Below are 72,089 nucleotides of genomic sequence, written 5' to 3'. Positions count from 1 at the left end.
AATATAAATATAAACCCAAAGACTGTGTGGTGATGGTCTTGCATTATTCCACCTTGCACCACTTTGCTAGCCTTCTTTGATGATTTTATTGCATTGGTTAACTTAGCAACTGTAGCTGATTTTCACTTGTCATTACTTCATTGGGAGTATCTGACTGCCACTTGCCACTATTGGTTTAGGTTTGATGTTTTGGACTGGACTGGTGCTATCCTAACAATAGTTGAGATGTTCACAAAGAACTGCTTTCAAATATGTTTATAACCCCCATTTCTTCTTAATGTTTCTCTTCCCCTACCTCTGATAGTTGGGCTAGAAGGGAGATTGAAAGCATCCAAGAACTCTTATGAAAGAAAGAAGAGCAATCTATGAAATCTTATGACAAATCTAAGGATTTAGAGCACTAGACTTTTTATTCTGAAAGGACAGGGCAGGAGTAATTGTGAATCCATCAGGAAATAAGAGGAAAACATATAAAAGTAAGGGTCATTTGGGTGGTAGTGTGAAAACCTAAGCTCAGTAGAAGCTTCTGGAAATACATACATATAGGAAGGTGATCTAAATGAAATCAACAAATGATGGGCAGGAAAACAAAGACAGGCTAATGGAGCTGAGTGATTTAAAGGTTTGAAGAGAATAATGACACAGGAAGTGTTAACATGAGATGGGGTTAAGAGGGAAAACGTTATAACTGATATAAGTACCTTTTGAAAAAGATTTGTACACAAAACATAATATTGTAGAAGCTTTCTAAAATGTACAGAAACACATATACATGTATATTTGTATATTTGTGTGTATGTGATATATATGTGAGATATATATATATATATATATATATGCTAATAAGGAGCCACCTTATAAAGAAACAATGTCACCATTTAACAGCATAAGAAAGGGTCTGCTTTAGAGTTTTTGGCCATTGAGATTTCATAGAGAACCAATTGTTGCCAATATTATTGTACATAATAACTTGACAGTAAGACTCTATTTCTGTGGACCCTAACAGAGTTCTAGAACATGAAGAAATCAAGATAGTACTTACCTGGAAACTAAATCCCTATAGGGTGCTCAACTGTGCTATGCCTACTCCCAGAAGAGAAAAATAATCATCAGTCTCACCAAGCTGTGATATCTGAAAGCTAAAATACCCACTGGCCTATTTGGGGTATATATTTGGACTCACTTCTGAGGATGACAAAACAACATATCATTACAGTAGAGGGACTAAAAATGCAGCTGCCCTATGTATGTTCTTATTTAGGTGGCTGACACAAAGACCCACAGTTATACACAGATCACTGTTTTTAATTAATCATTTTAATTTACATTTCAAATGATAGCCTCCTTCCCTGTTACTCTTCCAAAAAACCCCATGCCATGCCTCTCCTCCACTTTGCCTCTATGAGGGTGCTCCTTATGTGAAGTACTGTTGAGATTCCCTGGAACACACAGCAACTAATTTTTCTCCAAAAACATCAAGACACAGTACACTTTCTTTAAATATAACAGATACACAAGCAATCACACACACACATACAAAATGCACACACATGCACACACTGAGAGAACATAAGTCTTTCATTTCAATCTAGCATATAGCTACATATATCACTTCCTTGTTTCCTAAAGCTTATTAGTGAATTATTGCTGCATAAAACAGATCAAATGAGGTAAATTTTCATTCTTAATTGACTTCTTAATACTTTCAGCTAGGACAAGGCTATGGGCACTTAATGTGTACATATATAGGAAAAGGGCAGGGTTGCGTGCACTGCTGCTGTTACTAGAATATCACACAGAAATATCAGTATCTAAAAGAAATTACATATTTCTCACATGTGATCCACACAGAGAAAGAATCTCAAGCTTATGGAATATCAGAACTACACATCAACTCCAATTCTTCCTCAGAACTTCTTGACTTTCCCTTCCATGTCACCATTGTGTATGCTCAACCTAGGAAATCTTCCTTCTTGTTCACATAATACAATTATGTCATTTAATGTGGCAGTTTTTATGAGGGTAAAAATTAGACTCAAGGCCACCTGCCTTCCCTTTTAAAGGCATACATTATATTCTGTTTCACAGAGAAGAATTATACCCAGGCAGGAGACATGACTTATCTCTGGAAACAATGTTATCAAAAACAACACTAAAATCACACCTAAAGTTCTCTTTAATTACCTTCTTTCAGCACATAGGCAAAGTATATCTAAAAAGCAGGAATGTGAATGGGCCATCCAGCACAGAATAGCAATGAGTTGAAGTAGAACAAACAGGGCAAGTGGTAACAGAGGAAAATATTCTCTTCAATCAAGAAAGAGAACTTAGATACCTATAGGCATAAATTTTCTACAACCTACTATTAATAAGGGTTTAACCTCCCCTCTAGTTCACTACTCAGCAGAGGTAGTAGAAAAGTTATTAGGATATGGGGGAAGTGGACCTGCTCAGCAATAGTTCTTTGGCAGTGAGCTCAATCTTTTTTTTTGCAGTAGTTCAGTCCTGTTGCAAACACCAATTACAACGTAGCAGACCAGTCCTCTAGGAAGGCACACTCCAGGCATAAACTTATAGCAGCTGCTGTCCAGCTCTTTCAGCAAACAGATGCTAGGCAGCGGCAGTTCAATCCTGAAGAAACTGCCAGGCTGCAAAACTGGCCTAATGTGAGGCCTACCAAGTGACAAGCTTCTGCAGGAACCTCATAAGCATTTTTGGGAGAATTTGTCTCAGTAGCATTGTTACCACAAGTTGAGCTCAACATTGCTATGTAAGTTGAATTGATACATGCATATGCTTAGCTAAGAATAGAGAGGTGGAGCAAAGCAAGCCAATGCTCATGTCCTCAGTACTCCTCTCCCACTCTCTGTGGGGTCATATTAATGCTCCTTCACCAAGGGCCCTTTCACGTGTTTGCTATATCAAAACATCCTTTCACATGTTTCTGCTTCAGGAAAACAGACTTTCACCTGTCTGCTTTAGTAAGACATCATTTCATCCATTTGAACCAGCAAAACCTCATTTGACATAATTAACTTTCAAAAGAAACTAGAAGTGTCCACTTTAGATAACCAATGAGATTTTACTGTATTAAAGACAAGAGGGATGGCTGAGTCACAGTACTCAGTAATGGTGATGTGCAGGTAAAAGATATTATCTTCTTTGTAGAGTCCTAGAGAAGCCAGTCATGCATGGATTTTCATTCTTGGACCTGCCTACTTTCAGTCAGTTTTGTTCCCATTGGGCATTCTTGGCTGTGTGACTACAGACCCTGAGATTCTTGGCTGTGTGACTACAGACCCTGAGATTCTTGGCTGTGTGACTACAGACCCTGATACTCAAGTTCTCAACTACTTAGGAGAACCTTTCACATGTTATTTCTTGAGTTGGTCTGTCTTTCTTGTCTTCTTATGTGGTGTAGTTAATTTTGAGGACATAAGTACCCTGAGTCAGGTTTAATGATGAGATAAATGGAACTTACCTAGCAGTCAGAAATTTAGCCTTACATACAGTTGTCCACCGTGATAAATGACTTTTTCTTTTATTTGGTAGGTAGTTGAACAGTTGAACTGTGTGTTTGTGTCTCTCTCTGTGTGTGTGTGTGTGTGTGTGTGTTTCTCTTTTATGCACATATTTTTGTGTTCTTTGAAAATTCATATACCTTGGCAGGTATTAGAACTTAGGATGTTCCTGAGCTGTTTGTTTTCATCCAATGATCCACATGTTAAATGTCCTTGCAGTTTGAAGGTCATTTTGATCTTATGAGACTACTAAGAGATTGCTTGAAGGACACATTATTTCATTCTACATAACTACAATATCTCATTTTAGAACATGCTTACCTAGGATAACGTAGTGTTCACTCACCAATATATCTTGGATTGTAATTTCTTGCTACAACACACATTTGTTTTTACATGCCACTTTATTTACTTTATAATACATACCCTATTATTTATACATGTATATTACAACATGTACATTAGTTACAAATGTGCATACTTGTTCACTTATTCTGATGTTATATTTAAAACAATTATTCTTACCTTGTCTTTTAGCATTCTTCATTTTTTTAATGAATTTATTTATTCATTGTGTATGACTGGAGCCCCCTGTCCCCATCTTCTCACAGTCTAACCTTCAGACTCCCTCTGTCCATTCCCACCACTTTTTTTCCTCAGAGGTTGTTCAGTTTGTATTTCTCTATGTTTTATTCTTAAACCAGAGGGAGGAGAAATGGGATGAGGAAATTTGGGATGGAGAACTCAGGAGAGTAATATCTGGAAAGGAAATAAACATAATAATTTTAAAAAGAGTAGCATTAATCTTAAGGAAACTGTCAGTCACAGAAAGTATGGAATAATGAGAACGCAGATAAGGCAGAATGAGACACTTCTCTTCCATCAGCTTTGCTGTTAAATCCAAACATTTGAAAGTGAAAGTATATCTCATATACCAGTGAGAAATGGTCATAAAATATTAATCATCAAACCTAACTCATGTACTTGGATTACAGTCATGGCATCTTCTATTGCCTTCATTGTTCCTAGGAACAGTACAGGCAAAGGACCCGATCCTGTAAATATCCCCAGTGACAAGAGAGTACAAAGAAAAGTCTTAAAGTAGGATAAAGTAGTAAAACACCAGTATTATGAAGTTACAGGAAAGTTAAACAAGGGAGGGGACGTGAAAGTAGAACATAAAAATGAGAAGAGAGTAAACAAATCCTTAGGATACTTGAAAACACATGTTAAAATCTATAATTTTTAAGTATCCCCTAAAATCATACATCTTAGTTACTTTTCTATTATTGTTCAAAGACACTACGACCAAGACAATTTATAAAACAAACTTTCATTTGGGCTCACAGTTTCAGAAACTCTGTCTATATCCAGCATGTTGGGAAGCATATTAGTAGTCAGGCAAACATGCTTTTGAAACAAAATAGCAGAGAGCTTACACCCTGGTCCCAATCATGAGGCAGAAATAGAGACAGAGAGAGCTAACTGGGAATGGCATTGAATTCTGAAACCCTGGAGCCCATCCCATTGACACAATCCTCCAAATTTGCCATGAGCAAGCCCAGCATGGAGTTTCTTGAGAAGGGCAGATAAAGGGGCATGAAGTAGGAGATTGTTGAGAGCTTTTGATGCAGCTTCTAGGAATTTGGCATTTGTCACTGTGCTAGGACAAGGAAGCAGGCTCAGATCAGAATATTAGAAACAGGGACCATGGGGCTTTGCTTACTACTTTGCTGAATTACTATTTCATGTGGTCTCTTTGCTTTCTACTTTACTTATTACCTCCTGTGAACTTTTGCTTACTACTCTGATTATTTTCTTGTGAGATCTCCTTGCTTACTACTTTGATTGATTACTTTGTCTTTGACCTATGAACTGACCATGTTTTTGCATATAACTAGAATGATATAAAAGCAGGCTGGAGAGAAAGAAAGCTGTTTAACCGTCATCTATGGCTGAAGTCATTTTATACTGTTGTCTAATTGTTTTTCTTCTGTTCCAATCCTCACTCTCTTGCTTGAGACCCTGTTGACAGACTGAGCTGGTTTGGTCAAGAGATAGGGGCCAAAAGTTGCTGATTTTAGCAAGGCAATTCTTTCTTGACAAGTTAGAGCCAAAAGCTGCTGGCTTCTGTCAATTTAAAGCTTTCTCTTTTGGAGTCAAAAGTTAGTGGCTTTGGGCAATTAACCACTGCTGATAGCTGGAGCCCAATTATAAATGATTCATCTTCCAAATATTCCCACATCTAAGTCTCAGGGGGCACTGTGGAATGGGGCAAGGATGTAGAGAATGTTAGAGTCTCAGAATCAGACAATGTCTGGTGGGGTTGTGTGCCCTAGTAATGACAGAACCTATACCCATAAAATTTCACTAACATTATTTACAATACATCAGCCTTAAACAATAAAATAACAATAGGACTGGGTAAAGCCCATGAGGGCTCAACACTACACAACTGAGGAGTGCTGAGAGCCTAGAAATAATCTTCCCAAGGGAAAAACACATTGGTTGGTTATTAGTTATTTAATTATCAACTTTTAAAATATACAGACAAGCAACATATACACACACACACACATATATATATATATGTAATAATATACATATATATGTATGTAAGACATATATGTATGTAATATATATATGCTTACATGTATGTGCATGTAATAATAAGTAATAAATGAAAGAAGAAGATGATATAATTAGATTTAAAGGGTTAATTATAAAGTAGAAAAAAATCCTGTCACTCTTTTATCACCAACGATAGAGAATTAAAAAGAACAAAGGAGAAATAATTCTGCAATTAAAGTGGATAATAAAACCTGGATAGATCTGTTTTATTTCCTATTAGTTATCATCTCTTTACAAAGCAAAGCTAGATCCAGGGCACAAACAGCTGCATAAGCACAATGCTTATATCAGGCAGGAGGTGCATAAAGAAGAGCAGAGAGAATGAGAGGGTGGACAAAAGAGGAAAGAGCAAGACAAGCATTGGCTATGAGTGAGACTTCCTTAGAGAGTCAGGCCATTGCCATCACTGAAGCAGAAGTATCCTAACAGGTTGTGATGTTAGGGGAGCCTGAGAAACCCTGACTGAATAGATAGAGATTAGTTAAGTTCTATGGGTGTAACAGAGTTGTAGTGTATAATCTGGTTTTTGGTTCTTACAGAATACGATGAACAAAAACAGGGAATGCTGACTCTCTTTGTGTGTAACTTTTGTGGTCACCACAGCCAGCGCATTAACAAAATAAGAAAGTCCAGAAAGTAGTTTTGTTCATTATGAGTGAGTAGCTGGTATTGGTTCAGACTTCAGGAGTATGACTCCAACCTAAGGAGTTCAGTGTCAGGCATAAATGAGCACAGCACAACCTAGTGAGAGCTTTTTTAGCAACAGTCCTTTCAACCCTGCAGTCACCATAAAGTATGAATAATCAATCACCTTAAGGGAAAACTAAGTGAATAAAGATCAGACGGGAAAAATTTGAAATTCTTTGTAAGTACATTGCTAAAATAAAGTATATTCATTCCATTAAGTACCTTCCATAAAACTGGGTTTTAGGGATTGAATACAGATGACACCTTGCATGAACACATACTCTATAAATTAACTGAAAAAAAAAATCTCACAAGTGTCTGCACAACAGGTTTGGGAGAGGGGAGATCTGGTTGTGGTCTCAGCCAAATAGATAGCACACAGGTCACAAGGCTGGTAGCCATGTCTGCTTCAGCCATCTGGGCAGTCAAAGGTCAGGCATGCCTTTCCTTGAAAGGACAACCCAGTGTGTTTAATATACCAGACTGCCCTAGTGCTTACTTGTGAGCAAAAGGACCTCTCTGTCTTCTTCATCTGTGTCTGATTGTAAGCTCACTTGTGAAAATGATGAGTTTGACAGTGGTGCCTTGAGTACTCCATCAGTAGAAACTCCTGTTTTTCACACTGTCTGAGACCTGGTCTTCACAAGTTTGCACAGATGTGTGTGTGTGTGTGTGTGTGTGTGTGTGTGTGTGTCTCATCAGTACATCAACAGGTTGGTTCAACCACTGACTCAGCTCCTTCAGTATATCAGCACTATATCACTTGTGCTGCCCTTTGTGGGGAAATTAACACCATATCTCCAAGAATTATGGTGGATACAGCTACAAGCTACAAGCGATAACACTCATTCAATTACTGTGTTTTGTCCAGGACTTGGGGCACACAGTACCCTTTCAAATAGAACAATTAAGTTTTATTATAGAGATATTTTATAACTCACATCAAATCTCAGTCTTATGTGGGAGTGAGCAATACAGTTCCTTGGAAGCCATCAACCATTTCTCAATTTTTTTTCCTTTTGGAACTACTACCATCAAACACTTAAGGTCAGTGCTTAAGGGACATTTCCATTTTTAGTACCATGCTCTGGCCACTCAGCACATATCTGTTATTAGAAAAATCTCTTAAGTTATAAGTGTAAAATAATTTTAGGTCACATGGGCTATGAATACTTCTTCTCAATTCCCAAAGCAGTCTGTTGATTTCTACAGTGTCATTTGGCATTCATGAGATTCTAGAAAATGTTTCTACTTGCAAATATGAAAATTACAAAGATACCTATGAACATGGCAAGCCTCTTTTCCTAAACTATGTACTATTTGACTATAATTTTTAATTTTGTGTAAAATTAGTTTCTTTGTTGTCACCAATATTTTATGTATTCACTTTTTATCTCAATTACAGTTCTACATCCTAACATCTCCTCTTAGCCCTACCTTACAATCCCCCCCCCCATTATTGCTGCCTTTTCCTCAGAGGAAAAGCTACCTTGGATACCTCTGTCCTGAGACATCTAGTCCCAGCAGGACTAAGCACAGTCTGTCCTGAATCCCAATTACCAAGTCCAGGTAAAAGAATGAAATCCACTGGCAGGCAACTGTGTCATAAATGGCCCCTGCTTTATTTGTTAGGGGACCCACATAAAGACCAAGCTACATGTCTCCTACAAATGTGTATGTGGCCTTGGTCCAGCCACTGCATGTTCTATGGTTGGTAGTTCAGTCTCTGTGAGCCCCATGGGACCAGTTTAGTTGACTGTGTAGGTACACAGATCTTGGAGAAATCCTGTCTGGAATGATGCTCTTAAACTATCATGAACAAATTCTAAAAGCACCTATGTTAGTTTAAAGTGAGGATGAAGACATTATGTCACTGTATTATTTCTCATCCTATGATAGAATGCCACAAAAGGCAGGAATAGTCTGTTTGTCTTAATTTGACACTGATTCTCATTACTGTAGAGAAGTTAGTACAGATCTGAAAATACCACAGCCACAGTCAAGACCTTAGAGAGAATAAAAACATTTTTACTTCACTTGTCCTTGTCTAACTACATTCAGTTATTTCATATTTATCACCTATTATCTGTCTAGATAATTGTGCACCTCACAATATGCACAGCATTAATTCACCAACTATTTATTATAAAAAAGTCACACCCATGAATATTGACACAAGCCAAAGTGTTCTGGATAACCCCTCACATCGTCATGTGTCACATTACACACATTGTGGGTGATTACATATTTTGTCAGCATGAGAGGCAAAACTGGGCAGCAAACTAGTGCTGATCTATGTATTAATTATAGGCATATGTATATGAGTAACAATGTTCAGACTGAAGTGTTGTATTAATGTGCAGAAGATTTGATGTATGTATATGAATGATTAATGTATGCTCTGATTTCAAAGACAAATTAAATATATCCAAAAAACAAAGAATCAGTCACAAAGCATAATTTAGCCCTCATATGTGCACTTAAATGTAGCTGAATTCAGTACATTTTCTTTTTATATTTTGCTTTCTGTTTGAAGCTATCTTTAAATATGTAATTTCCCCTCTTCTTACTCCCAAAACTTTTCATGTATTCTTTGCAGCTTTCATATTCATGGCTTTTTTACTACTTAGCTTACATGCATATATATGTATGTATACAAACATATATTTTTCAGTATGACCTACTCAGTTGGTATAATGTTAAATGTATGTACTATTTTGTCCTTTAGTATTCAGTAGTCAATTGGTGTAGTCCATCCTTAGAAGGTATTTTGTCCTATACTTCTTTAACTGCAGTTCTTTATATAGGACTGAAACATTGTGTAGTTTATCCAGTTCATTTGTCAAATCTATTGCTGTTGTCCATGTTTAGGATATATTTAAGTAAGCATATTGGTGAGATTTTATCATTGTTTCTCCTGACATTAAACAAGAGAGATTTAACAAACATTCCATTCTTCTGTGTTTTACAGTATCTATGAGTTTTTTTCTATAATATTCCTTAAACTGTAATTGACAGAATTGTTTTACTTGTCTGTTCATTGAGGCTTAAATTTATAAATATTAATTTTGGTTATGGCTTACACAAAAAGTCTGTGTTGCACAGAGAACTTTCATTGATATGGTTTGAGGCCTACACTTACACACTGGTATAGGAAAACATATTTACAATGTGGTTGGGGATTATACTGATTAATAAATGTTTTGGTTGTAAGTTCTCCAAGATCTATGATATTATTAACCATTACCTAGGTTTCCAGAAAACTCATAATATTCTACTTGTGGGGCAGTATATAAATCCTATGAGACATGAGTTTATTACAGTCAAAGTATATGTTTTACCACTGCACCATTAGAGTCAATGTGCCCTTATTATCTTTATTGTACCTCATAGGCATGAAAGGTAACAAAAAAAATTCAGTGGTCTGGTGCTTGAAAGTTTGAACCATACATTCTAATTCCATGAAAGTTTGTCCTCAAGGGGCCCTGGACCATGTGTCTAAAGTATGCCATAGGTAGATGATGGTGAATATTGAGTGATGGGATAGTGATGGGAAAGAGAAGAACGAGGAGGGGTGGAAGGTAAAAGAGAGCATTGAAAATGACAACTAAACTGTGTGTTGGGGGATGGATTCCCTGAGATGAGCTTGAGACCTAGGACAATGGAAACCCTCAGCTCTATATGAGCATGACCTTAGTGAAGCCTCCTAGGAATGAAGGATATGGACTCTGAACCTGCCATACACTGTTAACAGGAAAGACTTCCAATGGATTGATTGGTACAAAAACAAGACCACAAACTCAGATAGCACAATTTTTCCTTACTACAAGATGTGCAGGAGTAATAAACATGGAAAGAACAACCAATAACTGGCCCAGCTTGAGACCCATCACATGAGAAGAAGCCCATGACTTTCACTACTAATGATATTTTGCTATACTTGCAGATAAGAGCCTAGCATAAATGTCATCAGAGAGGCTTCACCCAGCAACCTATAGAAACTAATGTAGAAACCCACAGTTAAAAATGCAGTTGAGCTTGTGGGATCCTTTGAAAGAGTGGCCAGAAGGATTAAAGGAACAAAATGGCTCAAGGATTCCACATGAAAACCTACAGAATCAACACACCTACAGGGATTCTTAGAGATTTAATTGCCAACCAGAGAGCATACATGAAATTTACCTATAATTCAGCACATGTTTAAGGGTTGTGCACCTGGATCTTTATGTGGGACTTCCAAAGGAGAAGTAGGGGCTGTCTCAGAGTACATTGCCTTGTTGGGATCTGTTTCTCATAACTGGGATGCCCTGTTTAAACTCAAAAGTTGAAGATGCTCCTAGTCTTAATGCAGCCTTGACACAAAGGCAGGTTGATATCCTCTTTTAAGAGGAGAAGTATAACAGTGAATTGAAGCAAGGAAGATGAGAGTGAGGTATTTGGAAGACAGGAAAGAAAAGAATCTGTTGTTAGAAGGTTGAAATTAATTAGTTAATTGATCAATTAATTACACAAACAAACATGACAATAATACAAACAAGTCAATAAAAAACAAACAGATAACTTTGCCAGTAGATGGGAATATAAGGAAAGCAGTGCTAGTAAGGTTTATAGCTTATGTAAAATCAGAAAGTGCTCCAACCCACTATTTAAAAGTACATTTGAAAGCTCTAGAAAAACAATTAAACAAACAGACCCAAGAGGTGTACATGGGAGAAAATAACCAAGATTGATGCTGAAAACAATTAGAAACAATACAAAGAATCAACAAAACCAAGAAATCATTCTTTGAAAAAAAAAATCAACAAGATAGACAAACCCTTAGCCAAATTAACTAAAAAACAAAGACAGTACCCAAGTAAACAAAATCAGCAATGAAAAGAGAGACATAACAACAGACACTGAGAAAATTTAAAGAATCATTTGTTCATAATTAAAAGCTTGTATTCCACAAATTTGGAAAATCTAAACAGAGTGGATGACATTCTAGACAGAGACTACTTATCATAATTAAGTCAAGATCAACAGCGCTATAACCCCTGTCAAAATAGAAGCAGTTATTAAAATTTTCCAACCACAAAAAGCCCAGGGCCAGATAGTTTTAGCACAGAATTCAACCAGAATTTCAAAGAAGAACTAATATCATTAGTTCTGAAAATATTCCCCAAAGTAGAAACAAATGGCACACTCAAAGAGGCCAGAGTCACCCAAATATTTAAATTTCACAAAGACTAAACAAAGAAAGAATTTCAGACCAAATTCTCCAATGAACATTGATGCAAAAATACTTAATAAAATACTCACAAATTGAATCCAAGTGTATGTGGAAGATATCCACCATGATTAAATTGGCTTCATCTCAAGAATACAGGCGTGGTTCACCCTCTGTGTCCTAATAGTTATTCAATATTAACTTTACTACAGCTGCAAGAAGTTCTGAATAAAATTATTTACAATTCTACCTCCTTAGTTGCCATAGATTTGTGAATCATACTTGCAAGAGCTGTAATGAATCATGTCTTCCCCAAATGAAATATCTAAAGTAAAACTATGTATCTACTAAAGCCCTTTTGATGTTTGAAAGCATTGATCAAAAGCAGTTGCTAGAGGAAATATGATGAGTGACTCCCAATACCCTTTTGTACTATCAATGTACAGTTTAGAATGAAAATCCTTTCTGATGTTTTTGTTTGCTTTCTTGTTTTGTTCCTGTCTGTCTATATATCTTTCCTGTATCTGTCTGATCTCTCTTTCTCTGTCTCTCTCTGTCTCTCTGTGTGTCTCTGTCTCTGACTCTCTCTCCTTCTGTGTGTGTTCTCTGTCTCTGATTTTCTCTCCTTCTGTGTGTGTGCCTGTGTGCATGTGAGAGAGACAGCCTGTGTGTATTCCTAATCATAGTGTATTATCCAAGATTGGTTTTCTATCAGAAAACCTTCCTGACTGGTCCTTCTACTTGATGAAGTTTTAGATGTGAATCATTGTTGGGAGCCGACTTTTAGCAGAAAGCAGCTAGATTATCTTTGCAGCCATCTGGAACCATATACCCTGATAAGAGACTTGGTTTTCAATAGCCTACAACAGCTGAGCACACTCTGACAAACATCTTGTTTATCCCACATAGATTGTTTTGCTGTTTAGTGACCCCAGCTGCATGGTGCACATGGTAAAATGTCTTCACCTGTGTTCTCCTGCTTGTGCTTATAAATACCCAAGATTTCCTTTCAATAAAGGAGATGGGACGAGACTTAAGACCTGACCACACACCCTGTCTTGTCTCCATTCTTTGAGTCTCCTGCCCCTGCAGCCCCACTCTCTCTCTTGACCAGAGCACTCAGCCCCAAAGCGTGGGGGCAGTGTGGACAGCAACATAGTAGCCCCAAAGTGAGGGGCAGTGTGGGCATTAACATTTTTGGCACCTGACGTGGGGCTCCAGTAAGCGGGATATAGTGAAGGACACCCTGCGCTGGAGAACCAGTTGACTGACAGCCTCAATGGTTGAACTCCAGTAACGGGATACAGTGAAGGACACCAAGGGAATTGGAAGTGGAAGTCCTCGCTCCTGTGCTGGAGAACCAGTCAACTGATGGAGCTGGCTGAATTCGGAAGTGAAACAAAGGTGATTACACAGTAACGAAAATGGGGCAAGAAATAAGTAAGCAGAAACAGATGAAAAGGGTTTTAAGGATGCAAAGAGTAAATTGTAGGCTGCTCTGAGTCAAGAGAGTCAAACAGATAAATAGATAAAGGTTATAGCAACGAAAATGGGGCAAGAAATAAGTGAGTAAAAACAGATGGAAAAGGCTTTAAAGACGCGAGGAGTAAATTGAAGGCTGCTCTAGGCAGAGAGCTGAGCAGAATGATAATGTTAATTGATTTAACTTAAAATGGGTGTGATTCTGAGTTGTATAGTTATATATTTTTTGATAAAAACTCAATGTAAAGGTTTTTCTGGTTACTGGCTGAAGGAAAGGCTGATTTGGAAAAAAAGGTTTTTCTATGAGTTTTCTGAAGAGATCATTAAGGTAGTAGTTATGTCTTCCAGAATTATATGGATCAGACGTGACAGAGGTAGGCCTCCAGAAGACTAGATTTCAGAGAATCAAAATAATTATCTTGATACTAAAATTTGTTTTGAGATTTGTCTATTACAGAATACACAGCTTTGGTGAATGTTCACTGATGCCCTGGACTTCCAGCTGGATGCAGTTAAGACAGATGTCAGAGGCTTATCATTTTACCCTTCCCCTCATCCCTCTTCTAATATCTCAACGTCCATGTTCAGCTTGAAGAAGTTAATGAGGAGTCAGTGCCCCAATTCCCTGGACTTGGGGACTGAGGTGGTTAATATTAGGCTGTCTTTCTAGGGAAAAGTAATGGTTTTATTGGAACAGGAAAGAAGAGCTAAAATTGATTACACAGCCATAATCTATTGGTAGAAATCTGTATAATTGTTACTAAGCTGATACAAATTCAAGGATTTCATTGGTATAATTTCTTCTATTGAAAATTTGTAGGTACAAGGCTTAGACCTTTTACTTCTCCAACAGGGGAAGTTGTGTGTTGCCTTAAAGAGTGTTGCTTTTATATCAACTATTTAGGCATTATGTCTCTTGTCTCTCGGGTTCATGCTGTTCAACAAACTGATGGCTTTTATATGGCAACAGATAGATGCTATTCAAATGAAACCCATACATGTCTGCTATTACAGCCTGGAAGTAGGTCCCCTACTCTGAAACCTCTGTCATCAAGACTGATGAGGATTAACCCCTAACTTACACGCTAAGCTGGATAGCCAATGACAGGTAAGAGAACTTCAAGACCCTTGCCCCTAAAAAGGGAGGCCTCACCATCTTAAGTGAGGCTGGGGTCCTTTGTTTTGACCTAGGACAGTCATGGTTTCCGTAAGTTTTCCCAGCCTTCCTTTTTGAAAAAAAAAAAAAAAAAAAAAAAAAAAATATATATATATATATATATATATATATATATATATATATATATATATATATAGTCGGACCTGTTGGAAGCCACTTTTAGCAGAAAGTGGCTAGATCATCTTTGCAGCCATCTGGAACCATATACCCTGATAAGAGTCTTGGTTTTCAATTGCCTACAACAGCTGAGCACACTCTGACAAACATCTTGTTTATCCCACATAGCTTGTTTTGCTGTTTAGTGACCCCAGCTGCATGGTGCACATGGTAAAATGTCTTCACCTGTGTTTTCCTGCTTGTGCTTATAAATACCCCAGATTTCCTTTCAATAAAGGAGATGGGATGAGACTTAAGACCTGACCACACACCCTGTCTTGTCTCCATTCTTTGAGTCTCTTGCCCCTCCATCCCCACTCTCTCTCTCTTGACCAGAGCACTTAGCCCCAAAGTGAGGTTCAAGCATGGGCCTCAACATTTTTGATCCCCAATGTGGAGTAGTGTGGGCCCCAACAACTCATTATCAAGAAATTATAACTCCTCTATTCTGAATCTTTACAAATTGAGATATAAGTTACTTGCATAAATTTCAGAAACTGTACAAAGTTTATAGATCACAGAAGTACAGTAAATAATATGCTTTCAACAACTTGACTTAAAACTCTGACTAACTCCACTATTGGGGTGACTGTATGTCTATGACAGTTCTTTGTCATCAGAGAAAGAGGACTTTGGAGGACAAATGTGTAATAATTCTCAATAGAGAAGAGGCAAGAAAATGTAGATAGCTCTGCCTCAGATTCTATTGATTTCCATCTCTCATAATAGGCTCCAGGACAACAATGAGAATAAAGTCACAGAAATGTATTTTAAGTTAGGAGGCATAGCAAGAGATGTGGAGTTAATGACTGGACAAAACAAAACCGGCAAAGAACCCTTAAATGACAGTGAGACATTAGTGTCATGCCTCAGGCATCAATGTAGACATAAGTACTGTTCCATCTGATGGACTTATGATGAATAGAAAAGTCCTGAATAAGGTGACACAATTTGAAATGACAAATGAAGAATGTTAAAGCATAATGTTGAAGAGTTAAAACTGCTTCTTTGGTGTCAGATCCTGAGTAAAAAGAATGATGCAAGACTAAGGCTCTATGTCTGATTTTCAACTGTGACAGAAATGAGCTTGGCCATGGTGTCTTCAGGACTGCTACAGAATGCTTCATTCATTTGGCTTTTTGTGTCATTTCAGACCCAGGTTATCACAACATTTTCTAGGTAGTAAGTTTCTACCAGGATATGTGTGTGGCTAATTATTAAACAGTATTCACCTTATCTCGGCTTATCTCCTTTAGTATCTCGTAAATACCTTTATTGCCCTGTATAAATAAAAGTGCCCTGTCTACTAAGGGTGGGTGAAAAGTATAGCCCTAATTCATAATTCACTTAAGATAATTTTGGAAGTTCCCAGACATGTATAATCTTTTCAGGTGCAGCAATTAATTTTTATTGTGTGTTTCCTATCTAATCAAACAAATTCTTACTAAAATCTACTAAAGTGATTCAGTGGAAATTTAGCCATTTTCAGGCAATTTACTGTCTTCAATCACTCGCATGAAAGTCTTAAGGCCAGAACCTGAGCGACCTTTTAAATTTTATGGCACTTCCTGAAAATTCTTCCAAGTCTTCTTCCTTAGAAATTTCTTTCTCTAAAATATATGCACTCAAGTATGTTCACTTTCCATCTCCCAAGTACCCTCTAGTCTTCTATATGGAGGCTGATACATTTAAAAATTGAAACCATTCCCTTTCACTAATATGTAAAGATGATTATGATAAAATGTCTCCTTTACTAGAATATTGGCCAATTGTTTTTAGGCTTCTGTACATAAAATCCATCCCAATTTATTCTTCCAAAATGCTATATGATATTAGTATATCATCTTCAATTTGAAGGTAAGCAGGAAATGGTGCAAAATTGTTCACAGATTCCCCACCTTCTGTTTCTTGCCTAAGATATGGGCCATCAAATTTATTACTGAAGGAAACTTCATCCATACAGAAACAAGATATTTTCTCTATATGTTAAGGGGCTTATGTACTATGAAAATACAAATTTTTACTAACTTGGAATAATGTATGATCCCATGTCAATTCCATTGAGAAAATATAGATAATGTGCTCTGGAATTTCTATAGGAATTAAGAGGAAGCTGATATCTCACACAGTTTTGCTTAACTTGAATTAAAAATGGAAGAGTAAATTGGAATGAATTCTAACACAGAATACTAACAATGAGTGGCCAATATTGTAGGAATGGAGAAAGTTTACCATAATCAACTTTACATATTAGTGACTGGGAATGGTTTCTATTTTCTACATTAGCATACAAATAGAAGACAAATAGAATACAAATAGAGGGTGCTTCTGAGCTGGAAAAGGAACATGCTAGGGCACATTTATTCCTAGAAAAAGAAATGTCTAATAACCCTACCTAGAAATCTTTCTACAGAACAGGAGTTGGCAGAATATTTAGAAAGTGGCCATGAAAGAGATAAAGTTTCACAGACAATGGTCTTAAGACTTTCCTGTGAATTACCAAAGTTTGTAAATTATTTGACAATGACTCTTTCCTGAATGAATCTTTACTGAACCATTTTATTACTTTTGAATAAGAATTTTATTAGATAGGTAGCATGCACAATAAAAATGAATTGTTGTATCAGAAAAGATTATGCATTTCTGGGAACTGCGAAAACCATTAAAAATGAGTTATTACCTAGGGTGGTAGTTGTCACCCACTGGTAGGACACAGGGCACTTTTACTTATACAAGGCCATAAAGGTGATGGTCAGATACTAAGGGAGATAAGTCAACAGTAGGTATCTATTGGTTTAATAATTAGCCACACACATATTCTGGTAAAAACTTACTACCTAGAAAATGTTGTGATAACCAGGGTCTAAAATGATATAAAAAGACAACTGAATGAAGCATTCTGAAGCAGTCCCGAAGACATCATGGCCAAGCTCATTGTTGTCACAGGTAAGCTGGAAATCAGACATAGAGCCTTAGTCTTGCCTGAAAGAAGCAGTTTTAACTCTACTATATTATGTTTTTGAATTCTTCATTTATCATTTTAAATTGGGTCTCTTTATTCGGGATTTCTCTAGCTCTCATAAGTTCATCTGCTGGGAGAACATGTATGCCTACATTGATGCCACAGGCATGGCACTAATGTCTCACCTTCACTCCAGGGTTCTTTGCTGTTTGGTTTTTGGCCAGCCATTCATTACACCATAACTCTTCCTATGCCTCTTTACTGAAAATGCAATTCTGTGACTGTATCCGGATTGCTGTCTGGAAGGCTATTTTGAGGGATAGAAATAAGTAGGATCTGAGATAGAACTATCCACATTTATTACCTCTTCTCTACTCAGCATCCTTTCACATTAGTCCTCCATTGTGTTTTTTCTTTGATGACATAGAACTGTCCTAGGTAGACAAACAGTGATCTGAAGTGTTTGAGTTTGTCATTGTTTCAAGCCAAGTTGGTCAAAGCTTACTACTTTCTGTGCATCTGTGATTCAGAAACTTTGTACACTTTCAGAAAGTTCTTCAAAAGACTTGAATCTCAATTTATAAAAGAATCAGATTAGAGGAGCTGTAATTTCATGATGATGATTCATGCCAAAAACTTACCACTTGAAAAGTACACTCAGAAGGTTTTCCAATAGAAAATCAATTTTGTGTAACTAATGAGATACCACGATTCAAAAATAAACACACACACACACACACACACACACACACACACTACCATCACTACCATCCCCACTACCAACACAACAATAACAACATCACACTCACACACACACACACAGAGAGAGAGAGAGAGAGAGAGAGAGAGAGAGAGAGAGAGAGAGTAAACAAGAATACAAAAAGTCATCAACAGAAATGATTTTCATCCTAAACTGCCCACTGAGAGTCAAAAATGGAATCTGGAGTGAGTATTTTCTCTCGCAATTACTTTTAACCGATGATTTCAAACATCAAAAACTCTCCAGGAGATACTCAGTTCTGTGCTTTAGAAGTTGTATCAGCTGGGGAAGACTTGATTTATTACAACTCTTAGAACTAAGATTCATAAATGTATGGCCAGTAAGCACTTGAAATTTTGAATGATTTCAGTCAGAAATTCTTGTAGTTGTAGTAGATTTAATGTTGAATAACAATTAGGACATGGAGGGTGAAACATGAAATATTGATAGGTTGGACTACAAAGTAAAGAGAAATTTGAAAGACATGATAATTTAAGGTCTCCATAGTGGCAAACCAATATTTTTATTTTTATTTTTATTTTTTTGCCAAAGTCAATTCTCTTGTGTGTTGTAATAATGATCTACAGTCAGTAAGATGGTCCACAAGGATTACAAATTTTATGTTACACCAACTGTTATGGTTAAACCAACTGATTCAGAGAAATAAATGTGTTTTCTTTCCCCTTCTCTCTCTAGGTCTGGCAATTCTTCTGAATGTACAGCTGGGTGAGTTTTTGATCAAACCTTTCATCAACATAAATCTTTAATCCTGATTCATTATTACTAATGCAAATTTCTGCCAGTCAGGATTCATTTCCTTTTGATATATGGACTCAAATGGCAAGAGATAATTGATTAGAGGAAATGCAGTATTTTGCTTCCTAGGAGGAGAATGGCATCAGTTTCCTCTGCTGTCCTGACTAGTGAGATGAGAGTTTTGAAATTGGCAACTTCTGGGTTTTAAAGAAATTGTGCTTTTTGACTATAAATTTGTTACAATTTTAAGCAACCAGGTCATAGTCATTGGCTGATTTATAAGTTGTACTCATTTGCACAAATATTCACAGCATTCATCACTTCCTGGATAACATATATCTCATACACAGCAAATAAGATAATAAAGGCAAAATTGTTAGCCAAGGTCACAGGCATCCACATCAGGACACTATTCCTCTGATAACTTTCCACAGGATCATCCTATCAGCTGATGTGCTACTATACCAATTGGGCTAAGAACAGGCCAACAGTAGGGAGTTTCAAACCTGGCAATATTGACCCCTGCCTGTGTACTCACCTGATCTATGCCTTTGCTGGGATGCGGAATAATGAGATCATCAACACAAGTGAGCAGGATTTGACTGACTATGAAGCATTAAATGGCCTGAAATCCAGGTAAAGTCAGAGATATAGCGTTTGGTATCAGTGTGCCAATAGTTGCTACATCTCATTGCTTCCTAAAAACGTATGTCAGAATTAACAAAATTGCATGATGATTCCATCAATGTATTCTTCAGTTTTAAATTGAGACAGGCTGTATCTTTATCTTTCTATTTATTTTATTACTACCGGCTTTGGAATTCTTCTTATACATCTCTAGGTCTCACAACCTTATTAGGATATATGCTACCTCACCCCATATTTTGTATGTGGTTAGGTTTCTTCCTATACATAATTCTTGAAATATTCTTCCTGGTTCATTGTGTGGCTTGACCAACACTATGTTCTTATCTCTCTGTGAGAATCATCATACTCTTTTCAGAATCTATGTGTTCAAATATTATCGGTATCACTTGCAATTCAGACCACATTTTATTTGTCTTTTTCCACCTATTTCACTTAATTCCATGTCTACTATGTTCAGGTTCACAAATATATTTGCAGAAAACAAACCAACCCCAACTTTCACTCTTTTAATGTTTGAGTAGTATTTCTGGATATGTGCAGAGCAAACCACATTGTCCATTCATCTAATTCTTGATAATTAATGTGACTTAAGGTGAATTTGTGAATCAAGCTACAATTACTGTTGGCACACTGACATCTCTTGAAAACCTTGAGCATGTGTGCTTTAGAGATAAACTGAAGAGTGCGTTTTTTGATCATGTTGCAGTTCTACCATTCTGAATTATCTTTATAATGCTTTGTTCTATAACTCTACTTTGGTACTTTCATATCATCCATGTCCAATTTTTTTTTATTCATATACTTGATAATATTGATTAGGTTTTACCTAATCCAATATTATAGCTGCCATGAGAGACATGAGAAGATAGGCCAATGCAGTTGAAATCTAAATTTATCCTTTAATCATGGTGTTAGTTTGCTTAATTCAACTGTTACACAGTTGTTTTTCTTTGAGAAATGTCTTTCCAAGGATATTCCCTTTTGTCCAAAATGATTTATATTCTTGACACTTATTTGCTGATTTGCGCATTTTATATTAATTCATTATCATATTATACTTTGCAATTATTCTCATGAGTCTAAACCTCTTATCTTTATTCAGTTTATTCTTTCCCTTTTTTATTCATGAGAAATAAATGGACAAAGCTATTTTAATCTTTCAATAGTAGCTTGTAAATTTGTGATACATAATAAAAATATTCATAGTCTAAATCAATCAAATGGAAGTATCTCCATCTTCTTTCATTAATTCGGAAGCTTCAGATCTTATGTTTCTGTCCCACTGTATTTTCAGTTTATTATTGTCTGTGCTGCAAGCCGGGGTCACAACTTCATTTTTGAATTACTTGTGTGAGCATTGTTTTCTTAGGAACATTCTGCTGTGGGACTTTTGAAACTTATGAGTGGGAATCCACATGTTAAATAGCAAAGATGTACACAATACTTTTCTATTGCCTATTTGTTTTCATTTAAAATGTTATCCCCCTTCCCAGTTTCTCCTCCACAAGCCCCCTATCCCATCCATTCCCCCTGCTTCCATGAGGGGGCTCCTCCACACACCCTCCCACTGCTGCCTCACTGCCCTAGCATTTTTCTACTTAGGGGCATGGAGTCTCCACAGGACCAAGGGCCTCCCCTCTCATTGATGCCAGATAAGGCCATCCTCTGCTACATATACAGCCGGAGACATGGGTCCCTCTATGTGTACTCTGGTTGGTGGTTTAGTCCCTGGGAGCTCTGCAGGATCTGGTTGGTTGATAATGTGGTTCATACTACGGAATTGTTTTTCTTTTTTACACTATCTGCTCTGGCTGTGTAAAAGATACCATAGTAATGGAAACATCAGTAGTGTGGTTCATCTTTTCTCTGTCAGGATTTTTTTGTTTGTTTGTTTTTGGAAAACATCAAAAACTGTAATCTTTGCTGATTACTTCAAGACTAGAACTGTGAGCCATCAGAAGGTAAATATCACTGCTCCCAAGAATAATAAATGCTTAATAAATTCTGTAAAAGTTTTGTTATATTTAACAATAAATTGATCACTTATTTCCAACAATTGACAGGTTAGGAAGTTTAGCCATACCAATGCTCTGAAAGACTCAGGTGACATCTTCCTTTAGTAGCAATAGTATCTTTAGGAAAAATCTAAGTTATGATTTCCACCTGAAAATGAGTTCAAAAAAAGTCTTATATTTAATAGTGTCCCTTGCACGTCTTTCATCAAAACTAAATGGACTACTGAAAGCAATGCCTATCCCTACCATAGATCACAGAATCTGAAGCTCTGAGGATGGGCAAGAACCCTTGAATTTTAATGTCTTCTCAAAAGTGCTGATCAACTACTGTGGAATCTGATGTCTCAAAACAAGCATTTCAGTGAAGACATATACTTCCAACACAACTGATTTGTATTAACTGATGAAGATTGGCAAAACAATAAAGACCCAGATATTTGTCAGTTTTGTTACTAGGGAGAATGTGAGCTATCTATGGTTCTAAGTTACTTGCACAGAAATGCAGTCACTATACTACTTGGTAAAAAATTCTCAAATTTACTATTATTTAAGAGGCCTGTCCTAAAACTATGATAATGAAGAACTTTATTAAAAATCACTCAGTAGTGAAATCACACTTCCTCTGTAATATGATATTATGTTAGAAAAAACTGAATGGCATGAGAAATATTTTGATATGTGTCTTTTTCTGTCATTTTTGAGGAACACGGAGCTAAAAACTCTCCTGGCCATTGGAGGATGGAACTTTGGATCTGCTTCGTAAGTTCTATTTATATGGGCTACTGGGTTTTATTGTTGTAGGCAGGCTAGAACTATACAACCACAGGTCAATTACTTCATATTTTGAAATCGGAATTAAAGGAAATATATTGGGTAAATAGGTTAATATGTAAATAATTACCATAGAGCCTCAATTTAAGCAGTAAATATTGTTTCTAAGTATACATATGGCCTTCACAAATTCAAATTTGGCCTGATATTTTAAGATGTATCTTCTGAGAGATTTTTAGCTACTAAAAATGATTTTCATAAACTATTTAATATCTTTCCAACCAGAGGAGGGTCATATTCTCCTTTTGAGTAATTAGTTGGCATTTTTCCTCCAACAAGACCACACCTAATCATTCTAATCCTTTAAATTAGTAATACTCTCCAGTGACTATATATATATATGTATGTATCACATGTATATATACATATATACATACACATTTATACATACACATATATACATAAATATATACACACTCGCATGCACACACACACACACACACACATATATATACATGACATAAAACAATGGCCCCTAATTAAGAAGAAATTTTCTTTGATCAACTATGAACTTGGGGTGTTTGAAGGCAAATATGATGAGTTAGCATGGACATAAACTTAAAATGCAAAGGAAATTTGTTAGTAGATAATATGGGCCTGAGAAATAAAGAGTATTTTGAGGTTAAGTGATGTGAGTGCAAAGGGAGGATGAGAGAGAAACAAGGCACCTTAGTAAAGGACAAGGAGTCAAAAATCAGCTGTGAACTCTTTTGTTCCCAATGTGTCCATGTCATAGAAGCCTAACACTAACTTCTTTCAATATACAAAAGGTTCAGTACTATGGTCTCAACCCCTCAGAACCGTCAGACATTCATTAAGTCAGTCATCAAATTCCTTCGCCAGTATAAGTTTGATGGCCTCAACCTGGACTGGCAGTACCCTGGGTCTCGTGGAAGCCCTCCTAAGGACAAACATCTCTTCAGTGTCCTGGTGAAGGTGAGCGAATTCAAAAATACTTTTGGTCCTAGAAGCTTTAAATCTCTCCATTTCAAGAACTATGAGTACTTGTAGAGCAAAACCAAACAAATATAGAAACATAGAATCTTAGCACTGTAAAAGTCCTAACTTATTATTCATTTATTCAACACACATGTGAGCCATTATTTCCGTGCTGTTTTAGAACCATAGTGAATCATCATACACCCTCTAGGGAGTGAATCCAGTGTCATGATCATCATGTTACAGGCAAAATGATTAATGTTCAGAGAGTATTTGAGTAACCTTTCCAGAATCACAGAGCTAGTAAGTAAGTATCACAACTACCTGTGTTGTTTGCATACAGAGTTCAATCCTTATAAGCCAGAAGTAAGTGGATACACTTCTAAGCAAAGAACAAGGCAGAATGTTTTGCTTCATCAGTCACGCATATGAGGCAATCTAGGCAATACATGAAGCATCTTAATAACTGGCATGAAACACCAGAGTGCAAAAGAAACCCAATGTTGTGAGTACCTGACCTGGTTTTAAGAAGGATTAGGAAGTACTTGTGAGTAAGTACTAAGTCTGAGAAGGACTCTGTTGTTATTAAATTGGGTAAGGAGGCCTCTATCACAGTGAAGAGGTTGAGATCTCTGAAAAAGTGACTTGGTAAGACATGTGAGTTCAAAAGGCATCAAGTTCTGATTATGTGGGGACTTTATATTTATTTAGGGATACGTAATTCTCATGCAACACCTTGTGTTACTTTGACGGGTTTGAATAATAGTCAAGAAATATGACAAGACACAGCCCTTTGTGACATAAACTACTAATGAATTGACATGGTCCTGATCTGACAGTCAGGTACTGAGGTGGGACACAGAGTCAGATGAAAGCCAAAGGCTGATGACCTCTGGCTTTAACTCTCTTACTGTACTGGGGACCAGAAGCTGATGGCTTCTAGCCATTTAACTCTCTCTTGCTATTCTGGGGGTAAGAAGCTGGTGGCTCTGGCAGTTTAACTCTCTTGCTATTCTGGGGCCAAAAGCTGATGGCTTATGCGAATTTAACCTGCTGTGTTCGGGGGCCAGAAGCTGATGGCTCCTGGCAATTAATTCTCTTAAGTGCTTTTGAGCCCATAAGTTGATGACTTCTGTCACTTAACTTCTGCCAAAGCAACAGCAGCTTAAAGAAAGAAACTAAAGTACTTGGGACCTTTGTTTTCTGAGTTAGGGGGCACTTGCTGGCCAGGAAAGAGGCTTGGAGTTCTTTATCTCTCTCTTCCCGAGCCACAAAGAAAGGAAAATAAAGAAAGAAGGAAAGGAAGGAAGGAAGGAAGGAAGGAAGGAAGGAAGGAAGGAAGGAAAAAAGGAAGGAAGTGAGGGAGGAAGGAAAGAAGGAAGGGAGGAAGAAAGAAAGAAAAAAAAGAAAGAAAGAAAGAAAGAAAGGAAAAGAAAGAAAGGAAGGAAGGAAGGAAGAAAAAAAAAAAGACAGACAAGGTCAGACACCCAGAGACACATACACACTGGATGAAGCAGAAAAGGGCTACACACACTTTTATTTTTGCTTTCAGTTTTTCATAGTTTTGCAGACAAAAGTTCCTATGAAAGAAAAAGACTACCTCATAGATAACATGTTAGACAAAAGGGGAGTTACAGAAAGATTTAGATAGTAAGTTCAAAACAGTGTTTTATTTTATGATGTCATAAGTTCAAAGCATCAGTTTCACATGGCCTTGCTCTAGCATAGTGTGTCCTAATCCTTGGACCTGAGGTAGAATAAACATTTTTTTTTCTTCATTACAAAACTTTTTAAAGCTTATTTATCTTCTAAGTGCAATTTATGAAGGCTCATTGTATTCCTTATTATGCAACCCTTACTTAATTTCTATGAGATAGGGACATGTTCTATTTGTCAAAACTAACTTTATTATATCCAGGAGTGGATTAATATTCACTGTTAAACTTCATGATATGAAATTTGATTTGATGTCTTGTACTTGAGTTAGGATGAGGAGTAGATGATCCCCAATAAAAATGAATAGACTACAAAGCAAGGCTTATGGTGATTCCCTTTCAGGTCTTTAAGCAGGCAGGAAATAAAAACAATCAGGGTGAGGTAAAAATGAAACTCTGCTCAACCCAAATTTATTGTAACCAGTGCTGGACCACGACTTCTAGTGTTGGGCCCAGACCCTTTTACTTTAGTCATATTTGGGAACAAACTAATTTGAAAAAGAATATTCAGATAACAATGATCTCAGTCCCAAGATTACAACAATTTAATAAATGTTTACATTGAGATTACTTATAAAACACATCTGCATAATTTCATAAGAATGGGTACTGTTGACTCAGAACCTACCCAAATTTGGGTGTCTGTGGAGCCCCACTGAGGTAAACATAATGTGTGTGGTTGTCATTATTGTCAGGATGGCATAAGATAACCGAGAAGTCAGTAGGGCTGTTGTAAAGCACTAATTATATCACTCATAAAGATGGGATTTGTGGCCTAAAACTGATTCTCAAGGCCTTAAGAGGAAAGGGTTTGAGAAAAGTAAATTCTAGCAGATATAGGAGGAGCCTACGTCATCAGAAAACAAAGGATCGCCAACATTGTAAAACTACATTATTGCCGGCATTCCAAGAAGAACAGTTACACATCTCATTCTATTGTGAGGGAAGTGGTATGTTTACCTTTCCTGGGTTCTCTGGTGTGCAAAAAGACCTTTATGTCCTAGAAAGACTGAAAAGGGGTTTTAAAATTCAATTTCTCCTAAAATGATTTTTAAAAATATTGTTTATTTTTTTAATTATGATGTACATGCTGTTCTTCTAGATATGAACCAACAAATTATTTTCAATAACACTCACTCCACGGATTTTTAACCAGCCTCTGGAAAGTTTCAATATTAAGTACTAATGAATGACAAGATATTTTTTTGTTAAATATCTTTGATAGAAATAAAACCTGTACAGTAAACTAAATCATGCTTTTGACTCACATTTACAATTCTGAGTGTTTTCATTAATCAAGACAAAGTTTTAACACACATACTACAATTGATAGGTTTAACACTTGAAATCGTCTATTGCACTCATCTTCTCATGGCTTTGACCAGTAAAATTTTCTCATCAATGAATCCTCTTACCACATGGCAAAATGTGGAAGTTTTCTTTCTTCATTTTATAAAATTTCATTTTAACTTATTTCCTGCACTATTCCAAGATACTTCCCACCTCCATGCTCACCCAAGTTCATGTCTTTTCCCCACCTTTCTCAAAAAAGAAATAAGGCAATGAACAATGCCCACAAAACATATCAGAAGAAAAATAAGAAGAAAAATGAGCATAACCTATCCATATATCCTATGAAACAATGTCTGTCACATACAGATAATACAGCCATGAGAGGAACCTGAATCTGAAGGCATGATTAGACTCACGTAGAATCCTGTGGATTATAAACAGGCACTGAATTGGACCTCTTACTCAGATCTTACCACTTTCTCACTCCAATATTTGAATAGGCATGATACAGGTCCTCTGAGCCAGTTCAAGCAGAGAGCACTGCCAGCATCTCACTGCACCACTGCAGGAGGACACAGGCTCAGGTCAAAGTCGCTTACAGAGTGCTGGATTCAGAACGAGCTCTGACCAGACATTGGATTCCTACAAAATATTTTTAAAATTTCTATACATATTAGGTAGCCATAAATTAATATCATCAATTTTAATACTTTATTGAGGTATTGAAAAAAATAAAGTAAAAGAAAATTTGTAAATGTGCACTGAGATAATTTTATAGGACTCGTATTTGTCTTTAAAAATACCACATATAATATGCAAGTACATTGTACTTTTTTGTAGGAAATGCGTAAAGCTTTTGAGGACGAATCCACTGAGAAAAACATTCCAAGGCTGCTCCTCACTGCCACAGTAGCTGGTGTCATTGCCACAATCCAGTCTGGTTACAAGATCCCTGAACTCTCTCAGTAAGTGAGGATCCAACTTCAGGACTCCTGTGGGAGTTTAAGCAAAGGTCACTTATTCATGGGCTTCTTGTTGCTTCAAGGTGTTGTTTATAGGCAGTGCTATGATTACACAGGTGGGAAAAGTGGTCCTAAGAATAATTCTAACTTTATGTTTACTGATCTTATGAATAACATGTTTATCTATATAAATATTTCATATGTTAAAACAATGTATTTTGATCACATACATTCACTAATGACTTGGTCTCTAAATCATCCTAAGAGCTTATAACTTACATTCCTCTGAATTACAGGTTTTCTGCTTTTAGTTTTTAATGATGTTACTATCTCCTTACACAAATTCTAAAGCCAACATGTGCATGGCTGTGGGTTCATCCAGTGGAATGCAGGCACCTACTAATGGCCACATTCCTAAAAGAGGTTGACTCTTGTTCGTTTTACAGCCATTAAATAACAACTTCTTTACAATATGCTGGGCTTGGGAATGGAACTCCCTGCCTAAAATGCTGCAATTTTCTGACACTTGCTATCCAGTAGGTATTGTCAGTACAGCACCAACTGCTCTGAGATAATGTTTCCAACAGCCACATCCGGTGAAGAAATCAGCATTTCCTCAGCTTCCTTCCTTAATTCAGCAGCAATAAATTCTTCACAAACCCTCTTATATCATATTCTTTCAACCTTACACGTGAGGGATGTTAGTAGAAATGTCATGTTTAGAGCTGAGAACTCGGATTTAATTAAGATTCTGTGCTTTAACCAATAATGAGTGTATCAATTAAGAACTTTTCTTCAAAAAGAGCAGAGATTCTGGAAAAAAATCTTGAAAGCATATTATATCTATGGAAATAAATGCCTATCTGAATGGCAGTTTAATACTATGACAGTCTAGGAAAACAACAAATGCCAGTTCCATTTTGGGCCTGTGAGTTTCTAAGGCACGAATGTTTGGTCAGATTTACTTTGACAGGTGTAAAATACACCCAATGTTAGGCCTCATATACAGTCAGAAAGCAGGTTATTACCTCCATAATGATCATGTCTTTAGTGAATAATTTGTAAATGTGTTGGTCGTGTAGCATTCAGGATCTATCACTGGTTGTAATCATTGGTGTCTTTTTACCTGAGAAGACTACCTTACATAAATGTCATGGTGTAGGCTTCCTATAGGAGGAGAGATTGACTGTAAGTTTAAGGTTGGTTTCTCTGTGTCTAGAGCTAATGTGCCTTGTGTTCATCAGTATGGTTTTAGCATCAAGTTATGTTGTACATCATAGAGCATTTGCAATATGCTGGATTGTTTTTGGTGTCTCTGATGACTGCAAGAAAAATTGTATGCTTTAGAAATATAACATGCCTGACACTGACATTTTCATTTAATAGCTCATGTCTTTTTGCAGCAGTATTATTACTCATGCAGATTACTTGTATTCAAATATATGATGAGTATTATAGTTTATTTAGATTATGAACAAGTATATTAACTTAATTCAATTTTCTATGCCCTATATTTCTTTCTAAGGCATTCTCTATCCCCTAGTCTCTCCAAATCCCCATGCTTATTTAAGTACATTGGCAGTCTAACTCCTAACTGTTTCATTTCACTGATGTTCTAGTATACCTTTGATTTATTTTTGTTCTTTTGAGTGGTAGTGGATAACATTACCAATACATTTTTTTCAACACCCATAGCTATAGAGAAAATGAAATCAGAGAACTAGGCAGGGGTACATGGGGAGAAAAATGATGCATATATTAGGATGTATATTAGGGAAGAATACAAGGATGAACTTGAAGACGTGTAACCAAAATATTGATTCTAAGACCTTTCTCTTTTTTTCCAGGACTCTTGACTATATTCAGGTCATGACATATAATCTCCATGATTCCCAGGATGGCTGCACTGGAGAAAATAGTCCCCTCTATAAATCTCCCACTGACTCTGGAAATAATGCCTATCTCAATGTGGTAAGACAGTAACAGATTCAAGTGGAATTGAGAGATTAATGCATGAGCCTATGCCGTTTCATGTATCTGAAAAGCTACAACTCAGCAATTTATTTGGAAATCCGATTTTATTTATTGTTTATAAAATCACACAATTCATGATATCAGAGCAGGAAACTAGCCTATACAAACACAGGTCACCAGATACACTAGCAATAAGTTTACTTTCTGCCACTACAGGATTCAATCATTACCTACTGGAAAGAAAATGGGGCGGCTCCTGAGAAGCTCATTGTGGGATTTCCAGCATATGGGCATACCTTTATCTTGAGTGACCCCTCTAACACTGGAATTGGTGCCCCTACTGTTTGTGCTGGCACACCAGGGAAGTACACAGGTGAAGGAGGACTCTGGGCTTACTATGAGGTCAGTATATCGGTTGTAGTGTGCTCAGGGAATTACAGAGCCATTTCTCTGTTTGAGTACTAGAATCAGCTGAAAGTATATGCTCATTGTATCCAGCATGTACGCTCCATAAGCAGATACAATATCTCAAGTTCTTACATATTTTTTTCTAGTATACTTTCATATAGTCAATAGCAAGAGATACTTTAGAATATACAAGTTGATACAACAGACCAAAACCTAATATTCATGAAAATGACTGTAGGGCATTTATTTCCTGCTAAGGTGGATTCTAAAAACACACTACAAGTATGAGAGTAACATATGATCATTTTAAAAATAACTCAAGTATTAGTATGCCTTTTGTGTCCTTGGTTTGTTTGATATGTTGACATCAAGTTCAATGTCCAGAAACACGTATAGATAGACGGAATCACAGTATGGTAGTATAAGCTATGAAGATTACTGTGAACCCTCATGACTAACACTTAGAATATCAACTTTTAGGAGGCAAGCATATAAGAATCATCAGTTTGAAGACTATCTTAGCTATCGCTTAGGAGAATATTTCAGAAAGTAAAAATGTAGTAATGAGGACTAGTGATGCATCTCAAGTTAGATCACTCCCTTAGTCTGGGGAAAGGCCTAGATGTGCCCTGTAGAACCAGGAAATTCAAGGAAATGTCTGTTTACTGGAAGACAAATAAAATAAAACTCCTTAGAAAATGCAGAAAACTCCACAAAAGAATGGAGAAATGATAAATAAACTGAATGTTATCTTTCCTTCTTGGCATTAATATTTAAAAGATCTGAATCTGTTTGTTTAAAGATTTGTACATTTCTGAATGAGGGAGCCACTGAGAGCTGGGATGCCTCCCAGGAAGTACCCTATGCCTATCAGGGCAATCAGTGGGTTGGCTATGATAATGTCAAGAGCTTCAAGATGAAGGTAAGCTTAGACCACTGAATGTGATGAGATTGCAGCCTGATTCCCAGGAGATCAAGTGACTCATCTCCTCTGTTTCAACAGGCTCAGTGGCTCAAAGACAATAAGTTAGGAGGTGCCATGGTCTGGCCCCTGGACATGGATGACTTCACTGGTTCTTTCTGTCACCAGGGAAGTTTCCCTTTGACTTCTGCTTTAAAGAGAGATCTGAATGTACGCAGTGCAAGTAAGTGACACTACAATTATACTCATAGTGTACAATGCCCTGCATTCATTCAAAGGCTGCCTGGACAACCCCATCCCCACTCCTGAGTCATATTTTCAACTTATTTATGTGCTCTTTTCAAAGTGATAGACACTTACCCACCTGTTCAGTTCCATTAATTTATGTTACACATTTACTGGGAACCAGGGCTACCTCGAGGGTGAGGCAGGCTGTTCTAGGTCTACTAAGTATTCCAGTTATATGAGTCTGCAGGAACTCTACACACCCTCACTTCCAGATTTTTCTCCTCTTTTAACCATATCAACAGAGTGCAAATCTGTCCCTTTGTGGACTTTTATCAGAAATACTTTGGAAGTGCTGACATGCATAGTGTCTGTCCATATTTTCTGTAATGTGTAGTATATTCTGAGATTTTTAACAAACTCATTTACCCAATGAATATCAAGGAAGTATTGCTTATGGCACTGATGGTGAAAGCAATACTTTTAATTGCTAGTCCAGCTTGCTCTGAGGTAGATTATAGAGACATGGAAATAGGTTAACCCCTGGGATGATGTTGCAAGTTCCCTAAATACTATGTCTGGATTTATTATCTGATATAAACTGAAAGACTCTGAAGTCAGTTTGTTCCTCTAGTCCATGTCACCTAGATTGTACTTTTCTTCCCCACTTGCCTCCAGGGTCACCTCTGTGTCTTGTTTTGTGTGTTCCAGGTTGTTACACCTCTTATCCAGGGGAGCTCTAGCCAGTAATTTGTCCTGGAAACTGTCAGAATAAAAGCAAGTTCAACAGCCTTTCCACAGATGACTCTGCATCACCCTTCCATGGAGAATAATAGCACTAAGTCCTGGGCTTGCCAGAATTGAATCCCAGAGTAGTACTACTAAGATGGATGTCTTGTCTGCTATACCAGCTGGGAAGAAACAAAGAATGATCTTCATCTGTCAGCTCTGGCTAAGCTCTGAACATTTTCTTTTGCTTCCTGTAAAACCACCTTGCTTGTTTCTTGCTTATCATAATAAATTGCACATTTAAAACATCAGCATCTCTGGTGCTTCCTGTGCAACTTTGAGGAAATCGTTTCTGCTCATGGGTTATAGTGGTAAAATGGCTGTGGGAAGTAGTGGTTAAACTCAGTGGCTTTGGGTTTTCTCTTTGACTTCAGGCTTTCTCATATTGAGGCTGAGATGGAAATGTTTAGCGATTGGTTCAGATTGAGAATGACAACATGAAGAGTATGGGTTTGTGTTACTTTGTCTATAATCTAGAAGTAGCTACAAGTAGCCTCAGGATGACAGCCTACACACAGTGATGTTTGATGTAACCAGTTTGGTGCAACTCCAAGTGATTTTTACATGTCCTGAGAAACCAGAGCTGTTTGATCCCTTCTTGAGTTTGCAGCTTTGGAAGACCTCTGTCTTCTTATGACTTGCTGTCTGAGTATTGAGGTTGATACAGGGTCCTCCTAAACCACCAAATTCCTTAGCACCATGTTTGTTTTACAGCCCTCTCCCCTCCTTTTCTTTTGGTTTACTTGGCATTCACTGTCAAATGGCATTAAGTCCTTTTGCATACTTTGTTCAAGAAGTAGTTATAGATTTTACCATATTCACCTTCTTTGAATGTAGTTCATTTTGCTCAGACACTTCATAAGTGTCTTCAAATGTTATTCCAACAGCATCACCAAGCAATCCCACAATATTTATTTATCACAGAACTCAAGATTTTACTAAAACTCAGCCAATCTCAAACTTTCATGTACCAGTCACAAACAGACTCATTCTTTGTTGTTTCTCTGACTTTGATTATTTTCAAAACCTGTTATTTGTGTTAACATACATATTTTATTACATTGATAATTTTTATTGTCCCTAAAGATAATGTCTCTAAAGAGCTTTTATATTTTATCATTTGCCAGCATATTCAGTTTAATCTAAATTGCATGCAATTAACCCTATGTAAACTTTTTATTCACTGATAATGATAATACCAATTCTTTCTTTATCTCTCAGTCAGAAGATTACTCTAGACATAAATTTACAAATATCTCGTCAATGTCTATTTTCAGTTTTTGAACATATATCTAGAAGTAAAATTGCTATGTCTTGTAATCAAAAAGAGGACCCCACCATCGTGAGTACAAAAGCAGATAAAATTTGACTCAGAGGTCTAAAGAAAGTCTAGTTGGGCAGGTGTAGGCATGTGAGCAGAAATTCTGAGACTTCTTAGGTAGAGCAGTAGGTGTTGAATATACTTAAATAACATGTAAATATCAGCAAGCTATTCATAAATTTAACATATATATATTTCATTTTACATATTACTTTTCTGTATATTCTACATTTTAAATATATATTACAAAATATCAGGAATATATAGACATGTCCATTAAAGTAAAAAAACAACATAACTCATTATCATATTTGCTTTTGACACATATAATCATTCACATTATAGGGTTTATTTTACAAAAGAATAACTATGGTATAGACCTAGTGAGAGTCATATCTATTCCTAGTTCCTAACTTCAAAGCCCACAGCTGACATGATTACACTGTACTAATTATTTTTTATTTTTTATTATTTTTTTATTCTTAAATACTTTTTTACAGTCCAGTTTTTATCCCTTTCTCAGGGGTGAAATACTCTCAGTACTGCACATTCTTTCTCATTCATGTGTCCTTTGAATTGTTTCAAAGTTCCCCTCCTCTTTTAAGGTCTTTCCCAACTTTCTTCTGGACACTTTTCGTTTTTCTGACCACGCACAAATCACTGAATTCACACTCCCCATTCACAGATTATGGAATACTCCAATCTTTAAAGCCTCCTGTATGTCCTTGCCCATTACCATATTTCTGAGGGTAAACAATGAGAGAGTTTGCTGCCTGTTAGCTACAAAATCTACTCTGTGAGTATACAATGGCAAGCACATGGGTACAAAGCTTTATTTCTCAATATTGCCTTGGAATACAGATTTTGGGGACTCAATAATCTTTACTAGGTCACATTTCTGACTTTGCTGCTTTTGATCACAATTAGTATTCTATTGTTGTGCACAAAACCACTTTACACTTTTTACTTCTGTTGCGCTCATTTGCAATATAGAATATTCCTGTAACTTCTTTCTAAAAGTACTTTCTTTTTTTTTTTTTTTTTTGGCAAGTAAGCAGTTTATTAGGTGTCTTGGAAGCAACATTTTGAGAAGGACATAAAAGGGAGGAAGGGCAAGTGAAGTCTGAGCTAAGAGAGAAGCTAACTAGCCATGGGCATCCTGCAGGCAGGATTCTGATGCTAGGATGGTACTTCTGAGAGGTCCTGAAGGTCCTGAAGGAGGAACCTTTATACATCCATGTGACTGGTCGTCCATACCAATTGTGTCAGTGATTTTGGATGAGGGGCACTCCCCAACTGCCCAGCAGGGAAGGAATAACTCAGAACCCTTCTATCTTCACATGGCCGCTTCCCCAGAGTACCCTTGCACGGTGATTGGGCCTCATACAGTTAAGATGCCACGATATCCAGGAATGATCATTTACTTAAACCTATAAACTATATCAGAGCTAAATTACAAGAAACCCTCCCCCCCCCCCCAAATCTCCATCTCAACTCCAGGTACAAATCTAATCATTCAAGTAGTTCCTACACAACCATCTCATGAATCATCCATCAGGAAACTGAGCATCACATAATTCTCGGCCACAGCCTTGCTCGAGGTAGCCTCAAAGAGTTACTCAATGTAACCACCCATTGAAGAAAACAGGCCTGGTGGTGCTTCAGAAGCTAAACTATGATAAAGACACAAATTATACCCTCTCTTTTGGTGGGGAGATTAGGAGATGAATCATGGCTGCACAAACATCCAGAAACAAATTTAGGTTGAACTTACACATTTTAAAAAATGACTAAGCCCTGAGAGGGATGACCTCAACGTAGCTAGTGAGTAGGACCAGACAGCTTTAGTGGGTTAATTGAACATTTCATGTTGGTTGAATGTGACTTCTCCATGGGATAGGAGGCAGAAGGGAAACTACTTGAGATATCCATTTTTATATTCAATTTTCAAAGCAGACACAACTTCTACCTCCAAGTCTGGCTAGGTAAAAGGGGAAAAAAATCTGTCTCTATAATCTCCAAGCATTCTCAGTGGGAATGTGTCACCTGCCCCCATGACAAGGATGGATCTGAGCTAATCACTGAAACTTACAGGATTATATAAATGGAGAAGGGTGGGACTCTGAAATCATTTCCCCAGCTTAGTCCTGAGCCCTGAGTACTGGCCTCAGGAAGACATCTCTGAACTGACTCCCTAGCAAGGACACGGGTGCCTCCCTAGCAAGGTGTAATGACAGTCTTCTCACACTCAGATGCTACAGCTATCATTTATGCCCGAGTTATAAAATAAGGTCAGGGAACCCAACATTATAAAAAGAAATTAATTAAAGTGAGAAAAATTTAGCAACACTGTCCAAGAAGCAAATGGAAAGAAAGCTAACTGATTTTTTTTAAATGTACTTAAAACAAAACAAAAATCTTATCTAATGTCCAAGGTCAGCAGAGTGGCTTCTATGTTTTATAATGATATTTAGTAAGCACTTACTGCAAAATTATGAGCCAGAGCACTGCAGGATCTTGAAAAACGAAGGTCCATTCCAATTCTAAAATGGGATGAATCTCCCAAAATTCCTCTCAAGGAGCAGAAAATGCAATTAATACATTTTGAATTCTTTTTAACCACAAAGGTTAAAACAACCATTGGCACCTGATTGATCTTTAGATAACCAAACATTTGATCACCTGATCAACCTTACAGAACTTCTGGGTTCAAACCGTGTTCCTCATGGGGGTCAAATGACACCATTTATTAGGCAACCGGAGAAGGTTCACTGAACTCATCTGGAAGGATTATTCTGAAACCTGACTCTGTGTAACCTTGGGGAAGTCATATAACTTCTGGGATTTGCTTTTCTGACCTCTCCAAATTACAGACATTTGGGATGCTAAGAAAGTCTTCTTCCTCTTAAAAGATAATTTTTAATTTAAAATCATGGACCTTGTTTTTAAGCTGAAAGAATAGTACCAATAACCAAGGACACATCAGAATCACCAGAAAGAATTTGTCAGAAATACAGTAATTCCACATTGCAGGTCTTCAGTGCTGATCCTGCACCTGCCATTTCTAAGACAATAAATCTAGTGTCTCACCTGCCCTCACCCATCTTTGTGGGACCATACAAGAGTAATGGCTGCTGCCCTTATACAGGTCTATAGAACCCACACAATGAGGCCACTCCCTACCACAGGCTGTGCTCTCATCATCTCTCTATCTGCTTCCACTAAAGTTGGCTAAATAGACATGGCAGAGGAAAGAGGCAAACTCATGGTGGCTTGACACTGGTGATCTCAGAGCTTACTAGAGCAGGAAACCAGACCCTAGACCCAGTAAAAACACAAGACTCTCCATACCAGCTGGGTCCAACATTGCTGAGGTAGATGGCTACAAAAATACCCTTTGCTTCCTGATAATACCTACATGCTACAACCAGTAAGCATGCCTACCCACCACGTCTCTGATGCCACAACATTAGGACTATCTCATAGGAGTACAAAAAGAGTGTAAACAGTGCTGTGGGGAATTCACACCCATGCCTAGAATGCCTGGCCTTCCCCTCACCTTCACTATGACAACCCACCCTTCCATCAGTTTGACCATCAACGTAACTATCCAAATTAGCACTGTGCTACTACTGTCTGCTTCTACTCACCCTTTGAGCACAGCGCCTTTGCCTATAATAAAGTTCCTCCCATATCTTCATTTGTCTTTGCTTCCAATTCTTTCCTTGATGGAGACAAGAACCTAGAAACACTGGGAAGAGGACTCAACTTGGCTCTCTTCTGTCCTAACACTACCACCCAGAAGACCTAGCATTCATTGGGAGCTGGGCCCTCGGCCACCCAGGCACCCACCTCCACAATTGCATGGCTAACCCTCTTCCCTTCCTTAAGTCTCTTTTGCAATGTCCCCTACTCCACGTTTCCACCCTCAACTCCTATTTCAAACTTTTTTTTTATTGGATATTTTATTTACATTTCAGATGACATCCCTTTTCCCCACCCCCTCCTTAGAAAACCCCTATCCCATGCCCCTTTTCTTTTTTTGCATTTATATACACTTTTTAAAAATGTTAATCAAAGGCTTTATAAGTTTGGTAATGCTCAACAAGAGGTGTAACCCACTACCCAACCTAGATATATCAACTATCTTTGACTGGTGGAGACACGAGAACATCTGCCTCCCTGTCTCCCCCCTCTTTCTCTCTCTCATCACCTAGCTTCTCCTCTCTTTCTTTTCCTCCTCTCCTTACTCCTTCCCTTCCTCTCAGTACCCCCCCACCTTAGCTCCTTTTACATAGCACCCTTCCTGTTAAAATAAAACTTTTCTCTCAAAATACAATTAGAGCATAATTATGCCAATTTGTACCAGTGAGGTACAAGATAGTCCTAATACCCAGTCCATCATTTTGTTGACTAACCAGAACCTCTGTCATCTATCCTAACTAAAACACTTAGTTCTGAACCTGGCTTTTTCCTTGGCTTTAGAATGAATGTCAGCTGAAAACCATCCATTCAAATCTTTTCTCTCAAGGTAGATAGCCAGGATTGGCTATGAGACTATAAGTTTTCAACCCCGTCAGAAATCCAGAATGACTGAGTTAACTAAAATTGTGGGAAGCACAAAGCATAGCTTCTAAAACTTAGCCAATTTATAGAGACCTCTGAACACCTGGACACTCCCTATACTACAAGATGTTGGAGCATCTGTTCTTCTGCCTTCTGGCCCAGGATCATCTGACAGACCTTAGTGCTGCAGAATTATTAAGGGCTGATTACTCTGTCTAGGCAGATATAATCAGTCGACTATTCTGCAAGTGTGTCCTTCTAAAAGTACTTTCAAAACTATTGCTCAGTTACTTCCTTTACATCTTTCCCTACTCATAACAGCTGGGTGTGGTTCCTCTACTCATTTGTCCTCTGGCCTTTTGTTGGTACATTTTAGAAATCACATTGCTTCATTTCATGGAGTGGTGGAAACAACAGTGTGTCCAGGAAATGAAAAGTTGAACACAGATGGATACAAAACTTATTTCTACATATATAGTCTAAATATTTCCCAGCAGTTGTTAAGTGTGAGGAATAAGGAAGATTCTTTGGCCCTATATTCTCACATAGTAAAATTAGCATAGAAATGCTACCACAGACCTGGTTCTGAATATTAAAAAAGAAATACAGGGTTCCGAAGAACAAGAAACCAAAAATTGGTATTTTTGATAATTTTACTTTAGGTTTTTTTTCCTTCTGTATGAATGAAAGGCCTTTCATAATTTTGTCTGATTTCTCATTCCTGTGGTTCTATACTGAATATGCTGAGCGAGTAATATTGACAAGATATCTAAATAGACAACTCAGTAAGTACTAGATCATCTAGGTGTACATAAAAGCCTGTGTCTAAGAGATATAAGATGCACAATGAACACATGCAACAAGTGAGGGTGGTAGTTTATGTTTATTTTTTCATTAATTTATTTATTCATTCATTTTACATTCCAGTAGTAGCCCCTCTTCTTTCAGTCTCTCCACACACATTCCCCTTAACTACATTCCCCCTTTCTCTTCTCCTCTGAGAAGGGGGAGTCCTTGCTGTATCACCCCACCCTGACACCATCAAGTCACTGCAGGACTAGGCACATCCTTTCTGACTGAGGCCAGACAAGGCAGCTCAGTTAGATGAATAGGATCTAGAGGCAGGCAACAGATTTACAGACAACCTCTGCTCTATTTGTTAGGAGATCCACATGAAGTCCTAGCTGCACATCTGCCTCATATGTGTGGGAGCCCTCAACCCAACCCACATATGCTCACTGGTTGGCTGTTCAGACTCTGGGAGCCACTAAGGGTCCAGGTTAGTTGAGTCTGTTCATCTTACTATGTAATTCCTGTCCTCTTCAGGTCCCTCAATCCTTCCCCCAACTCTTCCATAGGACTCTTGAGCTCCATCATTTCTTCTACCAATTTCTCTAGTCCAAGTGTCTTCTTCCTCAATGCCTAATTCTTACTCCAAGTTATACTGAACTCTTCTGTCTGCCTCTCATCTTTTATATGTCTCACTTCTAAGCCATGTCCTTAAGTCACACCCTTAAGTCACACCCTTAGGTCTTATCTCTAAATCTGATCTCTAAGTCACGCCCTTAAGTCCGGCTCTAAATCACAGCTTTAAGTCTCACACACCCAAGGGAAGATCCTGGATATCTAAAGCAAGTTGTTATCAGAGTGTGCTCAGCTCTTGCAGGCTATTGTAATCCAATCTCTTGTCAGGGTATATGGCTCAAGATGGCTGCAAGGATGATAGCCGCCTTCTGTCAGCTCCCCATATGTGTGATTGTGTGTCTGTTATATTTAAAGAGAGTGTACTGTGTTTTGATGTTTTTGGAGAAAAATTAGTTGCTGTGTTCCATGATATCCCAACAGCACTTCACATAAGGAGCACCCTCATAGAGGCAAAGTAAAGGGGGGACATGGCATGGAGGAGGTTGGAAGAGTAACAGGGAAGGAGGCTATCATTTGAAATGTAAATTAAAATGATTAATTAAAAACAGCAATCTGTGTATAACTGTGTGTCTTTTTGTCAGCCACCTAAAGAAGAACATACTTAGGGCAGCTACATTTTTAGTTCCTCTACTATAATGATATGTTGTCTTGTCATTCTCAGAGGTGAGTCCAAATATACACCCCAAACAGGCCAGTTTTCAGATCTCTCAGAGATCACAGCTTGGTGAGACTGATGATTATTTTTCTCTTCTGGAAGTAAGCATAGCACATTTGAGCACCCTATAGGGATTTAGTTTCCAGGTAAGTATCATCTTGATTTCTGCATGGTCTAGAACTCTGTTAGTGTCTGCAGAAATAGAGTCTTACTGTCAAGTTATTATGTACAATAATATTGGCAACAATTGGATCTCTATAAAATCTTACTGGCCAACAAATCTAAAGCAGACCACATCTAATGCAGTTAAATAGCGATATTGTTCCTTTATAAGGTGGCTCCATATTAACTCTAATATATATATATATATATATATATATATATATATATATATATATCACATAAATACACATATATACATATATACATGTATATGTGTTTATGTATGTACATTTTAGAAGGCTTCTACAGTATTATGTTTTGTGTACACATTTTTTTCAAAAGGTACTTAGTATCAGTTATGACTCCCTTCCCTCTTATCCCATCTCATGTTAACACTTCATGTGTCATTATTCTCTTCAAACCTTTAAATCACTCTGCTCCATTAACCTGTCTTTGTTTTTCTTCCCATTGTTTGTTGATTTCATTTAGATCACTTTCCTATATGTATGTATATTCAGAAGGTTCTACTGAGCTTAGGTTTCCATACTACCACTCAAATGACCTTTACTTTTATATGTTTTTCCTCATATTCCCTGATGGAGTCACAATTACTCCTGCCCTGTCCTTTCAGAATAAAGGGTCTGGTGCTCTACAACCTTAGATTTTTCATAAGATTTCATAGAATTTTCTTCTTTCTTTTATAAGAGTTCTTGGATGCTTTCAGTCTCCCTTCTAGCCCACCTATCAGAGGTAGGGGAAAAGAAAAGTTAATAGGAAATGGGGGTTATAAACGTATTTGAAAGTAGTTCTTTGTGGACAGCACAACTATTGTTAGGATAGCACCAGTCCAGTCCACAACATCAAATCAGAACCAATAGTGGCAGTCAGATACTCTCAATGAAGTAATGACAAGTGAAAATCAGCTACAGTTGCAAAGTGAACCAATGCAATAACATCATCAGTGAAGACTAGCAAAGTGGTGCAATGTGAAACAATGTAAGACCATTGCCACACACTCTGTGGGTTTATATTTGTATTCTCTTTAAACCTCACATGTCCTGTCACATGGATCTTCTGCAAAATATCCTTTTACCTATTTTCTGCTTCAGCAAAACATCCTTTCAAGTGTCTGCTTCAGCAAATATACTCACACTTGTCTACCTCAGCACAACTTCACATGACATAACTGGGTCTCTAAAGAAACCATAAATTTGTACATCAATAACCAGAGTATTTTCTACAAGATATTGATTTTCTACTGTATCTGGATTCAATGCTAAAAAGAACAATTGCTGTTCATTTATCTATGGGAACTTCCATTCCTACTTTCTTTCTCTTACGAAGGCTTCACTTCTCTCGATCCAAAGGCAAGTTTTGCCCTTAGAGCTTTGACTCCATGGGATTCCTATGTTTCCAAAATGTGCTAATTTATGCATTTTAGACTTGTTCATGGTCACACAAAAACTAAGCCTAGGTGAAAGAAATATGCATTTTTATGTATTGCATATGGTAAGTGGTTGTAGGCTTGGTCAATGTTATTTGTACAGTGAAATGTTTCCTGAGAGAATTTATTTGAAACTTTGCCTTGTTCTGTGAAAGGCAATCAACCTCTTCAAATCAGTTTATTATAGAAGGAATGCATGCATTTCAACTCCCAAAGGACTGAAATGGAGCAACCAAGTGTAAACCAACAATACCTTTGATGTAGAGCTGACCTATCAGAATGGACACAATTTTACCCTCCTGTCAGTTTCTAAGGATTCTCACAAAGCAACATCCTATATGTTGTCTAAACAATTTGTGGTTCTGTGTACAAGAGAATGAAAAGAGAAGTACATAGTAGAGGGCTAAAGAGGTCTAAACTTAACTTTGAAGAATTGTTGTTGTTGGGTTTGGAGTGACATGAGAGATGACATGACTGACGGCTTGGTCAGAAAAATGCAGAGTACATCAGTTGTAGGAGTACAACCATTTGAGTATGTAAAAATTAAGTGTAGGTAAGGGAATATATGATGTTTAAAGAGACTAAAAGAAACTAATTTTAAACAAAAATTTTGAAAATTCTTCAAGTAGTAAATAGTCTAGGAAGTGAGGCATTTCATGTTTACAACCATCTTTATGTATTTGCGAATAGAAATGTCATTAGAAACTCAAAAATGCCAGATGACACGGTCAAAATTGACAGTCTACTTTGGGACCTGATGGAATATTCATGGCACATGAGTTCTTCTATAATATCATTTTACTTCCTTTATGTTGAGTCTTTTCTAACAGCACACTATAAGATGATACCCTGAGAGTGGTAATAAAAGTGGAAATATCCCTTTATCACTGCCCTTAAGACTTTAATGGGAGGAAGTGAAAAGATCCAAAAGTGTTAACAGCTTCTAGGGAAGCGTACTACTTGTTCCTCAATTAGACCACGATTTGATGTGAGTTATGAAATATCTCTGTAATGAAACTTAACTGCTCTATTTGAACAGGTTATTTGTGCCACAAGACCTGCACAAAACACAGTAAGTGAGTGAGTGTTATCTGTGCTATGTGTATCCACCATAATTCTTGGAGATAAGGTAAAGACTTTGATTGAGTAATTCCAGAAGGAAAAAAAAGATTACGAAATAATTAACAGCTTCCAAGGAACTGTACTGTTTGCTCCCCAGTGAGACTGTGATTTCATGTGAGTAATGAAATCTCTATAATGAACCTTAACTGTTGATTTAGAACAAGTTCTTTGTGCCCCAAAACCTGCACAAAATATAGTAAATGAATGACTGATATTTATGGTATGTGTATCTATCATAATTCTTGGAGATATGGTATTACTTTCCCTAAAATGGCAGAGGGAGTACTGTTAGTCTTAATATGCTGAAGGAGTTTCATCCTTTGATAAGCCAGCCTGTTGTTATACTGATTAGCCAGACACATCCTGGTAAACATTTTCATCTGCAAAATATTTTAACAACTAGGGCCTCAGCTGGTACAAAACATGAAAAGATTCTGCTTAGACAGTAATCAAGGTACCACTGACAAATCCTTTATGTTCACTAGTGAGTTTATAATTATACATAGTCATAGAAGAGAAAGAGTTTCTTTTGCTCACACATAAGTACTAGATATAACTCAATTGTTAATCACACAGTGTTGTTCTTTCAAAGAGTTGCATAATCTGTTACCCACCCATATGGCTTGTAACAGACATGGTTAAGAGCCTAGTGACCTTTAAGCTATCTCTGTGGCTGGGACCCCACCAGATTATCCCCTTCCTGAAGTCATTTATTATAAAATGTTTTTCTCAATCAATCTACAGAATATATCTTTATGTAAGATGTCACATGTAGTCAGTCTAGAAAACCCACCTTTACAAAGGTGTCAATGCATTTACAAAGAGTTTTAAAATTGCCATGTCTGATCTTTAGGTATTTACTTTGTTCCTTAAGATGATTTATGCATATGTTATTGTGTATGTGAGGTTAAATTAATTATCACTAGAAATGTTTCTAAGAAAGTATATTGTGCTTAATTATGCCTACAAATTAACTAAATCGGGTCAAGGCATTCAGATTTGTGCCAACACTAGTTATTTAGTTATGGTGAAACAAATTACTTCCTTGAATCTCACAGATTGTGCTGCCTGTGGTGTCCACAGAGACCCCTCCACCTCAAAAGGGTCAACAGTACCTGATTTTGTTCATTACAGAATGTGACAACCACAAAGAAGATTGCACACTATAGCTCTGTTATGCCTATATGATCTAATCGAACTCTCAGTATTTAATCAGGATTTTTCATGCCCTCCTAACATCTCCTTCATTGATGACAATGGTCTGGCTCTAAAAGGAAGTCTCACTCATATTCATGCCCAAGGCTCACTTTGCTCCCTTCTCCTTTGTCCACCCACTCATTCATTTTATTCTGTACCCCGTGTCTGAAATAGGTTTTGAACTTATGGATCTTTTAGTGTCCTAGAACTACATTTTTATTTTTTTATTTTTTATTTTTTAAGAGACAAATACCAGATGTTCAGTCCTGAGACAAACACTGGAGTCATCCAATAATATAAATAATTCAAGATCAGAAATTTCAGATACATGTAATGGAACTTCTTCCAGCCCATACAAATTGTGCCCTTAGAAGAGCTAAGCCTAGTTCCCCACAGAGGAATTATTATACTCAACCTACAAATAGACTAAAATTTTATAGTTTCTCATAGTCCTATTGTGAATGAACCTAGACCTTTCACTGTATGGAATATCAATCTCAGGTCATAGTCCATATAAATTACAAATGCAATCAACTTTTTCCACACTGAGTGTGGGATACAGACTATTATCACAAGTATTGATTCAGTGTGTAGAGAAGATGAGAGAGTTCAACGCATTGATCTGAGCCCTATATTTAGGTTATGACAAAGTACTACCGTTCTGTTGGGTTTTGTAAAACTTGATGTATAACTTGATGCAACTTGAGAGAAGTAAAATTAATTAACAATTATCACACTGATGTTATTGAGATGATAACACAGTTAAGTTAGACCAAATATGTCAAAGTGATTTGTAAAGTGAAATCTTCTTTTCATTACTAAAGGTTTAATAGATTGGCCACTTTGCACTCACTACCAAATGTCTTGGTGACTTTTGTGTACTTTGTTGAAATAAAAAAATCATAAACTTTAACATACCTACCTTCTTTTGAAGCATCTATTTCTATCAGATATATTCAGGATCCAAGTATTATTCAAGGAGTACCACACAGCAACTCCACAGTTATTTTCATATCCAAGATCTAAAGTTCTTACTAAATCCCAGTCAATCTCCAAACTTTCATATCAGCTACAAACAGCCCTATTAAATTTTCACTGATTTTGAATGTTTTAAAAATATATCGGTAGGTACATTCAGTATTTGTCATTTTGTTAATAGGTATTGACACTTAAGATAATGTCTCTATAGATCTTTTATAGGTTATCATTTGTCAGCACATCTCTTTTAATCTAACATTTCATTGCATGCATATTGTAGTATGATTATCGTTTTATCCACTGTTGAATGCCCCTTACTTCCACATTGTATCTGTTGTTCACAATGCTACTCTGGATACCAGGCTACAAATATCTCAGCCCTTGGCCCTGTGAAGGCTTGATGCTCCAGTATAGGGGAATTTGAGGGCTGAGAGGCAGAAGTTGGTTGGTGAGTTGGGGGAGCACTGTCATAGAAGCAAGGGCAAAGGATAGGATAGAAAGTATCTGGAGGGTAAAACGGGAAAGAGGATTAGATTGGAAATGTTAATAAAGAAATCATCCAATAAAAACAAAAAATAATATATGCATAGTAATAGCACTGCTATACCTAATACTCCAAGAGAGGGCACCATACTCATGAGCAGTTCAAATTAGACTAAGTGAGAGGTAGACAGAATATGGCCCTAATTGCAAGAGGATAGATATGTGAGAAGAAATTGTCAGAACTCTTAGAGCAGTAGGTTTTGAGTATCATCAAAATACATTATTATCATTAAAAATAATTAAAATATACAATATATATTTTAAAATCAATATATAATATATATTTATGTATAAATATATATTAAAATAAATAATAAAATAATTTATGAACTCTCACAGAATGTATAGAAAGATACTTTAAAGGAGAAAAACCAATCTAATTCATCATCATATTATTCTATGACAGAGAATTTCATTTACATTCAAAGACTGAAAAATTATGTGGCTGAGTCTTAGAAGCACATATGGTTAAACTTCAATTTTGAGTGCTGTCTCACAAGGGAATTGGTTTCTCTGTTAGTGATAGCTTTTCCAGACCCTACCCAAAACAGTTTGTAATCTGAGTGTACTGTGTTCAGTAGGTTAGCTGTGTAGTAAGCTCTAAACTTTATGCAGAGAGTTGTCCAATATTCTTTTCCAGAGAATCTGCTCTATCTGTCATTCCTTCTGTCTTTTGCCTACCTGTTGTAAGCAGTGTTACTCTAAAGCTTGGTTTTTCCACTGTATATAGCACTATCAAATAAAAAATATAACATTAAAATAATAAACAACATTGCTTAAAGCAACATATCTATTCTTATTGTCATGGGCAGTATAAAAATTTATTGAAATAATTTCATAACTGTTTATATATTGGTTTGTAAAAATTAAGCAGTAAAAATATGGGCATGCCATGAATATTGAGAAAATGACATTAGTTAGGTTTATTCTTTAGTGGCTATTTGGCCATGAGCATGGCTCTGGCCTCAATTTTGTGAAGATGCATTTCTCTTCTGATCCAGGCTGAGAGAGTCTATAAATGACTGATATGGCACTCTGGGGACACAGTCATAATGCTTTACCTGTATGGAAGCCTACCACTTCTGAAGGCCGTTTAGCACGTTCCTTGGGCTAGGTTTACAAGCCGTGTAGTCTGTGTTAAGGACTTTGAGTGAATAACTGCTTTTAAAAGAATTGGTAGTGGATACTGCTACAAGAGTCCTGCTCAAGAGTAATGTGTGTTATTACCCATTGAGGAACAGCAGAATTTCCTCTGGTGTGGTACTGAATGGAGTCACATGCTAGCTGCACAAGCATTAAACACTTGTCTTTGACTCTAGCTTTGAGGATTCTGCTTGGTATGATTTTCACTTTTGAAAATTTTCCTAGTCCCTGAAGACTCTGTTGCTTCTTCCAAGGCCATGTACTCCAGAATATGTGGTTTTCAAATTAAAAGAGCCAACTAAGCATTGTGTTTTTAATTTATCTGATTAAGTTAAATTAATCTCTATATATCATATTCCAGCCTTTCAAAGGTTAGAGAAACATAAAGGAGCCTATGAGTAAGTTTAAGAGTGACACATCCTGAGGTCTTTTCTATCTGCCTGATAATGGAGACCTGAGAAGAAAATGTGTGAATATTTTATGCAGGGTATCAAGGTTTCAGTGGAACCATCTGTAGCCTGGTGACCATTGTCTGGCTAAAGGTAGGGTGACCCTAGGCTTTGAACACCATAAGTTCTGTTCATTTGTTTGTTTTTTCTTTATACATTTTTGAAGAAAGGTCCCAGAATGGCCTTGCATTCATAAATTCTTCCTGCTTCATGTTTCCTTACAGCACTGTATGTGAACTAGAAGAGCTTTATTTTTAAATTATCTTTTGTCTGGTATTAGTGTAGAACACCAGATTTCTCTTGGCTACTGTTTATATGCTACATTCTCATATCATTTGGCATCTATTTTATTTCCTTCATATTGTGATTGTAAGAAGTAATGTGGGCACAAATGTTTTATTTCTATTTATTTTTCAGATTTTATTTTATTTATTTCCTTTCATATAGTACATCCCAAGTACAGTACCCAGAGTTAAGTGCCTATCTCAGTCTCAGTCATAAGACATTTTCTCCATCAGATGATGGGAGCAGATGCAGAGACCCACATTTAAACAGGCAGAGAGAACGTTCACAATGAAGATCTACAGTGGTTCCCTGTCCTTGTTGATTGGGGAACTGAGAAGAGGGGGAGGAAGAATTTTAGGGGCCAGAGAATACAGGATGCCAGGAAACTATAGCTCACTGAATGATTTAATTTTTAGAGGATGAATTGTTTTTTGACTCAACTGCAGTATTTAGCCCATTCATATTTTATGTAATTCCTGGTAGTTTAAGTATCTCCCCCCAAAACCACCAGCATGTGAGTGTCAGAGCTCGCAGTAGACATTTGTTAAGTTCTAGACCAAGGATGACGTCTTATCTATCAGATCAGACTTGAGTTTTGAAGGTTATATATATTCACGACTACCTATCTAGTGCTGGGATGATTGATTCACCAAATCCTCCTATCCTGCTCTTCTTACCCATATCTTTCTATTTTGTCTATGCTGTATTTTCTGACTCCAGTATTTTCCTTTCTATTGCCATGCCATATGAGTGTTTCTATTTTCACCATTCTTTTCCTTTGAAGACTCCCCACAACACACAGCACACACATACATACACAAATACACACATACATATACACACACAAATACACACAAACTTTTTTCTTCAGAGCCTCATGTGCCTTAGCCCTTTGATTTCTGAGAGTATAAATATAGACCTGCACAGTAAGCTGTAGACAGGCATTATGCATGTTTGTTTATTTATAGACACAAGTTCCTCTTCTTTAGGTATGGCCAGCCTTTTATTTAGATGTTTTACTTAGAAAACATATTAATTCTCCTGCCTATGTCTTCTAAGGTCTAGAATTATAGGCACAGAAGAATCATGTCAGAATGACTGATTTCATTCCAATTGAAGAAAACCCACATGTGTACTATAATATAAATCATTTTACATCCTGGTTGCTACCCTTTTCACCCACCACACACACACACACACACACACACAGACCCTCCTCACATCCCTCCATTCCTTTCTGTTCTGCAAGGGTGGGGGATCCTGCCTATCTGACACATCAAATCTCTGCTGGACTAAGCACATCCTTTCCCACTGAGACCAGATAAGGCAGCCCAGCAAGGGGAACAGATTCCTTAGATAGCCCACAGCTTCTAAGTGCAATTTATGAAAGCACATTGTATTCCTTACAAAGATAAACAGGCTTACAAAAGATTTGTGATTGAGGAAAAATATTTATTCTACCTCAGGTCCAAGGATTAGGACACACTATGCTAGAGCAAGGCCATGTGAAACTGATGCTTTGAACTTATGAGATCATAAAATGAAACACTGTTTTGAACTTACTATCTAAATCTTTCTGTAACTCCCCTTTTGTGTAACATATTATCTATGAGGTAGTTTTTCTTTCATAGGAAATTTTGTCTGCAAAACTATGAAAAACTGAAAGCAAAAATAAAAGTATGTGTAGCCCTTTTCTGCTTCATCCAGTGTGTATGTGTCTGAGTGTCTCACTTTCTGTCTTACTCTTTTCCTTCCTTCCTTCCTTCCTTTCTTTCTTCCTTTCTTTCTTTCTTTCCTTTCTTTCTTTCTTTCTTTTGTTCTTTCTTCCTTTTTCTTCCTTTCTTTCTTCCTTCCTTTCTTTTTTTTATTTCTTTAAAATACATTTCAGATTTTATTCCCTCACCCCATTACCCCCACAACCCAGGAACCCCCTATCCCATCCCCCCTCCTGCCTCCACAAGGGTGTGCCCCCACCTATCTCCCAATCCCCCCTTCCCATCCTCGAATTCCTTCCCGATCAGTGTTCAACCTTCACGGGACCAGGGATCTCCTCTTCTTCCCATGCCCGACAAGGCCATCCTCCCCTAAGTATACAGCTGAAGTCATGGGTGCTTCCCTTTGTGCTCCAGGGCTGGTGGTTTAGACCCTGGGGAGCTCTGGTTGGCTGGCTCTGGTGCTCTCCGCTTGGGGCCACCAACTCTTTCAGCTCCTTCCATTCTCTAACTTCTTCTTTGGGACCCCTTGATCAGATCGATGGGTAGCTACAAGCATCCTCCTCTGTCAGACTCTGGCAGACCTTCCAGGAGACAGCTGCATCAGGCTCCTGTGAGCATGCATTTCCTGACATCCATATAGGCGCCTATCTTTGGTGACTGCACATGGGACAGATATCAAGGTAGAGTGGTCTCCCGATGGCCCCTCCATGACTTTCTGTCCCACATTTTGTCACCTTATTTGCTCTGTTGAGCATTCTGTCACACCTTCCAAGAAGGACCGAGGCATCCACATTTGGTCTTCCTTCTTCATGAGCTTCATGTGGTCAGTTAGTTGAATCTTGGTTATTTCAAGCTTTGGGGCTAACATCCCCTTATCAGTGAGTAAATACCATGTGTGTTCTTTTGTGATTGGGTTAACTCACTGAGGATGATATTTTCTAGTTCCATCCATTTACCTAAAAATTTCTCGAATTCATTATTTTTAATAGCTGAGTAGTACTCCATTGTGTTAATGTACCACATTTTTTTCTATCCATTCCTCTGTTGAAGGACATCTAGGTTCTTGCCAGCTCCTGGCTATTATAAATAAGGCAGCTATGAACATAGTGGAGCATATGTCCTTGTTATATATTGGAGCATCTTCTGGGTATATGCCAAGGAGTGGTATAACTGGGTCCTCAGGTAGTGTTATGTCCACGTTTCAGAGGAACCACCAGAATGATTTCCACAGTGGTTGTACCAGCTTGCATTCCCACCAACAATGGAGGAGTGTTCCTCTTTCTCTACATCCTCGCCAGCATCTACCATCACTTGAATTTTTTATCTTAGCCATTCTGACTGGTGTGAGATGGTATCTCAGTGTTGTTTTGATTTGCATTTCCCTGATTACTAAGGATGTTGAGCATTTCTTAAGGTGCTTCTTGGCCATTCAAATTTCCTCATTTGCGAATTCTTTGTTTAGCTCTGTACCTCATTTTTAATAGGGTTATTTGACTGGCATCTAATTTCTTCAGTTCTTTGTATATATTGGATATGAGCCCTCTATCAGATGTTGGATTGGTAATGATCTTTTCCCAATCTGTTGGTTGCCCTTTTGTCTTATTGACAGTATCTTTTGCCTTACAGAAGCTTTGCAATTTTAAGAGGTCCCATTTGTCAATTCTTGATCTTAGAGCATAAGCCATTGGTGTTCTGTTCAGGAACTTTTCTGCTGTGCCTAAGTATCCGAGGGTCTTCCTCACATTTTCTTCTATTAGTTTCAGTGTATCTGGTTTTATGTGAAGGTCCTTTATCCACTTGGACTTTAGCTTTGTACAAGGGGATAATAATGGATTGATTTGCATCCTTCTACATGCTGACCTCCAGTTGATCCAGCAAAATTTGTTGAAAATGCTGTCCTTTTTCCACTGGATGGTTTTACCTTCTTTGTCAAAGATCAAGTGACCATAGGTGTGTGGGTTCATTTCTGGATCTTCAATTCTATTCCATTGATCTTCCTGCCTGTCTCCATACCAATACCACGCAGTTTTTGTCACTACTGCTCTGTAGTACAGTTTGAATTCAGGAGTAGTGATTCCCCATGAAGTTCTTTTATTGTTGAGAATGATTCTCACTATCCTGGGTTTTTTGTTATTCAAAATGAAGTTGCAAATTGCTTTTTCTATCTCTATGAAGAATTGGTTTGGAATTTTGATGGGGATTGCATTGAACCTGTAGATTGCTTTTGGCAAGATGGCCATTTTTACTAAGTTAATCCTGCCAATTTAGGAGCATGGGAGATCTTTCCAACTTCTGAGATCTTCTTCTATTTCTTTCTTCAGAGACTTGAAGTTCTTGTCATATAGATCTTTAACTTGCTTGGTTAGATTCACTCCAAGATATTTTATATTATTTGTGACTATTGTGAAGGGTGTCATTTCCTTAATTTCTTTTTCAGCCTGTTTATCTTTTGAGTACAGGAAGGCTACTGATGTGTTTGAGTTGATTTTATATCCAGCCACTTTGCTGAAGTTGTTTATCAGGTTTAGGAGTTCTCTTGTGGAAGTTTTATGGTCACTTAAGTATACTATCATATCATCTGCAAATAGTGAAATTTTGACTTCTTCTTTTCCTATTTGTATCTCTTTGATTTAATTTTGTTGTCTAATTGCTCTGGCTAGGAATTCCAGTACTATATTGAATAGATAGGGTGAGAGTGGGCAGACTTGTCTAGTCCCTGATCTTAGTGGGATTGCTTCAAATTTCTCTAAATTTAGTTTGATGCTGTCTACTGGCTTGCTGTATATTGCTTTTACTATGTTTAGGTATGTGCCTTGAATTCCTGATCTTTCCAAGACTTTTAACATGAAGAGATGTTGAATTTTGTCAAATGCTTTCTCAGCATCTAAGTGATATAATCATGTCATTTTTTTCTTTGTGTTTATTTATGTAGTGGATTACATTGATGGATTTCTGAATATTGAACCATCCCTGCATTCCTGGGATAAAGCCTACTTGATCATGATGGATGATTGATTTGAACTGTTCTTGGATTCGGTTTGCCAGGATTTTATTGAGTATTTTTGCATCAATATTCATAAGCGAGTTTGGTCTGTAGTTCTCTTTCTTTGTTGGATCTTTGTAAGGTTTAGGTATGAGCATAATTGCAGCTTCATAGAATGAATTCAGTAGTGTTCCTTCTGTTTCCATTCTATGGAATTGTTTGAAGAGAATTGGTATTAGGTCATCCTTGAAGACCTGATAGAATTCTGCACTAAAACCATCCGGTCCTGGACTTCTTTTGGTGAGGAAACTTTTAATGACTGCTTCTATTTCTTTAGGAGTTATGGGACTGTTTAGATGGTTTATCTGTTCCTTGCTTAACTTTGGTACCTGGTATCTTTCTAGAAAATTGTCCATTTCATCCAGATTTTTCAATTTTGTTGAGTATAGGTCTTTGTAGCAGGATCTGATGATTTTTTTAATTTCCTCAGTTTCTGTTGTTATCTCTCCCTTTTCAGTTCTGATTTTATTAATTTGGATACTCTCTCTGTGCCCTTTGATTAGTCTGGCTAAGGGTTTATCTATCTTGTTGATTTTCTCAGAGAATTAGCTCTTGGTTTTGTTGATATTGTATAGTTCTTTCTGTTTCTACTTGGTTGATTTCAGCTCTGAGTTTGTTTATTTCCTGCCATGTACTCCTCTTGGGAATATTAGCTTCTTTTTGTTCTAAAGCTTTGAGGTATGCTGTCAGGTTGTTAGTGTATGCTCTATTCAGTTTTTTTTGTAAGCACTTAGAGCTATGAGGTTTTCCTCTTAGTACTGCTTTCATGGAGTCCCACAAGTTTTGATATGATGTGTCCTCCTTTTTATTAAATTCTAAAAAGTCTTTAATTTCTTTCTTTACTTCTTCCTTGACTAAGTCATCATTGAGTAGAGCATTATTCAGTTTCCACATGTATGTGGGCTTTCCGTTGTGTTTTTGTTTTGTTGTTATTAAAGACCATGTTAGTCCATGGTGGTCTGATAAGGCACACGGAATTATTTCAATCTTTTTGTATCTGTTGAAGCCTGTTTTGTAACCAATTATATAGTCTATTTTGGAGAAGGTACCATGAGGTGCTGAGAAAAAGGTATATTCTTTTGTTTTAGGATGAAATATTCTATAGATATCAGTTAAATCCATTTGGTTCATAATTTCTGTTAGTTTCATTGTGTCTCGGTTTAGTTTTTGTTTGCATGATCTGTCCATTGCTGAGAGTAAGGTGTTGAAATCCGCCAATATTATTGTTTGAGATGCATTGTATGCTTTAACCTTTAGTAAAGTTTCTTTTATGTATGTGGGTGCCCTTGCATTTGGGGCATAGATATTCAGAATTGAGAGTTCTTTGTACATTTTCCTTTGAAGAGTATGAAGTGTCCTTCCTCATCTTTTTTTTATTACTTTTGGTTGAAAGTCGATTTTATTTGATATTAGAATTGCTACTCTGGCTTGTTTCTTGGGACCATTTGCTTGAAAGATTGTTTTCCATCCTTTTACTCTGAGGTAGTGTCTGCCTTTGTCACAGAGGTGCATTTCCTATATGCAGCAAAATTCTGGGTCCTGTTTATGTATCCAGTCTGATAGTCTGCTCCTTTTTATTGGAGAATTGAGTCCATTGATATTAAGAGATATTAAGGAAAAATGATTGTTGCTTCTTGATAATTTTGTTAATAGAGGTGGAATTATGTTTGTGTAACTATCTTCTTTTGGGATTGTTGGAAGACTACTTTCTTGCTCTTTCTTGGTTGTAGTTTCCCTCCTTGTGCTGGAGTTTTGCATCCATTATTTTTGCAGTGCTGGATGTGTGGGAAGATATTGTGTAAACTTGGTTTTCTCATGGAATATCTTGGTTTCTCCATCAATAGATATTGAGAGTTTTGCTGGGTAGAGTAATCTGGACTGGCATTTGTGATCTCTTAGGGTTTGGATATTATCAATCCAGGATCTTCTGGCTTTTATAGTCTCTGGTGAGAAGTCTGCTGTAATTCTGATAGGTCTGCCTTTATATGTTACTTTGCCTTTTTCCCTTACTGCTTTTAGTATCTTCTCTTTGTTTTGTATATTTGATGTTTTTTTTATTATGTGACGGGAGGTATTTCTTTTTAGTCTACTCAATTTGGGGTTCTGTAGTCTTCTTGTATATTTAAGGACATCTCTTTCTTTAGGTTAGGGAAGTTTTCCTCTATAATTTTATTGAAGATATTTGTTGGCCCTTTAAGTTGGGAGTCTTCACCCTTATCTATACCTATTATCCTTAGGTTTGGTCTTCTCATTGTGTCCTGGATTTCCTGGATGCTGTGTGTTAGGAGCTTTTTGCATTTCGCATTTTCTTTGACCATTGTGTCTATGTTTTCGATGGTATCTTCTGCGCATGAGATTCTCTCTTCTATCTCTTGTATTCTGTTGGTGATGCTTGCGTCTATGACTCCTGATCTTTCCCTAGGTTTTCTACCTCCAGGGTAGTCTCCCTTTGAGAATTCTTTATTGTTTCTACTTCCAGTTTTAGATCCTAGACGGTTTTGTGTAATTCCTTCACCTGTTTGGTTGTGTTTTCTTGCATTTCTTTAAGGTCTTCTACCTGTTTTCCTGTGTTCTCCTAAACTTCCTAAAATAGAAGTGATTTTAACTCTGAGTCCTGCTTTTCTGGTGTGATGTGGTGTTCAGGACTTGCTATGGTGGGGCAACTGGGTTCTGGTGATGCCAAGTAACTTTGGTTTCTGTTGTTTACATTCTTTTGCTTGCCTTTCACCATTTGGTTAGCTCTAGTGCTACGTGCACTCACTGGTTCTGACTGGAGTCAGCCTTTCCAGTTATCTTGGTTGTGTCAGAACTCCTCAGGGTCCGGATGTCTCTGTGATCCTGAGCTCCAGCTGTTCTGGGTACAGTGGCTCCTCTAGGATATCTCAGGATATGGTGTCTCCACAGTGGTAGACCAGCTAGGTGTTTGCTGCTCTGAGTGTAGTCGCTCCTCTAGGATCCCTCAGGATATGGTGCCCCCTGCTCTGCAGCTCTGAGTGCCATGACCACTCTAGGATGCATGCAGCTCTGCGGGCTGTGACCTCTCTAGGATGGCTCTGGATGCAGTTTCCACAGGGAGCAGATCAGCTGGGTGACTGCTCCAGCTACCGGGATATGGATGAGGGCCCTTCCTTTCTTTCTCTCTTTCTTTCTTTCTCTCTTTTTTTCTTTCTTCCTTCCTTCCTTTCTCTCTTTCTTTCTTTCTTTCTTTCTTTCTTTCTTTCTTTCTTTCTTTCTTTCCTTCCTTCTGTCTGTCTGTCTTTCTTTTCCTTTCTTTGTGGCTCAGGAAGAGATAAAGAAGTCCAAGCCTATTTTCTGCCCAGCAAGTGCCCCCTGACTCAGAAAGCAAAGGTTCCAAGTAATTTAGTTCCTTTTTTAAGCTGCTGTTGCTTTGGCAGAAGTTAAGTGACAGAAGTCATCAACTTATGGGCTCAAAAGCACCTAAGAGAATTAATTGCCAGGAGCCATCAGCTTCTCGCCCCCGAACACAGCAGGTTAAATTCGCATAAGCCATCAGCTTTTGGCCCCAGAATAGCAAGAGAGTTAAACTGCCAGAGCCACCAGCTTCTTACCCCCAGAATAGCAAGAGAGAGTTAAATGGCTAGAAGCCATCAGCTTCTGGTCCCCAGTACAGTAAGAGAGTTAAAGCCAGAGGTCATCAGCCTTTGGCTTTCATCTGACTCTGTGTCCCACCTCAGTACCTGACTGTCAGATCAGGACCATGTCAATTCATTAGTAGTTTATGTCACAAAGGGCTGTGTCTTGTCATATTTCTTGACTATTATTCAAACCCGTCAAAGTAACACAAGGTGTTGCATGAGAATTACGTATCCCTAAATAAATATAAAGTCCCCACATAATCAGAACTTGATGCCTTTTGAACTCACATGTCTTACCAAGTCACTTTTTAAGAGATCTCAACCTCTTCACTGTGATAGAGGCCTCCTTACCCAATTTAATAACAACAGAGTCCTTCTCAGACTTAGAGAAAGTTTCACTTACTCACAAGTACTTCCTAATCCTTCTTAAAACCAGGTCAGGTACTCACAACATTGGGTTTCTTTTGCACTCTGGTGTTTCATGCCAGTTATTAAGATGCTTCATGTATTGCCTAGATTGCCTCATAGGTGTGACTGATGAAGCAAAAAATTCTGCATTGTTCTTTGCTTAGAACAGTATCCACTTACTTCTGGCTTATAAGGATTGAACTCTGTATGCAAACAACACAGGTAGTTGTGATACTTACTTACTAGCTCTGTGGTTCTGGAAAGGTTACTCAAATACTCTCTGAACATTAATGATTTTGCCTGTAACATGATGATCATGACACTGGATTCACTCCCTAGAGGGTGTATGATGATTCACTATGGTTCTAAAACAGCACGGAAATAATGGCTCACATGTGTGTTGAATAAATGAATAATAAGTTATGACCTTTACAGTGCTAAGATTTGTTTGGCTTTGCTCTACAAGTACTCACAGTTCTTGAAATAAAGAGATTTAAAACTTCTAGGACCAAAAAGATTTTTTGAATTCGCTCACCTTCACCAGGACACTGAAGAGATGTTTGTCCTTAGGAGGGCTTCCACGAGACCCAGGGTACTGCCAGTCCAGGTTGAGGCCATCAAACTTATACTGGCGAAGGAATTGGATGACTGACTTAATGAATGTCTGACGGTTCTGAGGAGTTGAGACCATAGTACTGAACCTTTTGTATATTGAAAGAAGTTAGTGTTAGGCTTCTATGACATGGACACATTGGGAACAAAAGAGTTCACAGCTATTTTTGACTCCTTGTCCTTTACTAAGGTGCCTTGTTTCTCTCTCATCCTCCCTTTGCACTCACATCACTTAACCTCAAAATACTCTTTATTTCTCAGGCCCATATTATCTACTAACAAATTTCCTTTGCATTTTAAGTTTATGTCCATGCTAACTCATCATATTTGCCTTCAAACACCCCAAGTTCATATCTGATCAAAGAAAATTTCTTCATAATTAGGGGCCATTGTTTTATTTCTCAAACATATGTGTGTGTGTGTGTGTGTGTGTGTGTGTGTGTGTGTGTGTATAGTCACTGGAGTGTATTACTATTTTAAAGGATTAGAATGATTAGGTGTGGTCTTGTTGGAGGAAAAAATGCCAAATAATTACTCAAAAGGAGAATATGATGCTCCTCTGGTTGGAAAGATATTAAATAGTTTATGAAAATAATTTTTAGTAGGTAAAAATCTCTCAGAAGATACAACTTAAAATATAAGGCCAAATTTGAATTTGTGAAGGCCATAGGTATACCTAGAAACAATATTTACTGCTTAAATTGAGGCTCTATGGTAATTATTTACATATTAACCTATTTACCCAATATATTTTCTTTAATTCCCCTTTTAAAATGTGTTTTAAAATGTGAAGTATTTGACCTGTGATTAAATAGTTCTAGCCTGCCTACAACAATAAAACCCTGTAGCCCATGTATATAAAACTTACGAGGCAGATCCAAAGTTCTATCCTTTAATGGCCAGGAGAGTTTTTAGCTCCGTGTTCCTCAAAAATGACAGAAAAAGACACATATCAAAATATTTTTTATGCCACTCATTTTTTCTAACATAATATCACATTAAAGAGGAAGTGTGTTTTCACTATTGAGTGATTTTTGATAAAGTTCTTCATTATCATACTTTTAGGACAGGCCTCTTAAATAATAGTAAATTTGAGAATTGTTTACCAAGAAGTATAAGTATAAGTATTTCTATGCAAGTAACTTAGAACCATAGATAGCTCACATTTTCCTTAGTAACAAAACTGACAAATATCTGGGTCTTTATTGTTTTGCCAATCTTCATCAGTTAATACAAATCAGTTGTGTTGGAAGTATATGTCTTCACTGAAATGCTTGTTTTGAGACATCAGATTCCACAGTAGTTGATCAGCACTTTTGAGAAGACATTAAAATTCAAGGGTTCTTGCCCATCCTCAGAGCTTCAGATTCTGTGATCTATGGTAGGGATAGGCATTGCTTTCAGTAGTCCATTTAGTTTTGATGAAAGACATGCAAGGGACACTATTAAATATAAGACTTTTTTTGAACTCATTTTCAGGTGGAAATCATAACTTAGATTTTTCCTAAAGATACTATTGCTACTAAAGGAAGATGTCACCTGAGTCTTTCAGAGCATTGGTATGGCTAAACTTCCTAACCTGTCAATTGTTGGAAATAAATGATCAATTTATTGTTAAATATAACAAATCTTTTACAGAATTTATTAAGCATTTATTATTCTTGGGAGCAGTGATATTTACCTTCTGATGGCTCACAGTTCTAGTCTTGAAGTAATCAGCAAAGATTATAGTTTTTGATGTTTTCCAAAAACAAACAAACAAACAAACAAAACCCTGACAGAGAAAAGATGAACCACACTACTGATGTTTCCATTACTATGGTACCTTTTACACAGCCAGAGCAGATATTGTAAAAAAGAAAAACAATCTCATAGTATGAACCACATTATCAATCAACCAGACCCTGCAGAGCTCCCAAGGTCTAAACTGCCAACCAGAGTACACACAGAGGGGTTCATGGCTCCAGATATATATATATATATATATATATATATATATATATATATATAGCAGAGGATGGCCTTATCTGGGAGGGGAGGCCTTTGGTCCTGTAGAGATTCGATGCCCCCAAGTTAGAAAATGCTAGGGCAGTGAGGCAGCAGTGGGAGGATGTGTAGAGGAGCCCCCTCATAGAAGCAGGGGAAAGGGATGAGATAGGGGGCTTGGTGTAGTGTGTAGTCTATTTGGTGTAGTCTATTTGGGGTTCTGTAGGATTCTTGTATGTTCATAGACATCTCTTTCTTTAGGTTAGGGAAGTTTTCTTATATAATTTTGTTGAAGATATTTATTGGCCCTTTAAGTTGGAAATCTTCACACTCATCTATACCTATTATCCTTAAGTTTGGCCTTCTTGTTGTGTCCTGGATTTCCTGGATGTTTTGGGTTAGAAGCTTTTTGCATTTTGCATTTTATTTGACAGTTGTGTCAATGTATTTTATGGTATCTTTTGCACATGAGAGTCTCTCTTCTATCTCTTGTATTCCGTTGATGATGGTTGCATCTATAACTCCTGATTTCTTTCCTAGTTTTTTATCTCCAGGGTCGTCTCTCTTTGAGATTTCTTTATTGCTTCTACTTCCATTTTTCTATCTTGGATGGTTTTGTTTAATTGCTTTACCTGTTTGGTTGTGTTTTCTTGCAGTTCTTTAAGGTATTTTTGTGTTTCCCCTTTAGGGGCTTCTACCTGTTTACCTGTGTTCTCCTGTACTTTTTTATGGGAGTGTTTACATCCCTCTTAAAGTCCTGTATTATCATCATTAGAAGTGATTTTAATTCTGAATCTTGCTTTTTTGGTGTGATGGGGTGTCTAGCACTTGCTATGGTGGGAGAACTGCATTCTGATGATACCAAGTAACTATGGTTTTTGTTGCTTGTGTTCTTGCACTTGTGTTTCACCATCTGGTTAACTCTAGTGCTACCTGCATGCACTGTCTCTGACTGAAGCCTGTCTTTCTAGTTATCTTGCTTGTGTCAAAACTCCTCACAGTCCAGATGTCTCTGTGATCCTGAGCTCCTGAGTGGAAGAACTTCTGGGACTCAGGCTGCCTCTGGGATCCTGAAATTCTGCTGCTCTGATTCCAGTGGTTCTTTCTCTGCTCTGAGTGCACTGGTTCCTCTAGGTTGGCTCAGGATATGGTGTCTTCACAGGAGCAGACCAGTTAGGTGTCTGCTGCTCTGAGTGCAGTGGTTCCTCTAGGATGGCTCAGGATATGGTGTCTTCATGGGAGCAGACCAGCTAGGTGTCTGCCCCAGCCAAAAGGACCAAGAAAGGGAACTATTCAGACATTAAAAAAAGACAACATGAAATCTGCATACAAATTGATGGAAATAGAAATATTATCCTGAGTAAAGTATACCAGACCCAGAAAGACATGAATGATATATACTCACAAGTGACTATTAACGATAAATTACAGGATAACCATGCTATAATTCACAGACCCAAATTAACTAAGTACTAAGGAAAGCCCAAGGAAGAATGCCTGAATCTTACTCAGAAGAAAAAACAAATAGTCATTGGAGATGAATAGCCTTCGTTAATTTCTTGTTGTATAGCATTGTAGAATTTATGGATTATACAACATTATCCATTCATTTATTGCCAGATTCTTTCTGTGATAACATATGTTGTATTTTTAAGTAATACTACAATTATTGTAAAGTCCTGCCCTATGGAAAATAAAGATTCTGTGTACTCTGAATATAAACTAAGTTGTTGGGCTACTGTATTATGTGAAAATTTATTCTGAAGGATATCTATAGTATTTTCAATTGTGATTATATTCAGTTATATTTCTGCCAACGATGTACAGTTTTTTTTATCCACATCCCTGATAAAATTGGTCATTGTTATCTTCTTTTATATAGACAACATGAAAAATATGGGATATTATCTCAAATAGGTTGTAATTTAAATATCAATCTTAGAAGTGTGTTAAGTTGTCCTTCCAGGCTGCAGCCAGTGCACTGAGAAGACCTTGAGCATCAGATCTGCACTCAATCCCCCCAAAACCAGAGGAGCTCTAACATGCTCAAGATCATGGGTTAGGAGGCAGTGATACACTCCTAAAACAGGGAGTAACTGGGACGCAAGAAACTCAGGAATTCACTCCAGGCCAGTGGCATAGGTTCCTTCCAGTCAGCAGCCAGTGCCATAAGCAGACCTTGAGCGTCAGCTCTGCACCCAATCCCCCCCCCAAAAAAACAGAGGAGGCTCGATTCCCAGGAGTTCTAGGAGCATAGGATCACAGGAGATTGGTCATACCAGGATTTCAGGATCCCAAAGGCAGGCTGACTCCCAGGACCCTGGGTTCTGGGGGTGTGGCTGAATATCTGCCATTGTCCTATTGGGGTCGGGGTTTGAGGGCTATGCCAACACCAGAAACCAAGACACCCTTTCACAGCCCCACACCTAGGAAAGAGATCAGGAGTCATAGACACAAGCATCACCAACACAATACAGGAGATAAAAGAGAATCTCATGTGCAGAAGATACCATAGAAAACATTGACACAATTGTCAAATAAAATGCAAAATGCAAAAAGCTCCTAACCCAAAACATCTAAGAAATCTAGAACACAATGAGAAGACCAAACCTAAGGATAATAAGTATAGAAGAGAATGAAGATTCCCAACTTAAAAGGCCAGTAAATATTTTCAAGAAAATTATAGAAGAAAAACTTTCCTAACCTAAAGAAAGACATGCCTATGAACATAGAAGAAGCCTACAGAACTCGAAATAGACTAGATCAGAAAAGAAATTCCTCTTGTCATATAATAATCAAAATACCAAATGCACAAAAAAGAGAATATTAAAAGAAGTAAGGGAATAAGGTCAAGTAACTTATGACTGCAGACCTATCAGAATTATACCATACTTCTCATCAAAGACTATGAAAGACAGAACATTCTGGACAGATGTCATACAGTCTCTAAGAGAACACAAATGCCAGCACAGGCTAATATACCCTGCAAATTTCTCAATTATCATAGATGGAGAAACCAAGATATTCCATGATAAAAACCAAATTTACACAATGTTTTTCCACAAATCCAGCCCTACAAAGTTTAATAGAGGGAAAACTCCAACACAGGGAGGGAAATTATAACCTTAGAAAAAGCAAGAAAGTAATCTTCTTCCAACACACTCAAAAGAAGATAGCCATACAAACATAATTCTACCTCTAATAACAAAAATAACAGAAGGCAACAATCACTTTATTAATATTTATTAACGTCAATGGACTCAATTCTACCAATAAAGAGACAAAGACTAAAAGACTGGATGATACATAAACATGACCTAGCATTTTGCTGCATACAGGAAAAGCACCTCAGTGTCAAAGACAGACACTATCTCAGAGTAAAAGGTTGGAAAACAATTTTCCAAGCAAATCATCCAAGAGACAAGAGGAATAGCCATCCTAATATTGAATAAAATTGACTTTCAAACTAAAGTTATACAAAGAAGATGAGGAAGGACACTTCATACTCACCAAAGAAAAAATCTATCAAGATGAACTCTCAGTTCTCAATATCTATGCTTCAAATGCAAGGGCATCCACCCACATTCATAAAAGAAACTTTACTAACGCTCAAAGCACACATTGCACCTCACACAATAATAGTGGTATATTTCAACACCATACTTTCAGCAATGGACATATCATGGAAACAGAAAATAACACTGTGAAACTAAGAGAAGCTATGTACCAAATAGATTTAACAAATATCTATAGAATATTTTATCTTAAAAAAATATATACCTTTTTCTCAGTACCTCATAGAACCTTCTCCAAAATTTACCATATAATTGGTCATAAAACACATCTCAATAGATACTAGAAGATTGAAATAATCCCATGCACTGACTAATACTGGTCTTCAATAATGAGAAAAACAATGAAAAGCCCTCATACACATGGAAACTGAACAACACCCTACTCAATGATAACGTGGTCAGGGAAGAAATAAAGAAAGAAATTAAAGACGTTTTAGAATTTAATGAAAATGATATCACATCCTACCAACACGGACACAATGAAAGCAGTGCTAAAAGGAAAACTCATAGTACTAAGTGCCTACAAATAAAAACCTGGAGAGGGCATACACTAGCAGCCTCACAACACACCTGAAAGCTTGAGAACAAAAAAGAAGCAAATACACCCAAGAGGGGTAGATGGCAGGAAATAATCAAACTCAAGGCTGAAAACAATGAAGTCAAAACAAAAATAACTATACAAAAAAAATCAACAGAGGCCAGGCAGTGGTAGTGCATGCCTTTAATCCCAGCACTTGGGAGGCAGGTGGATTTCTGAGTTCAAGGTTAGCCTGATCTACAGAGTGAGTTCCAGGACAGCCAAGGCTATATACAGAGAAACCCTGTCTCAAAAAACCAAAAAAAAAAAAAAAAAAAAAAAAAAAAATCAATGGAACCAGGAGCTGGTTCTTTGAGAAAATCAACAAGATAGATAAACTCTTAGCAAGACTAACAAAAGGCCAAAGAGACAATTTCCAAATTAGTACAATCAGAACTGAAAAGGGAGACATAACAACAGAAACTGAGGAAATTCAAAAAATCATCAGATCCTACTACAAAAGCCTATATTCAACAAAACTGGAAAATCTGCATGAAATGAAAAATTCTCTAGACAGATACCAGGAACCAAAGTTAAAGCAGGCTCAGATAAACCATCTAAACAGTCCCATAACCCCTAAAAATAGCAGCAGTCATTAAAAATCTCCCCAGGAGGTTTCTAGGTGGTGGGAGAAAGTGGGGTAAGAGGATAAAATCTGAAATGTTAATATAATACCCAATTTTTAAAAAAGACAAAAAAAAAAAGAAAGAAAAAAAGAATGAGTCATCAGAAAGACAGTGGGAAAAACATGACACCTGCACCTGCTGGGTTGTCTCATCAGTCCAGGAATTGGGACTTCAAAGAAAACGGCGGGAGTCTTCAAACATGCCGATTTAGTTTCACTTGCTTATTGTTTGAAACTTGTATGCAACACACAAATAATTAATTAAATATTTGTTCAACCTTTCCATACTTAAACCCTTAACACACTGCAAAATTGACAATTACTAAAATAATTTGTTAGTTTCAGTGTAAGAAATGCTGTATTTTTTTGTGCCTGTGAGCAGCTGCATTTGTCCCTTGTTGGCGTGTCCTTTTCTTTTTTTTTATTTTACATGATCCAAAAAATAAAAAATAAATAAAAATAAAGAAATAGGAAAGTATAGCTTAAACTCTATGCACAATGGAAAATGTAAACTAACTAGCAAAACAAGATTTAGGAAATTTTGAAGTATTATGGGAGTAAAATAATAAAGTTGTAAATAACAAACAGACAAAAGAAAAATCATGAACAAACTGAATAATATCTTATGTTACAGAAAAATGGAAACCCAATGTACCAAACTTTATGACATGTGAAGTAAACAGTTCATAGAATGTAGTTATCAGCTATAAATGGCTCAGTTTTACAAATATCAAATTAATGACTTAACTTAACCTAAGAAAGCTGGAAAAAGAAGAGCAATGTAAATTCAAAGTAACCACGTGGAACCACGTGAAACAGAAGTCAGATTGGCGCAGAAGTGTGTGAAGTAGAGAATTGACAATGTTAGAAGAATTACCACAGAATCAAAAGGCTGACTCAATGAAAATATTAAGAAAATTGAAAGAAAAAAGCCTAAGTAACAACCAACACAAAAACAGAAAAAGTTCAGTTGACAAAAATTAGAAAAAAAAAAAAAAGACATCACTTTTAGGTGTCAAAAATAGTAGTATTAAGGGAAAAACAATAAATATATGTTAATAAATTAAATAGACAATACAACCAGTTATAAAACCTAAATTTACCAGACTGATTAAAAATAAATAGAAATGAGCTAGAGAAATGGCTCAGTACTTAAGATCATCTCTTGCAGAGGCTGGAGAGATGGCTTAGCAGTTAAGAGCACTGGCTGCTCTTCCAGAGATCCTGAATTCAATTCCCAGCAAACACCTGGTGGCTCACAACCATCTGTGGTGGAATCATATGCCTTCTTCTGGTACATCTGAAGACAGCTATGGTGTACTCACATACATTAAATAAATAAATAAATAAATAAATCTTTTAAAAAAGAAAGAAAAAGAAAAGGAAAAAAGGAGATTTAATAACAAATGGAAGGATTTAGAAATTTAGGAGGCAGTTTATGTTAATGGAAACATCATCATAGAAACAGGAAAATCACACCCTCATAGAAGCACAAGGAGGGGGGATGGGATAAGGGGTTCCTGGGTGGTGGAGGAAATGGGATAAGGGGATAAAATTTGAAATGTAAATATTATAACCAATTTTTAAAAAGGGAAAAAATCTCCCCACCAGATTGTAAGCTTGTACAAACACTCTGCTCTGGAAATCAGTCTGGCAGTTCCTCAGAAAATTGGACATAATATTACCTGTGGATTCAGTGATTCCATTCCTGGGCATATACTCAAAAGATGCTCCAAAATATAACAAGGACACATGCTCCACTATGTTCATGGAAGCCTTATTTATAAAAGCCAGAAGGTGGAAAGAACCCAGATGTCCTTCAACAGAGAAATGAATACAGAAAATGTGGTACATTTACACAATGGATTATTACTCAGCTATTAAAAACAATGAATTCATGAAATTCTTAGGCAAGTTTATGGGACTAGAAAATATCATCCTGAGTGAGGTAACCCAATGACAAAAGAACGCACATAGATAAGAACACTCATTGATAAGTGAATATTAGCTCAAAATCTCACACTACCCAAGACATAACTCAGACCACATGAAGCCCCCCAAGAAAGAAAGCAAGAGCCTGAAATATACAGAGGTGGATGCTCACAGCTAACCATCAAATTGACCACAGGGTCCTCAGTGGAGGAGTTAGAGAGAAGACTAAAGGAGTTGAAGAGTCTTGTGGTCCTATGGGGAGAGTGACAATACCAGCCAACCAGAGCTCTGTAGGTCTAAACAGCTAGCCTTGGTACACACATGGATGGACCCATGTCTCTAGCTGTATTTGTAAAGGAGGATGGACTTGTTGGGTATCAGTGGAAGAGGAGGGCCTTGGTCTCTTGAAGGCTGGAAGCCCCAGTGAGCAAAAATTCGAGGGAGGGGAGATAGGAGTGGGTGGGTGAGAGGGAGGAGGGAGGATGGGTTAAGGAGTTTCTGGGGGTGGGGAATGGGAAAAGGGAATAACATTTGAAATGTAGATAAAGTACCCAATAATTTAAAAAAGAAAAACAAAGAAACAAATAACTAATGGAACTTGCTATAGCAGTCGAACTTTGAGAGTCTTTAGCAGGAATTTAACATTATTCATATTGCAGGGATTCCTGATAATTGTCAATGACAAGACACTCAAATGTGGATCCCAAGGAACTTTCTGCTGAGTGTCTATGGCACTCTACAACTAGGCATACTTATGCATAGATGAAAGGGAAGAATCCACTTACTAGTATAAGGCATAATCCTGATCAGGTATTAAATATGGGGAAGAGGGCATGCTTGTGTTTTTTCTACAGGATGCTGAAGTAGCATGGCTGCCACCAGAGTGATGGGTGAGACATGCTAATGTCAAGACAAAAAAATGATGCTGACCTGTGAGCTTGCTGAGTGCCCTGACAATGGTGACTTGGAAGCTGTATTGGACATAAGTTCCTAACCCACCATTGCTTACCTATTCCCCTGATGGGACAAGCTACCTTACATCAAGTTCTTAGACCTTGTGGAACAGAGAATCAAAAAGAAAAGTTATAATGCCTCTTGTATTGTTATTAAATGTGACCAGTTATTCAGACTCTATCATGGACTGGTCTAGAAATCCATCCAATATTGGAGATAACAGTCTTCGTTTGGAAGGCTGGTTCTGGACGTTTTCAGAGACATATATGGAAATTAGCTGCAGTTCTCTATGATGTTATGTTAGCAAGAGATAAAGTTGGAACAGGATCTGGATTTCAAATAACTGTTAGCACATGTGTTAAGGTTCTTTTAATTGTCAAGTTAAAAATACTTTTGTTTCCTCTTCAGTATTTAATGTAACTCACATTGATTGTATACCTTCTAATTATGTTTGTGTTTTGAAATCTGGCATTTCACTTATGGAGGTCTATAAACCAGCTTTTGTTTTACTGCCCTGAGTATCACAGAACCTTGGTATTCTAAATATAGCTTACAACTCCTGGAAGAAGTGAGTTATGACTTAAGCAGAAGCAAGAGGGTAGTGGGCTTGATTATTGCTGGTATAACAGCTTTAATTACATTAATTGCTAGCACCACTGCTTCTGCAATTGCTGTGACACAAGAAGTTAAGACAGCTACTTTTGTTACTCATTTAGTAAAAAAGGTTACTAATGTCTTGAATATAACAGAGGGTTTAGATAGACATTTGGAACTAAGAATTGATGCTCTTTATCCTATTCAAATTACCGGAAGGAGGTTCAGAATTTAAGTGTAAGAAGCCATTTTGAGTGTCATGCCAAATACCATTGAATTCACAATACTTCTACAATTTACAATGGTAGTCATTATAATTAGGAAGAAGTTTAATGACACATGCAGTGTATTTGACATAATTCTAACAACTATTGGGATGTTTTAATGATATATATGGAGCTTATGAATTTCAAGACTGCTGTTCTGATGAATGTTGATGCAGTAGATACTGCAGATAAAATTACCAATGACCTGAGGTCAGTATTTCTATTTTGGTCAAGCTTCAAAAATGGCATAAACAGCTTGATCAGGCTAGCCCTTTTTGTCCTGGGAATACTTATATTCCTGCTCATTGTGTTAAAGCTTTTCTTCAACAACATCAATATGTTGGCAGCCAAGTACATGGTTTGAACCTGAAAATGGATCCCTAGACAGAGTTACTAAATTAACAGGCTGACAAGCCAATGATGGTTAAGATTCTGCAGAGAGCCTTACCAACCTAAGATGGAAATGCATTGCTTTTCTAGTGCATATGCCATGACAGTTAAGGAAGGCATACTTTTAAGAATGACCTAAGACAGGCTCGGACTTGTTAATGAAATAAAAATGAGGGAGATGTGGAAAGTCTTTGGGACTGCTTGGCAAGAATCTGACATGGGCCAAGGACAAGGAAATAAGCTGCTTGGCAGGAATATGACATTGGTTAAGGACAAGGAAGTAAGCTTCAGGCAGGAATCTGACATTAGGCTAGAATAAAGATGTCAGGTAGGAATCTAAATCTTAGGCTAAAACAAAGAAATAATATCAGGCAGAAATCTAAATATTAGGCTAGAGCAAAAAAGTAATTTCAGACAGGAATCTAAATTTTAGGCTAGAACAAGGAAGTAGGCTTCAGACATGAAAATTACCTTGGGCTAGGACAGAGAAGTAGGCTCAGATACTTTGGTCATCTTGATAAGCCCTTAGAAACAGTGACCATGAGAGTGTTCATGTAATTGGGTTTAATGCCTTGCTCTTTCTTTGACAGTTTGTGTTAATTTACTGCTTGTTCCTTGACTATTTGCATCTATTGTATTGCTAGAACCTCAACCTAGAACTGACCTTAATACATGCATGTAATCAAAATGGTACAAAAGCATAAAAGAGGAGTGGAGGTGGGATAGGAAGTTCTAGGGAGGAGAAATGTGGAAAGGGGATGATATCTCTATGGTAAATAAATAAAATATTTAATAAAAAAATAAGAAGTAACAAAGTAAAACAAACAAACAAACAAACAAAATCTCCCCAAACAAAAGCCCGGGACCAGATGGCTTTAGTGCAGATTCTTTCAGACCTTCAAAGAAGACCCAATGCCAATTATCTTTAAACTATTCCACAAAACAGAAACAGAAGGAACACTACCCTATTTGTTCTATGAAGCCACAATTATCCTAACTAAACCACACAAAGACACAACAAAAAAAGAGAACTTCAGACCAATCTTCCTTATGAATATTGATGCAAAACTACTCAATAAAATTCTCCCAAACTGAATCCAAGAACACATCAAAACAATCATCCATCATTATTGAGTTGGCTTCATTCCAGGAATGCAGAGATGGTTCAATATATGGAAAAATGGGACCTCATTAAATTGCAAAGCTTCTGTAAAGCAAAGAACACTGTCAATAGGACAAAACTGCAACCAACACATTGGGAAAATATCTACCAATCCTACATCTAATAAAGGGCTAACATTCAATGTATACAAAGAACTCAAGAAATAATACTCTAGACAATCAAATAACCGATTAAAAATGGGGTATAGAGCTAAACAAAGAATTATCAACTGAGGAAACTTGAACGGTCAAAAGGCACCTAAAGAAATGTTCAACATCCTTAGTCATAAGGGAAATGCAAATCAAAACAACCCTGAGATTCCACCTCACACTAGTCAGAGTGGCTAAGATAAAAAACGCAGGTGATAGTGGATGCTGGCGAGGATGTAGAGAAAGAAGACTCCTCCATTGTTGGTGAGATTGTAAGCTGGTCCAAACACTCCGGAAATCAGTCTGGTGGTTCCTCAGAAAATTGGACATAGTATTATCTGAGGACCCAGGTATACCACTCCTGGGCATATGCCCAAAAGGTTCTCCAACAAATAACAAGGACACATGTTCCACTATGTTCATAACAGCCTTATTTATAATAGCCAGAACGTGGAAAGAACCCAGATGTCCTTCAACAGAGGAATTGATATAGAAAATGTGGTACATTTACACTATTCAGCTATTAAAAACACTAAATTCATGAAATTCTTAGACAAATGGATGGATCTAGAAAATAACATCCTGAGTGAGGTAACCCAATCACAAAAGAACACACATGGTATGCACTCACTGATAAGTGGATATTAGCCCAAAAGCTCACAATATGTAAGATACAATTCACAGACCACATGAAGCATAAGAAGAAAGGCCAAAGTGTGGGCACTTCAGTCCTTCTTAGAATGAGCAACAAAATAATAATGGGAGCAACTGTGGAGACAAAGTGTGCAGTTGAGAATGAAGGATGGACCACCCACCTGGGTATCCATCCCATGTGAAGTCACCAAATGCAGATATTATTGTGGATTTGAGGAAGAACATGCTGACAGGAGCCTGATATAGCTGTCTCCTGGGAGGTTCTGCCAGAGCCTGACATAAACAGAGGCAAATGCTCACAGGTAACCATTGAACTGATCACAGGGTCCCCAGTGAAGGAGTTAGAAAAAATCTGAAGGAGCTGAAGGGACTGGCAGCCCTATGGGTTGAGCAACAATACCAACCAACCAGAGCATCCAGGGTATAATCCGCCAGCCTAGGAGCACACATGGAGTGATCCAGCTATATATGTAGTTGAGGATGGCCTTGTCAAGCAACAGTAGGAGAGGAGGGCCTTGGTCCTAGGAAGGCTGCATGCCCCAGTGTGGGGGAATTCGAGGACAGGATTTGGGGAATGGATGGATAATTGGGGGCACACACTCATAGATGTAGGTGGAGGGAGGATGGGATAAGAGGTTTCAGGGGAAATGGGGAAAGGGGATAATATCTGAAAGGGAAATAAATAAAATATCCATTAAAAACATAATGAAACTGGCTATTGCAGTTGAACACTTGAGACTTTTGTTAACTATTCAATAGTATCCATATTACTGGGATTCCTTATAATCCTCAAGGACAAGGCATTGTGGAAGGCACCCATGGAACTTTAAAACAATATCTGCATAAAATTTAAAAAGGTAGGTATATTTCCACACACCCCAAATTTATTTAAATCATGCTCTTTTTATTTTAAAATTTTAAAAAATTTTAGAAATTTGGATGCCAAGGAACTTTTTGCTGAGTGTCTATGGCATCCTACAACTAAGCATAATGCCTACGTGAAAGGAAGGATCCACTTACTGGCATATGGCATAATCCAGACCAGGTATCTAATATGGGGAAGAAGGCATGAATGTGGGGGGTTTTTTGCAGGATGGTGAAGGAGCATGGTGGCTGCCAGAGTGATCAGTGAGACATGATAATGCTGGGACAAAAAAATGATGCTGTCTTGTGAGCCTGCTGAGTGCCCTGACAATAGTGACTGGGAAGCTGTATTGGACATATGTTCCTGATCCACCTTTGCTTTCCTATATCCCAGATGGGACATGCTCTCTTGCCTCAAGTTTCTATACCCTGTGAGACAGAGAATCAAAAAGAGAAGTTAAAATGAAGCTTGCATTTTTTAAATGTGACCAATTATTTGGACTCAGTCATTTACTGGTCTAGAAATCAATCCAATATTGTAAATAATAGACTTCATTTGGAATGCTGGATCTAGAAATTTTCATAGACATATTTGAAAGTTAGCTGCAGTTCTCTATGTTATGTTAGCAAGAGATAAAGTTGGGACAGGATCTGGATTTCAAACAAGTGTTAGTGCATGTGATAAGGCTCTTTTAATTTTCAAGTTAAAATTACTTTTGTTTTTATATTTATTTATAATAAATTTATTATAAGTTCCATTGTAAATTTATTATAAGTTCCAGTATTTATTATAAGTCCCATTGATTGTGTACTTTCTAATTGTGTTAGTGTGTTGAAACCTGGCATGTCTGTTTTGGGGGTCTATCAATCACCTTTTGTCTTATTGTCCTGAGTATTACAGAAACTTGGTTTTCTGGGGGAAAAAGCTTGCAACTCCTGGAAGAAGTGAGTTATGATTTAAACAGAAGCAAGAGGATAGTGGGCTTGATTATTGTTGATATAACAGCTTTAATTACATTAATTGCTGCAACTGCATTGACACAAGAAATTAAGACATCTACTTTTGTTACTCATTTAGCAAAAAAATGTTACTAGTGTGTTGAGTATACAAGAGGATTTAAATAGGCATTTAGAACTAAGAATTGATGCTCTTTATTCTATTCAAATTATTGGAAGGAGGTTCAGAGTCTAAGAGTAAGGAGCCATCTTGAGTATCATGACACATACCAATGTAGTTGTGTTACTTCTAAAATTTACAATGATAGTTATTATAATTAGGAAAAAGTTCAAAGACACTTGCAGGTATTTGGAGTAATTCTAACACCTCTCTGGTTGTTTTAACTTTGCATAGTGAGATTATGAATTTAAGGAATGATGATCTACTGAGCTTTGATGCTATAGATAATGTTGATAAAATTATCCATGGCTTGAGGTCAGTATTTCCATTTTGGTTAAGCATCAACAATGGCATATATATATATATATATATATATATATATATATATATATATATATATATATGTATGTATGTATATATAGCTTTTTGTCCTGGGAATACACTTATTTCTGCCCATTAAAGCTTGTCTTTAATAACATAGAATTCCATTACATATATATCTTCCTTTTTATGTAAGA

General features: G+C 37.2%; 1 protein-coding gene across 1 annotated transcript; it reads left to right on the top strand.

Annotated features, from left to right (window-relative positions):
• Positions 1-17,749: 17,749 nt before the first annotated feature.
• On the top strand, positions 17,750-32,292 carry LOC117707238 (chitinase-like protein 4). The gene is made up of 11 exons (XM_034500673.2): positions 17,750-17,809; positions 19,282-19,311; positions 19,776-19,977; positions 22,707-22,763; positions 23,606-23,771; positions 27,623-27,747; positions 29,592-29,715; positions 29,935-30,120; positions 30,929-31,048; positions 31,130-31,271; positions 31,985-32,292. Exons 1-11 carry the CDS (start codon positions 17,785-17,787, stop codon positions 32,014-32,016), a joined length of 1,209 nt encoding a protein of 402 aa, XP_034356564.1. The 5' UTR covers positions 17,750-17,784; the 3' UTR covers positions 32,017-32,292.
• The last annotated feature ends 39,797 nt before the right edge of the window (positions 32,293-72,089 follow it).

This window comes from Arvicanthis niloticus, chromosome 4 (genome assembly GCF_011762505.2).
Source record: "Arvicanthis niloticus isolate mArvNil1 chromosome 4, mArvNil1.pat.X, whole genome shotgun sequence".
Taxonomy (NCBI): Eukaryota; Metazoa; Chordata; class Mammalia; order Rodentia; family Muridae; genus Arvicanthis; species Arvicanthis niloticus.
This window is presented reverse-complemented; position numbering and strand designations above follow the sequence as displayed.

Bases quoted from the DNA above. Each gene is read 5' to 3' on its own strand.
- LOC117707238 (XM_034500673.2), top strand. From the start codon at position 17,785: ATGGCCAAGCTCATTGTTGTCACAG. The intron at 19,978-22,706 runs GTAAAGTCAGAG...GTCATTTTTGAG, and splicing joins TTAAATGGCCTGAAATCCAG to GAACACGGAGCTAAAAACTC. The intron at 30,121-30,928 runs GTCAGTATATCG...GTTTGTTTAAAG, and splicing joins GACTCTGGGCTTACTATGAG to ATTTGTACATTTCTGAATGA.